Source organism: Lampetra planeri, unplaced genomic scaffold, assembly GCF_965212315.1.
Source record: "Lampetra planeri unplaced genomic scaffold, kcLamPlan1.2.h2 scaffold_119, whole genome shotgun sequence".
Classification (NCBI taxonomy): Eukaryota; Metazoa; Chordata; class Hyperoartia; order Petromyzontiformes; family Petromyzontidae; genus Lampetra; species Lampetra planeri.
In genome coordinates this window covers 1-72,089 of record NW_027613904.1, presented here as the reverse complement: position 1 = coordinate 72,089, position 72,089 = coordinate 1, and the positions used below count along the sequence as shown (strand labels likewise).

General features: G+C 46.1%; 1 protein-coding gene across 3 annotated transcripts; it reads right to left on the bottom strand.

The window, feature by feature from the left end:
• Nucleotides 1-34,819: 34,819 nt before the first annotated feature.
• Nucleotides 34,820-67,194, bottom strand: LOC144738852 (ectoderm-neural cortex protein 1-like). 3 transcript variants are annotated; one of them, XM_078621847.1, is made up of 6 exons: nt 66,174-67,194; nt 65,785-66,132; nt 57,094-57,832; nt 55,800-55,970; nt 38,366-38,518; nt 34,820-35,213 (listed from the first exon to the last, which is right to left on the bottom strand). In XM_078621847.1, exons 1-6 carry the CDS (start codon nt 66,731-66,733, stop codon nt 34,824-34,826), a joined length of 2,361 nt encoding a protein of 786 aa, XP_078477973.1. In that variant the 5' UTR covers nt 66,734-67,194; the 3' UTR covers nt 34,820-34,823. The 3 variants fall into 3 exon arrangements, with proteins under 3 accessions (XP_078477973.1, XP_078477971.1, XP_078477972.1); XM_078621845.1 differs by lacking the exon at nt 34,820-35,213 and having other exon boundaries at nt 36,564-38,518; XM_078621846.1 differs by lacking the exon at nt 34,820-35,213 and having other exon boundaries at nt 36,564-38,518; nt 65,785-66,210.
• Nucleotides 67,195-72,089: the final 4,895 nt, after the last annotated feature.

The window sequence follows — 72,089 nt, the reverse complement described above, 5'->3', positions numbered from 1 at the left end:
GCTGCCACAGCAACAGTCATTCTTCATGCCACAGAGGCGAGCGGCTGCCACAGCAACATTCGCTTCTTCATGCCACAGAGACGAGCGGCTGCCACAGCAACATTCGCTTCTTCATGCCACAGAGACTAGCGACTGCCACGGCAACATTCGCTTCTTCATGCCACAGAGACGAGCGGCTGCCACAGCAACATTCGCTTCTTCATGCCACAGAGACGAGCGGCTGCCACAGCAACATTCGCTTCTTCATGCCACAGAGACTAGCGACTGCCACAGCAACATTCGCTTCTTCATGCCACAGAGACTAGCGACTGCCACAGCAACATTCGCTTCTTCATGCCACAGAGACTAGCGACTGCCACAGCAACATTCGCTTCTTCATGCCACAGAGGCTAGCGACTGCCACAGCAACATTCGCTTCTTCATGCCACAGAGACTAGCGACTGCCACAGCAACATTCGCTTCTTCATGCTACAGAGGCGAGCCGCTACCGAGAAAAAAAAATCGCTTCTTCATATCACGGGATTCCTTTTTTCCCCAGTATCAAAGTGTGAAAGGTTGCAAAGCTGTTCTTCTTAGGTTTTTTCGGTAAAGTCACGTAGAAAGTAAAATAAAATAAAAACAAAAATCACGACGTTTCGGAGGCAACACAAGTCTCCGTCATCAGGTGGGACCGTCACAGCCAGATTAGCTGTATCAAGTGAGGCAATGATTCAAGATGTAATCCCTTAAAAGCGAGTTGAGGGGGGAGGGAGAGGGAGGGGGGAGCTCATCAGACTATGGTAGCCAATGAAAGGAACGTATCGGGAGGGAGGGGGGGCGAGGCCAAAAGAGTGGGCGATGGACGTGGAAGCGCTTGTGCGCAAGCGGCCAATTACTGCACACGCCAACACAATGGAGCGATTGTGCGCAAGCGGCCAGCCACTTCAAATCTAGAATTAATGCAAAGCTGTTCTTGTTGTTTCATACTTTGCTACTGCGCAAAGAAAGGTATCCCCTGATGGAGCTGCCGCTCACCCAGAGCTGTGAATGCTCCGACACGTGCGGCATTGTCCTTGTGCTGGTCTCGCCTTTAAACGTCGTTCTCTGGTCTCACCCCGGCGGCGAGACGAGGCCACGGAGAAGACCCGCTGCTTTCCCTGGTGTGGGCCAACCAGTTTCAAAGACGATGCCTACATCACCATCATCATCACTACTACTACTGTCAGAGCCACGTGTGTTTGCATGCTCAGCACAGGTACTGCGCGTGCTTAATGCAGTACTTGATGGCTTGTAAGACATATCTGTGTGGGCGTTTGAACATCTTGACACAACTCCTGTTTTATTGCTGCCAGAAACGGGTAACACACCTATTGCTGTTATTATTATTATTATTTATCGTCACCCTGATGGTGATGTTAACATCGTCACCGTGGTGATGGTAACATCGTCACCGTGATGATGTTAACATCGTCACCCTGATGGTGATGGTGACATCGTCACCCTGATGGTGATGGTAACATCGTCACCCTGATGGTGATAACATCGTCACCCTGATGATGATGTTAACATCGTCACCCTGATGATGTTAACACCGTGGTGGTGATGATGATGACGACGCTGCCGCCTGCTTAACCAGCAAAGCCTCAGAAGGGGGTCCCTGCCAGGTTCTCGCAACACAAGAGGAGCAGGGGGGGGGGGAGCGATGCTGCTGATGCTGATGCTGTGGCTGCTGCTGCGGCTGCTGCTGCTGCTGCTGATGCTGCTGCTGCTGCGGCTGCTGCTGCTGCTGATGCTGCTGCTGATGCTGCTGCTGATGCTGATGCTGCTGCTGATGCTGCTGATGCTGCTGCTGATGCTGCTGATGCTGCTGCTGCTGATGCTGCTGCTGCTGCTGCTGCGGCTGCTGCGGCTGCTGCTGCGGCTGCTGCTGCTGCTGCGGCTGCGGTGATCCCCCCATTGAGCGGGGAGCGGTGGCGCAACGATGAGCGAGCGGCACTGCGGAATCAGAATCGAGGAGGAATCCTGGAGGAATCTGATGAGCTCTAAAGTTCTTTTTCACAATGTCCGCGGCCATCACCAGTGACGATTATCTGAACAGGCCCCCGGGCCTCCCCTAGGTCGACTCGGCCTCAAATGAGTACCTGGGTGCGGTAAACATCGCCACTGGGGGGAGACAAAGGCGGCCGGGCGTGGTGCTGGCCGCCCACCCCCCCTCGTGTGCTGTGCCGGCCTTCACAGGGTGCTCGCTAACAGCACTTGCCCCAACAGTCTGTTAAGGCTACACGGGGGACCTTTGTCTTGGCCCAAGGGACGCAGCGGCAGCAGCAGCGCTCTCTGTGCGACTGTTAGGTGGCTAGGAGATGTCATCTCCCTCGCCGGACATGCAGGAGGTCGTGGGTTTGACCCCAACCCCCGACGCCTGCTGCTGTATATTTGGAGTCTGCGCGTCTCTCTCTCTTATCATCAACACGGCGGCTGGGAGATGTTAACTCCCTCGCCTGGTCTACAGGAGGCCGTGGGTTCCATCCCGACCCTGACGATGCCTGCTGCTGCTGCTGTATATTTGGAGTCTGCGCGTGTCTCTCACTGTGTGGTCGCGTGGATTTTCTCCGGATCCTCCGGTTTTTCCATCTACATTTAGAATCGTCAGTTTTTGGTTGCTGCTATACATGTCTACGTCATGGTCATTTGTGACGCTGGCTGCTTAGAGGGTTACAGTTGAATCAAAGTGGCGATTCGCACCACCGATTAGCACATAAATTAACACTGCACCATAGACTCAACACTACCCATAGACTCATCACTACCCATAGACTAACACTGCCCATAGACTTAACACTGCCCATAGACTCAACACTACCCATAGACTCAACACTGCCCATAGACTCATCACTGCCCATAGACTCAACACTACCCATAGACTCAACACTGCCCATATACTCAACACTACCCATAGACTCAACACTACCCATAGACTCAACACTGCCCATAGACTCAACACTACCCATAGACTCAACACTGCTCATAGACTCAACACTACCCATAGACTCAACACTACCCATAGACTCAACACTACCCAAAGACTCAACACTACCCAAAGACTCAACACTACCCATAGACTCAACACTGCCCATAGACTCAACACTGCCCGTAGACTCAACACTGCCCATAGACTCAACACTAACCATAGACTCAACACTGCCCATAGACTCAAAACTACCCATAGACTCAACACTGCCCATAGACTCAACACTGCCCATAGACTCAACACTGCCCATAGACTCAACACTACCCATAGACTCAACACTACCCATAGACTCAACACTACCCATAGACTCAACACTGCCCATAGACTAACACTACCCATAGACTCAACACTGCCCATAGACTCAACACTGCCCATAGACTCAACACTACCCATAGACTCAACACTGCCCATAGACTCAACACTACCCATAGACCCAACACTGCCCATAGACTCAACACTACCCATAGACTCAACACTGCCCATAGACTCAACACTACCCATAGACCCAACACTGCCCATAGACTCAACACTGCCCATAGACTCAACACTGCCCATAGACTCAACACTACCCATAGACTCAACACTGCCCATAGACTCAACACTGCCCATAGACTCAACACTGCCCATAGACTCAACACTACCCATAGACTCAACACTGCCCATAGACTCAACACTACCCATAGACTCAACACTGCCCATAGACTCAACAATGCCCATAGACTCAACACTACCCATAGACTCAACACTGCCCATAGACTCAACACTACCCATAGACTCAACACTACCCATAGACTCAACACTGCCCATAGACTCAACACTACCCATAGACTCAACACTGCCCACAGACTCAACACTACCCATAGACTCAACACTACCCATAGACTCAACACTGCCCATAGACTCAACACTATCCACAGACTCAACACTACCCATAGACTATCACTGCCCATAGACTCAACACTGCCCATAGACTCAACACTGCCCATAGACTCAACACTGCCCATAGACTCAACACTACCCATAGACTCAACACTGCCCATAGACTCAACACTACCCATAGACTCAACACTGCCCATAGACTCAACACTACCCACAGACTCAACACTACCCATAGACTCAACACTACCCATAGACTCAACACTGCCCATAGACTCAACACTACCCATAGACTCAACACTACCCATAGACTCAACACTGCCCATAGACTCAACACTACCCATAGACTCAACACTGCCCACAGACTCAACACTACCCATAGACTCAACACTACCCATAGACTCAACACTGCCCATAGACTCAACACTATCCACAGACTCAACACTACCCATAGACTATCACTGCCCATAGACTCAACACTGCCCATAGACTCAACACTGCCCATAGACTCAACACTATCCATAGACTCAACACTGCCCATAGACTCAACACTGCCCATAGACTCAACACTGCACCTCCGATTAGCACGCTTGGCTACGTACGGTGTGATAGAAGTTCAATACATACATAGATACACGCGCGATGATCTTAGAATATATAAAAAAAAAACTGATGGGGCAACGGTGATGATGGTCGTGGCAGCCACCCTGGCTTCTTACACGTCCTCGCAACGCGCTTCGAAAATAAAAAGCCTCCGAAAACCAACCTCGGTTTGTCGTTCCTGAAACATATCGTTTGGTCACTCCGTGTCCTCGCCTCGAAACACTGTAAACAGTTCCTCTACTCGGTCACTGAAACTAAAGTCACGCCGGCCGCGAGCATCGCCAGCCGGTCCTCAAGTGCGCCTCTAAATCTCTGGCTCGCACCGACACCGCCGCCGCATTCGCGTGCGGCGACCCGTGTATATTGGCACCATTATTCACGATTATTACTTTTTGCAAACAGCGGATGTTTCCACCTTACCCTCGCTGCCCGCACCCCCCCCCCACCACCCCCCCCCCCCCCGATGCCCCATCCTCCACCGGGCGCGTAGTGGAAATCACGCGACCAACGACTGCAAAATTACGACGCCGTAAAAGAGCAAAGGTCATCAATCCAATTCACGCCCCAATCTCTCTCCACCACCACCGCCGCCACCGCCACCACCGCCACCACCGCCACCACCACCGCCACCACCACCACCACCACCGCCACCACCACCGCCACCACCGCCACCACCGCCACCACCACCGCCACCACCACCACCACCACCACCGCCGCCCTTCTTTCACAATGGCTCCCCCAGGCATCAATCGTCACCGACCGTCCATCATCTTTCCCCCCCCCACCGTTAACAACCCTCCACCGGCAAACCGAGCATCTGTCCCCAAGACCGCCGGTCCAGCCTAGCGTTCGGTGTGGTTCATTCCGGCACGGTGCGGTTCGGTCCGGCACGGTGCGGGTCAGTGCGACACGGTGCGGTTCTGTCCGGCACGGTGCGGTTCTGTCCGGCACGGTGCGAAACTGCCGGTGGGGGAGGAGGTGGCGACCAGCTCGCGACGCGCTGCCCAGGTTCCTGCCTGTGACGCAGCCCGAGTCGCCGCGGTGGCTAGGAGATGTTGACTACCTCGCCTGGTGTGCAGGAGGTCGTGGGATCGATCCCGACCCTGACGCCTGCTGCTGCTGTATACTTGGAGTTGTCGTGTCTCTCTCTCTCTCATCATCAATGTGGCTAGGAGATGTTAACTACCTCGCCTGGTATGCAGGAGGTCGTGGGTTTGATCCCGACCCTGACGCCTGCTGCTGCTGTATATTTGGAGTCTGCGTCTCTCTCTCTCTCCCCGCGGTCACGTGGATTTTTCTCCAGGTCCACCGGTTTTTCCCTCCACATTCGAATCAATGTCACGTGTTTAGAATATTTGGCTGCTGCTGCTATAAATATCCACACGACGACAATGATGATGAGCCACTTGTTTGAGTTGCTGTCATTTGTGATCGCCAGGACGCTTCTGAAAACGAGCTACGTAGCTCAGTGGGGCCGTACCTGGTAAAATAAAAAGAATAGTTTTAGACTCTTAGGTTTCTGTCGGTAAAGTCACGTAGGTAATAAAATGAAAATTAATTAAAAAAAAAAAATTACTTATTATTTTTATTCTATTATTACTTTTATTAGTTTAAATTTTATTTTTTTACCTACGTGACTTTACCGAAAAAAACCTAAGAGTATGAATCTTGCAGTCACGAAAGCTTCAAATCTAGAATGAAATCGTTTTAGAGTGTGACGAGGGAGCGGACACAGCCTGACTTCTCAAGACAGAGCAGGGGGGTGGGTTCGTGCCCAGCACCGGGCGTTTCAACACACCCACCTCCGACTAGCACGGTCGGCTACGTACGGTGCGAAGAAGTTCAACACACAAGAGTCCATATTCTTAGGTTTTTTTCGGTAAAGTCACGTAGGTTAAAAATTAAAATTAATAAAAGTAAAATAAAATAAAAATCACGACGTTTCGGAGGCAACACACGCTTCCGTCTTCAGGTGGAACCGTCTTTTATTAATTTTTATTTAGATTTTTTACCTACGTGACTTTACCGAAAAAACCTAAGAATATGAATCCTTGCAGTCACGAAAGCTTCAAATCTAACACAGGAGTCCCTCGGTTAACGGTTTATCAGTTAACGTTTCGCCTCCCATAGGACCCCGCGGTTTTGACTGAACGCTAACATGTTGACGTTACGCACGCGGCGCGCCAATTTCAGCCAATCCGAGCGTCCGTAGGTGGGGCTGAGCCGCGCCCTCAGCCAATCAGCGATGCCCATTCGTGAGCGATGAGACCTCGACTGGCTTTGTCTACATGGCGTCTTCCCGTTTGGCAGTGGGAACACAAGCCTCGCTTGCCGACTCGGGTATTTATAAAAACGTATTTTTCATGCTTTTTATTAGATTAACGGTTACTACTTCGGTTGACGGAAGTTTCCGTGGGACGGATTAAAAACGTTAACCGAGTGAGCTGCTGTACACAGACAAGCCACACGCGTCCAGAACTCCCAAGGCGGCGGTGGTTGTGACGGTGGTGGCGGTTGTGACGGTGGTGGTTGTGACGGTGGTTGTGACGGTGGCGGCGGTTGTGATGGTGGTGGCGGTTGTGACGGTGGTGGTGGCAAAGGTGGCAGCCGCCGCGGCTCGAACACGCGACGGGAGATTCGTTACAACCGTCGCCGAGAGGGAAGAGGGCGAGAGGGTGCGGGGAATCGACGGGTCAGCCTTAGATTCTCCGCCTGGACGGTCATCGTCCTCATCATCGTCCTCATCATCGTCCTCATCATCGTCCTCATCATCGTCCCCACCCCCGGGGGGCACCGTGGAATCCGAGTCTTCTCGGGGGGGGGGGGGGGGGGGTACATTCAAACGTTAAATGTCGTGGGGTTTGACTCTCTAAATTGGCACGTTTTGTCTCACGTGACACAAACCTTTACCAGATTGGCCCTGTCACAGTGGTGGTGGTGGTGGGTTTCACGACGCATTTTATATTCTCGGCCATCAAAACCCCCACTACAAAACCTCTATTAAGCTCAACAGTTTATTTTTTTCCAAAGGTTGCGCAATCACGCGGAATCCTTCTTGAGAAATCCGATGGCCTACGAAGCTCTTCTCGTCCACAGATGTCCGGCAATGGGAGCGGCGGAGGGCCCCGTGGTATTTTTTGTTGCCGCGTTCTCCGAGGAGCGCTCACGAGCCAAGCCCTCGTGGGTTTTGCTCCAACTGGTTCCGGTTCCTTTTGTAGATTTCAGATCTTTTTCATTACTTTTAATCGCGAGAAATTGTTTGGCGGAGAAGCCGGAGGCTTGACGGCGGCGGCGGTCCGCCCCGGCGACCTGCAAACAACAAAGAGAACCTTGACTTAAAGCTTTCGTGACTGCAGGCATTCATATCGTTTGGGTGTTTCGGTAAAAGGCACGTAGATAGAACAATAAAATAATAAAAATAAAGTGAATAAAAATATTTTAAAAATATCACGGCGTTTCGATCGCAACGCAAGCAATCGTCATCAGGAGAAAAAAAAGAGGGGGAAAGCTGCTGAGGCAGGCTGTTTTAAAGGTTTGAAATGGGTGTAGCCCAAGGGTCATAAACTAGTTGAAGTAGTAATTGAACTAGTTACTCATTGAAGTCGCAACTAAGTGAAGTCCTAACTAATTGTAGTAACTAGTTGTAGTAACTAATTGTAGTAACTAGTTGTAGTAACTAATTGTAGTAACTAGTTGTAGTAACTAATTGTAGTAACTAATTGTAGTAACTAATTGTAGTAACTAATTGTAGTAACTGATTGTAGTAACTAGTTGTAGTAACTAATTGTAGTAACTAATTGTAGTAACTAATTGTAGTAACTAATTGTAGTAACTAATTGTAGTAACTAATTGTAGTAACTAATTGTAGTAACTAATTGTAGTAACTAATTGTAGTAACTAATTGTAGTAACTAATTGTAGTAACTGATTGTAGTAACTAGTTGTAGTAACTAATTGTAGTAACTAATTGTAGTAACTAATTGTAGTAACTAATTGTAGTAACTAGTTGTAGTAACTAATTGTAGTAACTGATTGTAGTAACTAATTGTAGTAACTAATTGTAGTAACTAATTGTAGTAACTAATTGTAGTAACTAGTTGTAGTAACTAATTGTAGTAACTAGTTGTAGTAACTAGTTGTAGTAACTAATTGTAGTAACTAATTGTAGTAACTAGTTGTAGTAACTAATTGTAGTAACTAATTGTAGTAACTAATTGTAGTAACTGATTGTAGTAACTAATTGTAGTAACTAATTGTAGTAACTAGTTGTAGTAACTAATTGTAGTAACTAGTTGTAGTAACTAGTTGTAGTAACTAATTGTAGTAACTAATTGTAGTAACTAGTTGTAGTAACTAATTGTAGTAACTAATTGTAGTAACTAATTGTAGTAACTAGTTGTAGTAACTAATTGTAGTAACTAATTGTAGTAACTGATTGTAGTAACTAATTGTAGTAACTAATTGTAGTAACTAGTTGTAGTAACTAATTGTAGTAACTGATTGTAGTAACTAATTGTAGTAACTAGTTGTAGTAACTAGTTGTAGTAACTAATTGTAGTAACTAATTGTAGTAACTAGTTGTAGTAACTAATTGTAGTAACTAATTGTAGTAACTAATTGTAGTAACTAGTTGTAGTAACTAATTGTAGTAACTAGTTGTAGTAACTAATTGTAGTAACTAATTGTAGTAACTGATTGTAGTAACTAATTGTAGTAACTAATTGTAGTAACTAATTGTAGTAACTAATTGTAGTAACTAATTGTAGTAACTAATTGTAGTAACTAATTGTAGTAACTAATTGTAGTAACTAATTGTAGTAACTAGTTGTAGTAACTAATTGTAGTAACTAATTGTAGTAACTAATTGTAGTAACTAATTGTAGTAACTAATTGTAGTAACTAATTGTAGTAACTAATTGTAGTAACTAATTGTAGTAACTAGTTGTAGTAACTAATTGTAGTAACTAGTTGTAGTAACTAATTGTAGTAACTAATTGTAGTAACTAATTGTAGTAACTAGTTGTAGTAACTAATTGTAGTAACTAGTTGTAGTAACTAATTGTAGTAACTAATTGTAGTAACTAATTGTAGTAACTAATTGTAGTAACTAGTTGTAGTAACTAATTGTAGTAACTAATTGTAGTAACTAATTGTAGTAACTAGTTGTAGTAACTAATTGTAGTAACTAATTGTAGTAACTAATTGTAGTAACTAATTGTAGTAACTAATTGTAGTAACTAATTGTAGTAACTAATTGTAGTAACTAATTGTAGTAACTAGTTGTAGTAACTAATTGTAGTAACTAATTGTAGTAACTAATTGTAGTAACTAATTGTAGTAACTGATTGTAGTAACTAATTGTAGTAACTGATTGTAGTAACTAATTGTAGTAACTAATTGTAGTAACTAATTGTAGTAACTAATTGTAGTAACTAATTGTAGTAACTAATTGTAGTAACTAATTGTAGTAACTAATTGTAGTAACTAATTGTAGTAACTAATTGTAGTAACTAGTTGTAGTAACTAATTGTAGTAACTAGTTGTAGTAACTAGTTGTAGTAACTAATTGTAGTAACTGATTGTAGTAACTAATTGTAGTAACTGATTGTAGTAACTAATTGTAGTAACTAATTGTAGTAACTAGTTGTAGTAACTGATTGTAGTAACTGATTGTAGTAACTAATTGTAGTAACTGATTGTAGTAACTAATTGTAGTAACTAATTGTAGTAACTAGTTGTAGTAACTGATTGTAGTAACTGATTGTAGTAACTAATTGTAGTAACTAATTGTAGTAACTAATTGTAGTAACTGATTGTAGTAACTAATTGTAGTAACTAATTGTAGTAACTAATTGTAGTAACTAATTGTAGTAACTGATTGTAGTAACTAATTGTAGTAACTAATTGTAGTAACTAATTGTAGTAACTAGTTGTAGTAACTGATTGTAGTAACTAATTGTAGTAACTAATTGTAGTAACTAATTGTAGTAACTAATTGTAGTAACTGATTGTAGTAACTAATTGTAGTAACTAATTGTAGTAACTAATTGTAGTAACTAGTTGTAGTAACTGATTGTAGTAACTAATTGTAGTAACTAATTGTAGTAACTAATTGTAGTAACTAATTGTAGTAACTAATTGTAGTAACTAATTGTAGTAACTAGTTGTAGTAACTGATTGTAGTAACTAATTGTAGTAACTAATTGTAGTAACTAATTGTAGTAACTAGTTTTAGTAACTAATTGTAGTAACTAATTGTAGTAACTGATTGTAGTAACTAATTGTAGTAACTAGTTGTAGTAACTGATTGTAGTAACTAATTGTAGTAACTAATTGTAGTAACTAATTGTAGTAACTAGTTTTAGTAACTAATTGTAGTAACTAATTGTAGTAACTGATTGTAGTAACTAATTGTAGTAACTAATTGTAGTAACTAATTGTAGTAACTGATTGTAGTAACTAATTGTAGTAACTGATTGTAGTAACTGATTGTAGTAACTAATTGTAGTAACTAATTGTAGTAACTAATTGTAGTAACTAATTGTAGTAACTAATTGTAGTAACTGATTGTAGTAACTAGTTGTAGTAACTAATTGTAGTAACTGATTGTAGTAACTAATTGTAGTAACTGATTGTAGTAACTAATTGTAGTAACTAGTTGTAGTAACTGATTGTAGTAACTAATTGTAGTAACTAATTGTAGTAACTAGTTGTAGTAACTAGTTGTAGTAACTAATTGTAGTAACTAATTGTAGTAACTAATTGTAGTAACTAATTGTAGTAACTAGTTGTAGTAACTAGTTGTAGTAACTGATTGTAGTAACTAATTGTAGTAACTAGTTGTAGTAACTAATTGTAGTAACTGATTGTAGTAACTAATTGTAGTAACTAATTGTAGTAACTAGTTGTAGTAACTAATTGTAGTAACTAGTTGTAGTAACTAGTTGTAGTAACTAATTGTAGTAACTAGTTGTAGTAACTAGTTGTAGTAACTAATTGTAGTAACTAATTGTAGTAACTGATTGTAGTAACTAATTGTAGTAACTAATTGTAGTAACTAATTGTAGTAACTTGTTGTAGTAACTAGTTGTAGTAACTAATTGTAGTAACTAATTGTAGTAACTTGTTGTAGTAACTAATTGTAGTAACTTGTTGTAGTAACTAGTTGTAGTAACTAATTGTAGTAACTAATTGTAGTAACTAATTGTAGTAACTAATTGTAGTAACTAATTGTAGTAACTAATTGTAGTAACTAATTGTAGTAACTAATTGTAGTAACTTGTTGTAGTAACTAGTTGTAGTAACTAATTGTAGTAACTAATTGTAGTAACTAATTGTAGTAACTTGTTGTAGTAACTAGTTGTAGTAACTAATTGTAGTAACTAATTGTAGTAACTAATTGTAGTAACTTGTTGTAGTAACTAGTTGTAGTAACTAATTGTAGTAACTAATTGTAGTAACTAATTGTAGTAACTTGTTGTAGTAACTAGTTGTAGTAACTAATTGTAGTAACTAATTGTAGTAACTAATTGTAGTAACTAGTTGTAGTAACTAATTGTAGTAACTAATTGTAGTAACTTGTTGTAGTAACTAATTGTAGTAACTTGTTGTAGTAACTAATTGTAGTAACTAATTGTAGTAACTGATTGTAGTAACTGATTGTAGTAACTAATTGTAGTAACTAATTGTAGTAACTAATTGTAGTAACTTGTTGTAGTAACTAATTGTAGTAACTGATTGTAGTAACTGATTGTAGTAACCAATTGTAGTAACTGATTGTAGTAACTGATTGTAGTAACCAATTGTAGTAACTAGTTGTAGTAACTAATTGTAGTAACTTGTTGTAGTAACTAATTGTAGTAACTAATTGTAGTAACTGATTGTAGTAACTAATTGTAGTAACTAGTTGTAGTAACTAGTTGTAGTAACTGATTGTAGTAACTGATTGTAGTAACTAGTTGTAGTAACTAATTGTAGTAACTAATTGTAGTAACTAGTTGTAGTAACTGATTGTAGTAACTAATTGTAGTAACTTGTTGTAGTAACTAATTGTAGTAACTAATTGTAGTAACTAATTGTAGTAACTAATTGTAGTAACTAATTGTAGTAACTAATTGTAGTAACTGATTGTAGTAACTAATTGTAGTAACTAGTTGTAGTAACTAATTGTAGTAACTAATTGTAGTAACTAATTGTAGTAACTAATTGTAGTAACTGATTGTAGTAACTAATTGTAGTAACTAATTGTAGTAACTAATTGTAGTAACTTGTTGTAGTAACTAGTTGTAGTAACTAATTGTAGTAACTAATTGTAGTAACTTGTTGTAGTAACTAATTGTAGTAACTTGTTGTAGTAACTAGTTGTAGTAACTAATTGTAGTAACTAATTGTAGTAACTAATTGTAGTAACTAATTGTAGTAACTAGTTGTAGTAACTAATTGTAGTAACTAATTGTAGTAACTAATTGTAGTAACTAATTGTAGTAACTAGTTGTAGTAACTAATTGTAGTAACTAATTGTAGTAACTAGTTGTAGTAACTAATTGTAGTAACTAATTGTAGTAACTAATTGTAGTAACTAATTGTAGTAACTAATTGTAGTAACTAATTGTAGTAACTAGTTGTAGTAACTAATTGTAGTAACTAATTGTAGTAACTAATTGTAGTAACTAATTGTAGTAACTGATTGTAGTAACTAGTTGTAGTAACTAATTGTAGTAACTAATTGTAGTAACTAATTGTAGTAACTGATTGTAGTAACTAATTGTAGTAACTGATTGTAGTAACTAATTGTAGTAACTAGTTGTAGTAACTGATTGTAGTAACTAATTGTAGTAACTAATTGTAGTAACTAATTGTAGTAACTAGTTGTAGTAACTAGTTGTAGTAACTAATTGTAGTAACTAATTGTAGTAACTAATTGTAGTAACTAATTGTAGTAACTAGTTGTAGTAACTAGTTGTAGTAACTGATTGTAGTAACTAATTGTAGTAACTAGTTGTAGTAACTAATTGTAGTAACTGATTGTAGTAACTAATTGTAGTAACTAATTGTAGTAACTAGTTGTAGTAACTGATTGTAGTAACTAATTGTAGTAACTAGTTGTAGTAACTAGTTGTAGTAACTAATTGTAGTAACTAGTTGTAGTAACTAGTTGTAGTAACTAATTGTAGTAACTAATTGTAGTAACTGATTGTAGTAACTAATTGTAGTAACTAATTGTAGTAACTTGTTGTAGTAACTAGTTGTAGTAACTAATTGTAGTAACTAATTGTAGTAACTTGTTGTAGTAACTAATTGTAGTAACTTGTTGTAGTAACTAGTTGTAGTAACTAATTGTAGTAACTAATTGTAGTAACTAATTGTAGTAACTAATTGTAGTAACTAATTGTAGTAACTAATTGTAGTAACTAATTGTAGTAACTAATTGTAGTAACTAATTGTAGTAACTTGTTGTAGTAACTAGTTGTAGTAACTAATTGTAGTAACTAATTGTAGTAACTAATTGTAGTAACTTGTTGTAGTAACTAGTTGTAGTAACTAATTGTAGTAACTAATTGTAGTAACTAATTGTAGTAACTTGTTGTAGTAACTAATTGTAGTAACTAATTGTAGTAACTTGTTGTAGTAACTAATTGTAGTAACTTGTTGTAGTAACTAATTGTAGTAACTAATTGTAGTAACTGATTGTAGTAACTAATTGTAGTAACTAATTGTAGTAACTAATTGTAGTAACTAATTGTAGTAACTTGTTGTAGTAACTAATTGTAGTAACTAATTGTAGTAACTAATTGTAGTAACTTGTTGTAGTAACTAGTTGTAGTAACTAGTTGTAGTAACTAATTGTAGTAACTAATTGTAGTAACTAATTGTAGTAACTAGTTGTAGTAACTAATTGTAGTAACTAATTGTAGTAACTAATTGTAGTAACTAGTTGTAGTAACTAGTTGTAGTAACTAATTGTAGTAACTAATTGTAGTAACTAATTGTAGTAACTAATTGTAGTAACTAGTTGTAGTAACTAATTGTAGTAACTAATTGTAGTAACTAATTGTAGTAACTAATTGTAGTAACTAATTGTAGTAACTAATTGTAGTAACTAGTTGTAGTAACTAGTTGTAGTAACTAATTGTAGTAACTAATTGTAGTAACTAGTTGTAGTAACTAATTGTAGTAACTAATTGTAGTAACTAATTGTAGTAACTAATTGTAGTAACTGATTGTAGTAACTAATTGTAGTAACTAATTGTAGTAACTAATTGTAGTAACTAATTGTAGTAACTTGTTGTAGTAACTAGTTGTAGTAACTAATTGTAGTAACTAATTGTAGTAACTAATTGTAGTAACTAATTGTAGTAACTAGTTGTAGTAACTGATTGTAGTAACTAGTTGTAGTAACTGATTGTAGTAACTAGTTGTAGTAACTAATTGTAGTAACTAATTGTAGTAACTAATTGTAGTAACTAGTTGTAGTAACTGATTGTAGTAACTAGTTGTAGTAACTAATTGTAGTAACTAATTGTAGTAACTAATTGTAGTAACTAGTTGTAGTAACTGATTGTAGTAACTAATTGTAGTAACTAATTGTAGTAACTAATTGTAGTAACTAATTGTAGTAACTAGTTGTAGTAACTGATTGTAGTAACTAATTGTAGTAACTAGTTGTAGTAACTGATTGTAGTAACTAATTGTAGTAACTAGTTGTAGTAACTGATTGTAGTAACTGATTGTAGTAACTAATTGTAGTAACTGATTGTAGTAACTAATTGTAGTAACTAGTTGTAGTAACTAATTGTAGTAACTGATTGTAGTAACTGATTGTAGTAACTAATTGTAGTAACTGATTGTAGTAACTAGTTGTAGTAACTAGTTGTAGTAACTAATTGTAGTAACTGATTGTAGTAACTAATTGTAGTAACTGATTGTAGTAACTGATTGTAGTAACTAATTGTAGTAACTGATTGTAGTAACTAATTGTAGTAACTGATTGTAGTAACTAATTGTAGTAACTAATTGTAGTAACTAATTGTAGTAACTAATTGTAGTAACTAATTGTAGTAACTAATTGTAGTAACTGATTGTAGTAACTAGTTGTAGTAACTAATTGTAGTAACTAATTGTAGTAACTAATTGTAGTAACTGATTGTAGTAACTAGTTGTAGTAACTAATTGTAGTAACTAATTGTAGTAACTGATTGTAGTAACTGATTGTAGTAACTGATTGTAGTAACTGATTGTAGTAACTAATTGTAGTAACTAATTGTAGTAACTGATTGTAGTAACTGATTGTAGTAACTGATTGTAGTAACTGATTGTAGTAACTAATTGTAGTAACTAATTGTAGTAACTGATTGTAGTAACTGATTGTAGTAACTAATTGTAGTAACTAATTGTAGTAACTAATTGTAGTAACTAATTGTAGTAACTAGTTGTAGTAACTAATTGTAGTAACTTGTTGTAGTAACTAATTGTAGTAACTAATTGTAGTAACTGATTGTAGTAACTAGTTGTAGTAACTAGTTGTAGTAACTGATTGTAGTAACTGATTGTAGTAACTAATTGTAGTAACTAATTGTAGTAACTGATTGTAGTAACTAATTGTAGTAACTAGTTGTAGTAACTAGTTGTAGTAACTGATTGTAGTAACTAATTGTAGTAACTAGTTGTAGTAACTAATTGTAGTAACTGATTGTAGTAACTAATTGTAGTAACTAATTGTAGTAACTAATTGTAGTAACTGATTGTAGTAACTAATTGTAGTAACTAATTGTAGTAACTAGTTGTAGTAACTAATTGTAGTAACTAATTGTAGTAACTAATTGTAGTAACTGATTGTAGTAACTAATTGTAGTAACTAATTGTAGTAACTAGTTGTAGTAACTAATTGTAGTAACTAATTGTAGTAACTAATTGTAGTAACTAGTTGTAGTAACTAATTGTAGTAACTAATTGTAGTAACTAGTTGTAGTAACTAATTGTAGTAACTGATTGTAGTAACTGATTGTAGTAACTAATTGTAGTAACTAGTTGTAGTAACTAATTGTAGTAACTAATTGTAGTAACTAGTTGTAGTAACTAATTGTAGTAACTGATTGTAGTAACTAATTGTAGTAACTAATTGTAGTAACTAGTTGTAGTAACTAATTGTAGTAACTAATTGTAGTAACTAATTGTAGTAACTAGTTGTAGTAACTAATTGTAGTAACTAATTGTAGTAACTAGTTGTAGTAACTAATTGTAGTAACTAGTTGTAGTAACTAGTTGTAGTAACTAATTGTAGTAACTAGTTGTAGTAACTAATTGTAGTAACTAATTGTAGTAACTAATTGTAGTAACTAATTGTAGTAACTAATTGTAGTAACTGATTGTAGTAACTAATTGTAGTAACTAATTGTAGTAACTAATTGTAGTAACTAATTGTAGTAACTAATTGTAGTAACTAATTGTAGTAACTAATTGTAGTAACTAGTTGTAGTAACTAATTGTAGTAACTAATTGTAGTAACTAATTGTAGTAACTAATTGTAGTAACTGATTGTAGTAACTAGTTGTAGTAACTAATTGTAGTAACTAATTGTAGTAACTAATTGTAGTAACTGATTGTAGTAACTAATTGTAGTAACTGATTGTAGTAACTAATTGTAGTAACTAGTTGTAGTAACTAGTTGTAGTAACTAGTTGTAGTAACTGATTGTAGTAACTAATTGTAGTAACTAATTGTAGTAACTAATTGTAGTAACTAGTTGTAGTAACTAATTGTAGTAACTAGTTGTAGTAACTAATTGTAGTAACTGATTGTAGTAACTAATTGTAGTAACTAATTGTAGTAACTAATTGTAGTAACTAATTGTAGTAACTAGTTGTAGTAACTAATTGTAGTAACTAGTTGTAGTAACTAATTGTAGTAACTGATTGTAGTAACTAATTGTAGTAACTAGTTGTAGTAACTGATTGTAGTAACTAATTGTAGTAACTAATTGTAGTAACTGATTGTAGTAACTAATTGTAGTAACTAATTGTAGTAACTTGTTGTAGTAACTAGTTGTAGTAACTAATTGTAGTAACTAATTGTAGTAACTTGTTGTAGTAACTAGTTGTAGTAACTAATTGTAGTAACTAATTGTAGTAACTAATTGTAGTAACTAGTTGTAGTAACTAATTGTAGTAACTAATTGTAGTAACTAATTGTAGTAACTAATTGTAGTAACTGATTGTAGTAACTAATTGTAGTAACTAATTGTAGTAACTTGTTGTAGTAACTAGTTGTAGTAACTAATTGTAGTAACTAATTGTAGTAACTTGTTGTAGTAACTAGTTGTAGTAACTAATTGTAGTAACTAATTGTAGTAACTAATTGTAGTAACTAATTGTAGTAACTAGTTGTAGTAACTAATTGTAGTAACTAATTGTAGTAACTAGTTGTAGTAACTAATTGTAGTAACTAATTGTAGTAACTAATTGTAGTAACTAATTGTAGTAACTAATTGTAGTAACTAATTGTAGTAACTAGTTGTAGTAACTAATTGTAGTAACTAATTGTAGTAACTAGTTGTAGTAACTAATTGTAGTAACTAATTGTAGTAACTAATTGTAGTAACTAATTGTAGTAACTAGTTGTAGTAACTAGTTGTAGTAACTAGTTGTAGTAACTAATTGTAGTAACTAATTGTAGTAACTAGTTGTAGTAACTAATTGTAGTAACTAATTGTAGTAACTAATTGTAGTAACTAATTGTAGTAACTAGTTGTAGTAACTAGTTGTAGTAACTAATTGTAGTAACTAATTGTAGTAACTAGTTGTAGTAACTAATTGTAGTAACTAATTGTAGTAACTAGTTGTAGTAACTAATTGTAGTAACTAATTGTAGTAACTAATTGTAGTAACTAATTGTAGTAACTGATTGTAGTAACTAGTTGTAGTAACTAGTTGTAGTAACTAATTGTAGTAACTAATTGTAGTAACTAATTGTAGTAACTAATTGTAGTAACTAATTGTAGTAACTAATTGTAGTAACTAATTGTAGTAACTAGTTGTAGTAACTAGTTGTAGTAACTAATTGTAGTAACTGATTGTAGTAACTAATTGTAGTAACTGATTGTTGTAACTAATTGTAGTAACTAATTGTAGTAACTAATTGTAGTAACTAGTTGTAGTAACTAGTTGTAGTAACTAATTGTAGTAACTGATTGTAGTAACTAATTGTAGTAACTAATTGTAGTAACTGATTGTAGTAACTAGTTGTAGTAACTAATTGTAGTAACTGATTGTAGTAACTAATTGTAGTAACTAATTGTAGTAACTAGTTGTAGTAACTAATTGTAGTAACTAATTGTAGTAACTAGTTGTAGTAACTAGTTGTAGTAACTAATTGTAGTAACTAGTTGTAGTAACTAGTTGTAGTAACTAATTGTAGTAACTAATTGTAGTAACTGATTGTAGTAACTGATTGTAGTAACTAATTGTAGTAACTAATTGTAGTAACTGATTGTAGTAACTAATTGTAGTAACTAGTTGTAGTAACTGATTGTAGTAACTAATTGTAGTAACTAATTGTAGTAACTAATTGTAGTAACTGATTGTAGTAACTAATTGTAGTAACTAATTGTAGTAACTGATTGTAGTAACTAATTGTAGTAACTAATTGTAGTAACTAATTGTAGTAACTAATTGTAGTAACTAATTGTAGTAACTGATTGTAGTAACTAATTGTAGTAACTGATTGTTGTAACTAATTGTAGTAACTAATTGTAGTAACTAATTGTAGTAACTAATTGTAGTAACTAATTGTAGTAACTGATTGTAGTAACTAATTGTAGTAACTGATTGTAGTAACTAATTGTAGTAACTAATTGTAGTAACTAATTGTAGTAACTAATTGTAGTAACTGATTGTAGTAACTGATTGTAGTAACTAGTTGTAGTAACTGATTGTAGTAACTAATTGTAGTAACTAATTGTAGTAACTAATTGTAGTAACTAATTGTAGTAACTAATTGTTGTAACTAATTGTAGTAACTGATTGTAGTAACTAATTGTAGTAACTAATTGTAGTAACTAATTGTAGTAACTAATTGTAGTAACTGATTGTAGTAACTAGTTGTAGTAACTGATTGTAGTAACTAATTGTAGTAACTAATTGTAGTAACTAATTGTAGTAACTGATTGTAGTAACTAGTTGTTGTAACTAATTGTTGTAACTGATTGTAGTAACTAATTGTAGTAACTAATTGTAGTAACTAATTGTAGTAACTGATTGTAGTAACTGATTGTAGTAACTGATTGTAGTAACTGATTGTAGTAACTGATTGTAGTAACTAATTGTAGTAACTAATTGTAGTAACTAATTGTAGTAACTGATTGTAGTAACTGATTGTAGTAACTGATTGTAGTAACTGATTGTAGTAACTAATTGTAGTAACTAATTGTAGTAACTAATTGTAGTAACTGATTGTAGTAACTAATTGTAGTAACTAATTGTAGTAACTGATTGTAGTAACTAATTGTAGTAACTAATTGTAGTAACTAATTGTAGTAACTAGTTGTAGTAACTAATTGTAGTAACTAATTGTAGTAACTAATTGTAGTAACTAATTGTAGTAACTAATTGTAGTAACTGATTGTAGTAACTAATTGTAGTAACTAATTGTAGTAACTAATTGTAGTAACTGATTGTAGTAACTAATTGTAGTAACTGATTGTAGTAACTAATTGTAGTAACTGATTGTAGTAACTAATTGTAGTAACTAATTGTAGTAACTAATTGTAGTAACTAGTTGTAGTAACTAATTGTTGTAACTAATTGTAGTAACTAATTGTAGTAACTAATTGTTGTAACTAATTGTAGTAACTAATTGTAGTAACTAATTGTAGTAACTGATTGTAGTAACTAATTGTAGTAACTAATTGTAGTAACTAATTGTAGTAACTAGTTGTAGTAACTAATTGTAGTAACTAATTGTTGTAACTAATTGTAGTAACTAATTGTAGTAACTAATTGTAGTAACTGATTGTAGTAACTAATTGTAGTAACTAATTGTAGTAACTGATTGTAGTAACTAATTGTAGTAACTAATTGTAGTAACTGATTGTAGTAACTGATTGTAGTAACTGATTGTAGTAACTAATTGTAGTAACTAATTGTAGTAACTAATTGTAGTAACTAATTGTAGTAACTAATTGTAGTAACTAATTGTAGTAACTAATTGTTGTAACTAATTGTAGTAACTAATTGTAGTAACTAATTGTAGTAACTAATTGTAGTAACTAATTGTAGTAACTAATTGTAGTAACTAATTGTAGTAACTAGTTGTAGTAACTAATTGTAGTAACTAATTGTAGTAACTAATTGTAGTAACTAGTTGTAGTAACTAATTGTAGTAACTAATTGTAGTAACTAATTGTAGTAACTAATTGTTGTAACTAATTGTAGTAACTAGTTGTAGTAACTAATTGTAGTAACTAATTGTAGTAACTAATTGTAGTAACTGATTGTAGTAACTAATTGTAGTAACTAATTGTAGTAACTGATTGTAGTAACTAATTGTAGTAACTAATTGTAGTAACTAGTTGTAGTAACTAATTGTAGTAACTAATTGTAGTAACTGATTGTAGTAACTAATTGTAGTAACTAATTGTAGTAACTAGTTGTAGTAACTAGTTGTAGTAACTAATTGTAGTAACTAATTGTAGTAACTAGTTGTAGTAACTAATTGTAGTAACTAATTGTAGTAACTAATTGTAGTAACTAGTTGTAGTAACTAATTGTAGTAACTAATTGTAGTAACTAGTTGTAGTAACTAATTGTAGTAACTAATTGTAGTAACTAATTGTAGTAACTAATTGTAGTAACTAGTTGTAGTAACTAATTGTAGTAACTAGTTGTAGTAACTAATTGTAGTAACTAATTGTAGTAACTAATTGTAGTAACTAGTTGTAGTAACTAATTGTAGTAACTGATTGTAGTAACTAATTGTAGTAACTGATTGTAGTAACTAATTGTAGTAACTAGTTGTAGTAACTAGTTGTAGTAACTAATTGTAGTAACTAGTTGTAGTAACTAGTTGTAGTAACTAATTGTAGTAACTAGTTGTAGTAACTAATTGTAGTAACTGATTGTAGTAACTGATTGTAGTAACTAATTGTAGTAACTAATTGTAGTAACTAGTTGTAGTAACTAATTGTAGTAACTAATTGTAGTAACTAATTGTAGTAACTAGTTGTAGTAACTAATTGTAGTAACTAGTTGTAGTAACTGATTGTAGTAACTAATTGTAGTAACTGATTGTAGTAACTAGTTGTAGTAACTAATTGTAGTAACTAATTGTAGTAACTAATTGTAGTAACTAATTGTAGTAACTAATTGTAGTAACTAGTTGTAGTAACTAATTGTAGTAACTAGTTGTAGTAACTGATTGTAGTAACTAATTGTAGTAACTAATTGTAGTAACTAGTTGTAGTAACTTGTTGTAGTAACTAGTTGTAGTAACTGATTGTAGTAACTAATTGTAGTAACTAATTGTAGTAACTAGTTGTAGTAACTAATTGTAGTAACTAGTTGTAGTAACTGATTGTAGTAACTAATTGTAGTAACTGATTGTAGTAACTAGTTGTAGTAACTAATTGTAGTAACTAATTGTAGTAACTAGTTGTAGTAACTAATTGTAGTAACTAGTTGTAGTAACTGATTGTAGTAACTAATTGTAGTAACTAATTGTAGTAACTGATTGTAGTAACTGATTGTAGTAACTAATTGTAGTAACTAATTGTAGTAACTAGTTGTAGTAACTGATTGTAGTAACTAGTTGTAGTAACTAATTGTAGTAACTGATTGTAGTAACTGACTGTAGTAACTAATTGTAGTAACTAATTGTAGTAACTAGTTGTAGTAACTGATTGTAGTAACTAATTGTAGTAACTAATTGTAGTAACTAATTGTAGTAACTAATTGTAGTAACTGATTGTAGTAACTAATTGTAGTAACTAGTTGTAGTAACTAATTGTAGTAACTGATTGTAGTAACTAGTTGTAGTAACTGATTGTAGTAACTAGTTGTAGTAACTGATTGTAGTAACTAATTGTAGTAACTAGTTGTAGTAACTAATTGTAGTAACTAATTGTAGTAACTGATTGTAGTAACTAATTGTAGTAACTAGTTGTAGTAACTAATTGTAGTAACTAATTGTAGTAACTGATTGTAGTAACTAATTGTAGTAACTAGTTGTAGTAACTAATTGTAGTAACTGATTGTAGTAACTGATTGTAGTAACTAATTGTAGTAACTGATTGTAGTAACTGATTGTAGTAACTGATTGTAGTAACTAATTGTAGTAACTAATTGTAGTAACTAATTGTAGTAACTAGTTGTAGTAACTGATTGTAGTAACTAATTGTAGTAACTGATTGTAGTAACTGATTGTAGTAACTAATTGTAGTAACTGATTGTAGTAACTGATTGTAGTAACTAATTGTAGTAACTAATTGTAGTAACTGATTGTAGTAACTGATTGTAGTAACTGATTGTAGTAACTGATTGTAGTAACTGATTGTAGTAACTAATTGTAGTAACTAATTGTAGTAACTGATTGTAGTAACTGATTGTAGTAACTGATTGTAGTAACTAATTGTAGTAACTGATTGTAGTAACTGATTGTAGTAACTAATTGTAGTAACTAATTGTTGTAACTAATTGTAGTAACTAATTGTAGTAACTAATTGTAGTAACTAATTGTAGTAACTAATTGTAGTAACTAATTGTAGTAACTAATTGTAGTAACTAATTGTAGTAACTGATTGTAGTAACTGATTGTAGTAACTGATTGTAGTAACTAATTGTAGTAACTGATTGTAGTAACTGATTGTAGTAACTAATTGTAGTAACTAATTGTAGTAACTGATTGTAGTAACTAATTGTAGTAACTAATTGTAGTAACTGATTGTAGTAACTAATTGTAGTAACTAATTGTTGTAACTAATTGTAGTAACTAATTGTAGTAACTAATTGTAGTAACTAATTGTAGTAACTAATTGTAGTAACTAATTGTAGTAACTAATTGTAGTAACTAATTGTTGTAACTAATTGTAGTAACTAATTGTAGTAACTAATTGTAGTAACTAATTGTAGTAACTAGTTGTAGTAACTAATTGTAGTAACTAGTTGTAGTAACTGATTGTAGTAACTAGTTGTAGTAACTGATTGTAGTAACTAATTGTAGTAACTAATTGTAGTAACTAATTGTAGTAACTAATTGTAGTAACTGATTGTAGTAACTAGTTGTAGTAACTAATTGTAGTAACTAGTTGTAGTAACTAGTTGTAGTAACTGATTGTAGTAACTGATTGTAGTAACTAGTTGTAGTAACTAATTGTAGTAACTAATTGTAGTAACTAGTTGTAGTAACTGATTGTAGTAACTGATTGTAGTAACTAATTGTAGTAACTAATTGTAGTAACTAATTGTAGTAACTAGTTGTAGTAACTGATTGTAGTAACTAGTTGTAGTAACTAATTGTAGTAACTAATTGTAGTAACTAATTGTAGTAACTGATTGTAGTAACTGATTGTAGTAACTAATTGTAGTAACTAATTGTAGTAACTAGTTGTAGTAACTAGTTGTTGTAACTGATTGTAGTAACTGATTGTAGTAACTAATTGTAGTAACTAATTGTAGTAACTAGTTGTAGTAACTGATTGTAGTAACTAATTGTAGTAACTAGTTGTAGTAACTAATTGTAGTAACTGATTGTAGTAACTAATTGTAGTAACTAATTGTAGTAACTAATTGTAGTAACTAGTTGTAGTAACTGATTGTAGTAACTGATTGTAGTAACTGATTGTAGTAACTAGTTGTAGTAACTGATTGTAGTAACTAATTGTAGTAACTAATTGTAGTAACTAATTGTAGTAACTAATTGTAGTAACTGATTGTAGTAACTAATTGTAGTAACTAATTGTAGTAACTAATTGTAGTAACTAATTGTAGTAACTGATTGTAGTAACTGATTGTAGTAACTAGTTGTAGTAACTAATTGTAGTAACTAATTGTAGTAACTAATTGTAGTAACTAATTGTAGTAACTAGTTGTAGTAACTGATTGTAGTAACTGATTGTAGTAACTAATTGTAGTAACTAATTGTAGTAACTAATTGTAGTAACTAATTGTAGTAACTAATTGTAGTAACTAATTGTAGTAACTAATTGTAGTAACTAATTGTAGTAACTAGTTGTAGTAACTGATTGTAGTAACTAGTTGTAGTAACTGATTGTAGTAACTAATTGTAGTAACTAGTTGTAGTAACTAATTGTAGTAACTAATTGTAGTAACTGATTGTAGTAACTAATTGTAGTAACTAGTTGTAGTAACTGATTGTAGTAACTAATTGTAGTAACTAATTGTAGTAACTGATTGTAGTAACTAATTGTAGTAACTAATTGTAGTAACTAATTGTAGTAACTGATTGTAGTAACTAATTGTAGTAACTAATTGTAGTAACTAATTGTAGTAACTGATTGTAGTAACTAATTGTAGTAACTAATTGTTGTAACTAATTGTAGTAACTAATTGTAGTAACTAGTTGTAGTAACTAATTGTAGTAACTGATTGTAGTAACTGATTGTAGTAACTGATTGTAGTAACTGATTGTAGTAACTAATTGTAGTAACTAATTGTAGTAACTAATTGTAGTAACTAATTGTAGTAACTGATTGTAGTAACTGATTGTAGTAACTAATTGTAGTAACTAATTGTAGTAACTAATTGTAGTAACTGATTGTAGTAACTAATTGTAGTAACTGATTGTAGTAACTGATTGTAGTAACTAATTGTAGTAACTAATTGTAGTAACTAATTGTAGTAACTGATTGTAGTAACTGATTGTAGTAACTGATTGTAGTAACTAATTGTAGTAACTAATTGTAGTAACTAATTGTAGTAACTGATTGTAGTAACTGATTGTAGTAACTAATTGTAGTAACTAATTGTAGTAACTAATTGTAGTAACTAATTGTAGTAACTAATTGTAGTAACTGATTGTAGTAACTGATTGTTGTAACTAATTGTAGTAACTAATTGTAGTAACTGATTGTAGTAACTAATTGTAGTAACTAATTGTAGTAACTAATTGTAGTAACTGATTGTAGTAACTAGTTGTAGTAACTAATTGTAGTAACTAATTGTAGTAACTAATTGTTGTAACTAATTGTAGTAACTAATTGTAGTAACTAATTGTAGTAACTAATTGTAGTAACTAATTGTAGTAACTAATTGTAGTAACTAATTGTAGTAACTAGTTGTAGTAACTGATTGTAGTAACTAATTGTAGTAACTGATTGTTGTAACTAATTGTAGTAACTAATTGTAGTAACTAATTGTAGTAACTAATTGTAGTAACTAATTGTAGTAACTAATTGTAGTAACTAATTGTAGTAACTAATTGTTGTAACTAATTGTAGTAACTAATTGTAGTAACTAGTTGTAGTAACTGATTGTAGTAACTGATTGTAGTAACTAATTGTAGTAACTAATTGTAGTAACTAATTGTAGTAACTGATTGTAGTAACTGATTGTAGTAACTAATTGTAGTAACTAATTGTAGTAACTAGTTGTAGTAACTAATTGTAGTAACTAATTGTAGTAACTAATTGTAGTAACTAGTTGTAGTAACTGATTGTAGTAACTAGTTGTAGTAACTGATTGTAGTAACTAGTTGTAGTAACTAATTGTAGTAACTAGTTGTAGTAACTGATTGTAGTAACTAGTTGTAGTAACTGATTGTAGTAACTGATTGTAGTAACTAATTGTAGTAACTAGTTGTAGTAACTAATTGTAGTAACTGATTGTAGTAACTAGTTGTAGTAACTAGTTGTAGTAACTAGTTGTAGTAACTAATTGTAGTAACTAATTGTAGTAACTAGTTGTAGTAACTAGTTGTAGTAACTAGTTGTAGTAACTAGTTGTAGTAACTGATTGTAGTAACTAGTTGTAGTAACTAATTGTAGTAACTGATTGTAGTAACTAGTTGTAGTAACTAGTTGTAGTAACTGATTGTAGTAACTAATTGTAGTAACTGATTGTAGTAACTAATTGTAGTAACTAGTTGTAGTAACTGATTGTAGTAACTAATTGTAGTAACTGATTGTAGTAACTAATTGTAGTAACTAATTGTAGTAACTAGTTGTAGTAACTGATTGTAGTAACTAATTGTAGTAACTAATTGTAGTAACTAATTGTAGTAACTAATTGTAGTAACTGATTGTAGTAACTAATTGTAGTAACTGATTGTAGTAACTAATTGTAGTAACTAATTGTAGTAACTAGTTGTAGTAACTGATTGTAGTAACTAATTGTAGTAACTAATTGTAGTAACTAATTGTAGTAACTGATTGTAGTAACTGATTGTAGTAACTAATTGTAGTAACTGATTGTAGTAACTAATTGTAGTAACTAATTGTAGTAACTAGTTGTAGTAACTGATTGTAGTAACTAATTGTAGTAACTAATTGTAGTAACTAATTGTAGTAACTGATTGTAGTAACTGATTGTAGTAACTAATTGTAGTAACTGATTGTAGTAACTAATTGTAGTAACTAATTGTAGTAACTAATTGTAGTAACTGATTGTAGTAACTAATTGTAGTAACTAATTGTAGTAACTAATTGTAGTAACTAGTTGTAGTAACTGATTGTAGTAACTAATTGTAGTAACTGATTGTAGTAACTAATTGTAGTAACTAATTGTAGTAACTAATTGTAGTAACTGATTGTAGTAACTGATTGTAGTAACTGATTGTAGTAACTAGTTGTAGTAACTGATTGTAGTAACTAATTGTAGTAACTGATTGTAGTAACTGATTGTAGTAACTGATTGTAGTAACTGATTGTAGTAACTGATTGTAGTAACTAATTGTAGTAACTAGTTGTAGTAACTGATTGTAGTAACTAATTGTAGTAACTAATTGTAGTAACTAATTGTAGTAACTGATTGTAGTAACTAGTTGTAGTAACTAGTTGTAGTAACTGATTGTAGTAACTAATTGTAGTAACTGATTGTAGTAACTGATTGTAGTAACTAGTTGTAGTAACTGATTGTAGTAACTAATTGTAGTAACTGATTGTAGTAACTAATTGTAGTAACTAATTGTAGTAACTGATTGTAGTAACTAATTGTAGTAACTGATTGTAGTAACTAATTGTAGTAACTAATTGTAGTAACTAATTGTAGTAACTAATTGTAGTAACTAATTGTAGTAACTAGTTGTAGTAACTAATTGTAGTAACTAATTGTAGTAACTAGTTGTAGTAACTAATTGTAGTAACTAGTTGTAGTAACTAATTGTAGTAACTAATTGTAGTAACTAATTGTAGTAACTAATTGTAGTAACTGATTGTAGTAACTGATTGTAGTAACTAGTTGTAGTAACTGATTGTAGTAACTGATTGTAGTAACTGATTGTAGTAACTAATTGTAGTAACTAGTTGTAGTAACTAATTGTAGTAACTAATTGTAGTAACTAATTGTAGTAACTAATTGTAGTAACTAGTTGTAGTAACTAATTGTAGTAACTAGTTGTAGTAACTAATTGTAGTAACTAATTGTAGTAACTAATTGTAGTAACTAATTGTAGTAACTGATTGTAGTAACTGATTGTAGTAACTAGTTGTAGTAACTGATTGTAGTAACTGATTGTAGTAACTGATTGTAGTAACTAATTGTAGTAACTAGTTGTAGTAACTAATTGTAGTAACTAATTGTAGTAACTAATTGTAGTAACTAATTGTAGTAACTAGTTGTAGTAACTAATTGTAGTAACTAATTGTAGTAACTAGTTGTAGTAACTAATTGTAGTAACTAATTGTAGTAACTAGTTGTAGTAACTAATTGTAGTAACTAATTGTAGTAACTAATTGTAGTAACTGATTGTAGTAACTGATTGTAGTAACTGATTGTAGTAACTAATTGTAGTAACTAATTGTAGTAACTAGTTGTAGTAACTAATTGTAGTAACTAATTGTAGTAACTAATTGTAGTAACTAATTGTAGTAACTAGTTGTAGTAACTAATTGTAGTAACTAATTGTAGTAACTAATTGTAGTAACTAATTGTAGTAACTAATTGTAGTAACTAATTGTAGTAACTAGTTGTAGTAACTAATTGTAGTAACTAGTTGTAGTAACTAATTGTAGTAACTAATTGTAGTAACTAATTGTAGTAACTAGTTGTAGTAACTAATTGTAGTAACTAATTGTAGTAACTAGTTGTAGTAACTAATTGTAGTAACTAGTTGTAGTAACTAATTGTAGTAACTAATTGTAGTAACTAATTGTAGTAACTAGTTGTAGTAACTAATTGTAGTAACTAATTGTAGTAACTAATTGTAGTAACTAATTGTAGTAACTAATTGTAGTAACTTGTTGTAGTAACTAATTGTAGTAACTAATTGTAGTAACTAGTTGGGAGTAGTAATTAGTTGAAGTAGTAACTAGTTGAAGTCTGCCCCCCTCCCCACCTGCCCAGCCACAGCCACAAAGCTCCCGCGTCAACGGATCTCTCCTCCTCTGTCACCCCCCCCCCACCACTCCACCAGGCCTCCATTCTCAGCATTTCTTTGTTAAATCACGAAAAGCGCCGACTGTGAACGACTTCGCTTGGGGGTGAGCGGGGGGTCTAGGAGGTGGTGGCGGGGGGGGGGGGGAGTGGCGGTAGAGGCCGCGGCGGGACACGGACCGCCGTCGCCCGTTGCCAGCGCAAAGATGACCGAGTGGGGGGGGGGGCTCCTCGGTCCTCCTTTGTGTTCATACTCTTTGGATTTATCGGTAAAGTCACGTTGGTAAAAAAATAAAAAAATAAAAAAATAAAAATCATGACGTTTTTGGAGGCAACACAAGCTTCTGTCTTCAGGTGGAACCGTCACAGCAAAATTACTTGATACTGTAACTTTGTTTTTTACCAACGTGACTTTACCGAAAAAAACTAAATCCAGAACTCCTTTGTGTTGTTCTGCCAAGATCGGCAACGCGCATTGAGAACTAAGCGGTGGCGGAAAGTCGCGTGGTGGTGGCAGCGGCGGCGGCGATAGTGGAGGTGCCGAAGGCGGTTGGTTATAACGGTGAAGACGACGCCGATGGTGGCGGTCGCGACGGTAGTTCTGGTGGTGATGGTGGTGTAATCGTGGCAAGCGCCGTCATTATACGGCAAACACTGCCGGCGATTCACCAACGCGCCCCGTCGCCCCGGGCCTTGAGTGAATGGAAGGGGGGAAGTGTGGCCCCCGGGGTCACGGCTGGCTGCCCCCCCCACCCCCCGTGACAGCCACTATTTAGATCACCAGAGAGGCGTGGGCGGACGTCTGTCATCGGCACGTCGGGCCCCGTCAGTGCCGGCCTGGCGCGGTGGGAGAGGCGGGGCGCGGCCCGTAGGTGGGTTGGTGGGTGGGTTGGTGGGTGGGTGTGGTGAGGTTGGTGGGTGGGTGAGGTTGGTGGGTGAGTTGGTAGATGGGTGGGTGGATGGGTTGGTGGGTCGGTGGGTGGGTGGGTGTGGTGAGGTTGGTGGGTGTGTGGGTGATTTATGGGGAGTGATAGTGTAGCGCCGGCGACCCAAGTACGATTCCCGCTCACGGTCAACAACGGTGACGATTATCTGAACAGGAACTGGGGAGACAAAGGCGGCCGGGCGTGGTGCTGGCCACCCACCTCTCGTGTGCTGTGGCGGCCTTCATAGGTGCTGTTGCTCGCCAATGTATTGGACACACACACAGACACACACATAGACACACATGCACACACAGACACACGCACAGACACACACGCACACATAGACACACGCACACACATTGACACACATGCACGCATAGACACACACATAGACACACACGCACACATAGACACACGCACACACATTGACACACATGCACGCATAGACACACACATAGACACACACGCACACATAGACACACACGCACGCACAGACACACGCACAGACACACGCACACAAAGACACACGCACAGACACACAACATAGACACACACGCACACACAGACACACGCACACAAAGACACACACATTGACACACATGCACGCATAGACACACACGCACACAGACACGCACGCACACATAGACACACACGCACACATAGACACGCACGTGCACACACACTGACGCAGGCACATACAATGACAAACACACGCGTGCAGAGACGCGTACGCACACGTGACTTATTTCATTACGCGCGCACGCGTATGCGCGTGTGTTTGTTCCAGGCAAGGATCGGTGTCCCTGCCGTGGTGTTTATGTTAATCCTCCACATCCTCCACATCCGCCACCACCGCTCGCTCGCCCCCCCCCCCGTCTCGCTACGTCCGAGAGAAGCAGCCGGAACGTAATAAACAAGGCTGCCACCCGACAAGAAGAAGATGAACCGGCAAGTAACGCCGGGGCCGGTTTCGCTTGGAGCGGCTTAAAATGTAAAAAGATTAAAACATTTTTTTTTAAACATCCCCGGCAGCAGCGTTTGACACGAGACATCCAGGCGCACCTCCAACACGGCCGATCACAAAGTTAATGATTCTAATGATTGTAATTCTCACGCCGGTTTACGCGGCAAAGCGTCGCGCGGTTATCTCTCAGATGCGCTTCTGCGTCCGCCTGAAACGCTCTGCCCGTAGCGATGTTAGTTAGCCACTGGGAGCGGTGCACTCTTACATCATCATCATCATCCAGATTGACCAGTTCATTTATTTCGAACTGCTGCTTGTTGGTGGTGACGGTGGTGGTGGTGACGGTTACGGCAGTGGTGGCGGTTATGGTAGTGGTGGCGGTGACGGTAGTGGTGGTGGTGGCGGTTACGGTAGTGGTGCTGGTGGCGGTTATGGTAGTGGTGGTGGTGGCGGTTACAGTAGTGGTGGTGGTGGCGGTTACGGTAGTGGTGGTGGTGGCGGTTACGGTAGTGGTGGTGGTGGTGGCAGTTACGGTAGTGGTGGTGGTGACGGTTACGGCAGTGGTGGCGGTGACGGTTACGGTAGTGGTGGCGGTGACGGTAGTGGTGGTGGTGACGGTTACGGTAGTGGTGGTGGTGGCGGTTACGGTAGTGGTGGTGGCGGTTACGGTAGTGGTGGTGGTGGCGGTTACGGTAGTGGTGGTGGTGGCGGTTACGGTAGTGGTGGTGGTGGCGGTTACGGTAGTGGTGGTGGTGGCGGTTACGGTAGTGGTGGTGGTGGCGGTTACGGTAGTGGTGGTGGTGGCGGTTACGGTAGTGGTGGTGGTGGCGGTTACGGTAGTGGTGGTGGTGGCGGTTACGGTAGTGGTGGTGGTGGCGGTTACGGTAGTGGTGGTGGTGGCGGTTACGGTAGTGGTGGCGGTTACGGTAGTGGTGGTGGTGACGGTTACGGTAGTGGTGGCGGTTACGGTAGTGGTGGTGGTGGCGGTGACGGTAGTGGTGGTGGTGGCGGTTACGGTAGTGGTGGTGGTGGCGGTTACAGTAGTGGTGGTGGTGGCGGTAGTGGTGACGGTTACGGTAGTGGTGGTGGTGGCGGTGACAGTAGTGGTGGTGGTGGCGGTTACGGTAGTGGTGGTGGTGACGGTTACGGTAGTGGTGACGGTTACGGTAGTGGTGGTGGTGGCGGTTACGGTAGTGGTGGTGGTGACGGTTACGGTAGTGGTGGCGGTGACGGTGTCGGTAGTGGTGGTGGTGACGGTTACGGTAGTGGTGGTGGTGACGGTTACGGTAGTGGTGGTGGTGACGGTTACGGTAGTGGTGGTGGTGACGGTTACGGTAGTGGTGGTGGTGACGGTTACGGTAGTGGTGGTGGTGACGGTTACGGTAGTGGTGGTGGTGACGGTTACGGTAGTGGTGGTGGTGACGGTTACGGTAGTGGTGGCGGTTACGGTGTCGGTAGTGGTGGTGGTGACGGTTACGGTAGTGGTGGCGGTGACGGTTACGGTAGTGGTGGCGGTGAGCGAACGACTCTGCGGGCGGGCGAGTCTGTGGGGGGTGAGTCCGCGTGCGAGTCGGCGAGTCTGTGGGGGGTGAGTCTGTGGGTGAGTGAGTCTGTGGGTGAGTGAGTCTGTGGGTGAGTGAGTCTGTGGGGGGTGAGTCTGTGGGTGAGTGAGTCTGTGGGTGAGTGAGTCTGTGGGGGAGTGAGTCTGGGTGAGTCTGTGGGTGAGTCTGTGGGTGAGTGAGTCTGTGGGTTAGTGAGTCTGTGGGTGAGTGAGTCTGTGGGTGAGTGAGTCTGTAGGGGGTGAGTCTGCGGGCGAGGGAGTCTGTGGGGGGTGAGTCCGCGTGCGAGTCGGCGAGTCTGTGGGTGAGTGAGTCTGTGGGTGAGTGAGTCTGTGGGTGAGTGAGTCTGTGGGTGAGTGAGTCTGTGGGTGAGTGAGTCTGTAGGGGGTGAGTCTGCGGGCGGGCGAGTCTGTGGGGGGTGAGTCCGCGTGCGAGTCGGCGAGTCTGTGGGTGAGTGAGTCTGTGGGTGAGTGAGTCTGTGGGTGAGTGAGTCTGTGGGTGAGTGAGTCTGTGGGTGAGTGAGTCTGTGGGGGGTGAGTCTGTGGGTGAGTGAGTCTGTGGGTGAGTGAGTCTGTGGGTGAGTGAGTCTGTGGGGGGTGAGTCTGTGGGTGAGTGAGTCTATGGGGGAGTGAGTCTGGGTGAGTCTGTGGGTGAGTCTGTGGGTGAGTGAGTCTGTGGGTTAGTGAGTCTGTGGGTGAGTGAGTCTGTGGGTGAGTGAGTCTGTAGGGGGTGAGTCTGCGGGCGAGGGAGTCTGTGGGTGAGTGAGTCTGTGGGGGGTGAGTTTAAACCCTGCCGCCGGTATGGGGCCAATGGAGAAGCTATGCCACGCTACTCGTGGTGTGTACAGTGACCTGACTGAGCTGAGTAAGGAGGATTGATAACTCAGCCAGAAATAAAAATAACTTAAACGTCGCTTCTCGTAATAATTTGCCGTGCTGTGTTTATACTACCACCACCACACTGCATGTCACAACACATCCTCTCACCTCGCCCACCCACCCGATCGCTCACTCACTCACTCACCCACCTACTTCCTCGCTCACTCACCCACCCACTTACTCGCTCACTCACCCACCTACTTACTCGCTCGCTCACTCTATCACTCGCTCACTCACTCCTCTCACTCGCTCACTCACCCACCCGCTCACTCACTCACGCTCACTCACCCACCTATTCGCTCGCTCACTCACTCACCCACCCGCTCGATCACTCTCACTCACCAGTCTCACTCGCTCACTCACTCACCCCGCTCACTCACTTTCACTCACCCACCCCTCTCATTCGCTCACTCACTCTCACTCACCTCTCTCATTCGCTCACTCACCCACTCGCTCACTCACTCTCACTCACCCCGCTCACTCACTCTCACTCACCCCTCTCATTCGCTCACTCACCCACTCACTCCCCCGGACCACCGTATCACATCCCTTAGCCCAAGTACACGAATGTCCGGGTGCGTAGCTGCTAACCACTGCGCCACCACTCCCCGCTGCGTACGCAGGGTGTGTGGGTGTGTGTTTGCGTGTGTGTGGGTGTGTGTTTGCGTGTGTGTGGGTGTGTGTTTGCGTGTGTGTGTCTGTGTGTGTGCCTGTGTGTGTCTGTGTGTGTGTGTCTGTGTGTGTCTGTGTGTGTGTGTGTGTCTGTGTGTGTCTGTGTGTGTCTGTGTGTGTCTGTGTGTGTGTGTCTGTGTGTGTCTGTGTGTGTGTGTGTCTGTGTGTGTGTGTCTGTGTGTCTGTGTGTGTCTGTGTGTGTCTGTGTGTGTCTGTGTGTGTGTGTGAGTGTGTGTGAGTGTGTGTCTGTGTGTGTGTGGTGTGTCTGTGCGTGTGTCTGTGTGTGTGCGTGTCTGTGTGTGCGTGTGTCTGCTCGCCGTGATTGTCTGATCCATCAAGCGCCGTCCAACGCGGGGCCGCCGTGGGGAGCACGGCGAGCGGCGGGGGACGAGGAGGAGGGGGAGGAGGGGGAGGCGGGGGGGGACGGCGGCGATGATGATGATGAGGTAGAGGAGGTAGAGGAGGTGGTGGGTAGCCAAACAAAAAAAAACCCCGAGGCCCGTTAACTGTTAACTACCTCGTCTGGTGCGCAGGAGCTCGTGGGTTCGATTCCACCCACCCACCACCACCACCCCCCCCAACCCACCCAACCCACGCGACCACGGAGAGAGAAAGAGAGAGACGTAAACTCCACATACGCAGCAGACGTCACGCTCGGGATGGCACCCACCACGACCTCCTGCACGCCGGCGAGACGTCTCCTTACCTGCACGCGGGGGGCGCCGCTCCCGGCAGCAGCGACAGCCGCCCCCCCCCCCCCCGTCCTCCCCCCCCACCCCGCCCCCCCCCCCCCCCCCCGCCGCTCAGGCCGGCAGGTGCTTCCAGGTGCTGACGAAGGCGGTGGGGATGAGCGAGTAGGGCACGCTGGTGACGCTCGCCCACGTGTCCAGCGCCGGGTCGTAGCAGTCGAGCGTCTTGCCGCGCTGCGTGCCGAAGTACCCGCCCACGGCGTACAGCTTGTCGCCGCTGGCCGCCGCCAGGCAGCTCATGCGCTTGGCGGTGACGTCGCCGCCGACGCGGGTCCAGGCCGCCGCGTCGCAGTCGAAGCGGTAGGCGGCGACCGCCGACAGCTCCGTCTCGCCGCCGATCACGAAGATCTGCCCGCCGAAGACGGCCGCGGCCGCGTGGCGCCAGGGCTGCGGGCACGACGCCACCACGCTCCAGCGGTTCTCGCCGGGGTCGTAGCGCTGCACCTGCGGCGGCGGGTACCGGCGGCCGACTCCATCACCGGGGGGAACTCCATCACCGGGGGGAACTCAATCACCGGGGGGAACTCGATCACCGGGGGGAACTCAATCACCGGGGGGGAACTCAATCACCGGGGGGAACTCAATCACCGGGGGGGAACTCAATCACCGGGGGGAACTCCATCACCGGGGGAAACTCAATCACCGGGGGGAACTCAATCACCGGGGAGAACTCAATCACCGGGGGGAACTCGATCACCGGGGGGAACTCAATCACCGGGGGGGAACTCAATCACCGGGGGGAACTCAATCACCGGGGGGGAACTCAATCACCGGGGGGAACTCAATCACCGGGGGGAACTCAATCACCGGGGAGAACTCAATCACCGGGGAGAACTCAATCACCGGGGGGAACTCGATCACCGGGGGGAACTCGATCACCGGGGGGAACTCAATCACCGGGGAGAACTCAATCACCGGGGGGAACTCGATCACCGGGGGGAACTCAATCACCGGGGGGAACTCAATCACCGGGGGGAACTCAATCACCGGGGAGAACTCAATCACCGGGGAGAACTCAATCACCGGGGGGAACTCAATCACCGGGGAGAACTCAATCACCGGGGGGAACTCGATCACCGGGGGGAACTCAATCACCGGGGGGGAACTCAATCACCGGGGGGAACTCGATCACCGGGGGGAACTCAATCACCGGGGGGAACTCAATCACCGGGGGGAACTCGATCACCGGGGGGAACTCGATCACCGGGGGGAACTCGATCACCGGGGGGAACTCAATCACCGGGGGGAACTCGATCACCGGGGGGAACTCGATCACCGGGGGGAACTCGATCACCGGGGGGAACTCGATCACCGGAGGGAACTCAATCACCGGGGGGAACTCAATCACCGGGGGGGAACTCAATCACCGGGGGGAACTAGATCACCGGGGGGAACTCAATCACCGGGGGGAACTCAATCACCGGGGGGAACTCGATCACCGGGGGGAACTCGATCACCGGGGGGAACTCAATCACCGGGGAGAACTCAATCACCGGGGGGGAACTCAATCACCGGGGGGAACTCAATCACCGGGGGGAACTCGATCACCGGGGGGAACTCGATCACCGGGGGGAACTCGATCACCGGGGGGAACTCAATCACCGGGGGGAACTCAATCACCGGGGGGAACTCAATCACCGGGGGGAACTCAATCACCGGGGGGGAACTCAATCACCGGGGGGAACTCGATCACCGGGGGGAACTCAATCACCGGGGGGAACTCAATCACCGGGGGGAACTCAATCACCGGGGGGGAACTCAATCACCGGGGGGAACTCAATCACCGGGGGGGAACTCAATCACCGGGGGGGAACTCAATCACCGGGGGGAACTCAATCACCGGGGGGAACTCAATCACCGGGGGGAACTCAATCACCGGGGGGAACTCAATCACCGGGGAGAACTCAATCACCGGGGGGAACTCAATCACCGGGGGGAACTCAATCACCGGGGGGAACTCAATCACCGGGGAGAACTCAATCACCGGGGGGAACTCAATCACCGGGGGGAACTCAATCACCGGGGGAACTCAATCACCGGGGGGAACTCAATCACCGGGGGGAACTCAATCACCGGGGGAACTCAATCACCGGGGGCAACTCAATCACCGGGGGGAACTCAATCACCGGGGGAACTCAATCACCGGGGGGAACTCAATCACCGGGGGCAACTCAATCACCGGGGGGAACTCAATCACCGGGGGCAACTCAATCACCGGGGGCAACTCAATCACCGGGGGCAACTCAATCACCGGGGGGAACTCAATCACCGGGGGGAACTCAATCACCGGGGGGAACTCAATCACCGGGGGGAACTCAATCACCGGGGGGAACTCAATCACCGGGGGGAACTCAATCACCGGGGGGAACTCAATCACCGGGGGAACTCAATCACCGGGGGCAACTCAATCACCGGGGGCAACTCGATCTCGATCACCGGGGGCAACTCGAGAGCCGGGGGTGCGGCGGTCGGCGCTACGCTGCGCTACCAAACCGGGGCGACCCGAGTTCGATTCCCGCTCGCGGCCAACGCCGGTAACGATTGTCATAGGGGGCTCCCCTAGGTCGACTCGGCCTCAAACGAGTACCCGGTGTAGCGGTAGTGCGCAGTAAACATCGCCACTCGGGGAGGCAAATGTCTCCTCGTGTGTCGTACCTTTCATAGGTGCTGCTCGCTAACAGCACTTGCCCCAACAGTCTGTTAAGTCTACACAGGGGATCATTGTCTTTGTGTGGTGGTGGTGCTGGTGGCGGTGGTGATGGTGCTGGTGGCGGTGGTGCCGCTGGTGGTGCTGGTCGTGCTGGTGGTGGTGCTGGTGGCGGTGGTGGTGCTGGTGGCGGTGGTGGCGGTGGTGGTGCTGGTGGCGCTGGTGGTGGTGGTGGCAGTAGTGGTGGTGGCGGTGCTGGTGCTGGTGGCGGTGGTGGTGCTGGTGGCGGTGGTGGCGCTGGTGGTAGTGGTGCTGGTGGTGGTGGTGCTGGTCGTGCTGGTGGTGGTGCTGGTGGCGGTGGTGGTGCTGGTGGCGGTGGTGGTGCTGGTGGCGGTGGTGGCGGTGGTGGTGCTGGTGGCGCTGGTGGTGGTGGCGGTGCTGGTGGCGGTGGTGGTGCTGGTGGCGGTGGTGGCGGTAGTGGTGCTGGTGGTGCTGGTCGTGCTGGTGGTGGTGCTGGTGGCGCTGGTGGTGGTGGTGGCGGTAGTGGTGCTGGCGGTGCTGGTGGCGGTGGTGGTGCTGGTGGCGGTAGTGGTGCTGGTGGTGCTGGTCGTGCTGGTGGTGGTGCTGGTGGCGGTGGTGGTGCTGGTGGTGCTGGTGGTGGTGCTGGTCGTGCTGGTGGCGGTGGTGGTGCTGGTGGTGCTGGTGGTGCTGGTGGTGCTGGTCGTGCTGGTCGTGCTGGTGGTGCTGGTGCTGGTGGTGCTGGTGGTAGTGGTGCTGGTGCTGGTGGTGCTGGTGCTGGTGGTGCTGGTGGTGGCGGTGGCGCTGGTGGTGCTGGTGATGGTGCTGGTAGCGGTAGTGGTGCTGGTGGTGGTGCTGGTGGTGGTGCTGGTGGAGCAGGTGGTGGTGCTGGTGGTGGCGGTCGTGACGGCGTCGGCCCTCGAGGCCTCACCTTGGGGGCGCGCTCCTTGGCGGCGCTGGAGGAGCCGCCGGTGCCGAACACGTAGAGCCGCAGCTTGGCGCTGACCACGGCGGCGTTGCTCACGCCGTCGCGCAGCGGCGCCACCATCGTCCACTTGTTCACCACGGGGTCGTAGCGCTCCACCTGGCACCACGGGGCGGGGGGGGGCACGGTGGGGTAGAGTCCATTAGCGCGGTCGGCTACGCACGGCGCCAAAGAAGTTCAACATATCTTCTTGGTTCTTTCGGTAAAGTCACGTAGAACGGAAACAATAAAAAATAATAAAATAATTTTATTTCGATTTAAAGCTTTCGTGACTGCAGGGATTCATCTTCTTGGTTCTTTCGGTAAAGTCACGTAGAAGGGAAGTAATAAAATAATAAAAATAAAACATAATAAAACAATTCTCACGACGTTTCGGCCACAACGCAAGCAGCCATCCTCAGGCGAAGAATGAAACACCCCAAGCTTGGAGCGTATATTTAAGCTGGGTTAGAGGGGGGGGAGGTGGGAAGAAGAGCGCCTAAACAAAATAATTTGCATATCAAGAGGAATTCAGCATATGGAAAATGCGTAGGAGGTGGGCGGGGGGGGTTCCAAATCAATACTATGCCCGTGCATTATGCAGGATTAGCAGCATCAAAGGGGGGGGGGAAGGGGGGGAGCATTAACAAAGGAAAGGAATGTTAATAGTATGTAGCTGTAGTTACTAAACAACCACGTAAAAAACTGCAGTATAAACTGCATGACAAACTAAAGTATAAACTACATAGCATCATCAGTAAACTTACTATACTCTACAATAAGCTGAGTTACTAACAGTAAGTAATACATGAAAAATTCTACGTTGTAAAAAATTATATAATATGCTTCCATCTAAACTTTATTCTCTTACATCACACGCGTCTATACCGTACTATATACTTCCATAGGCAAAACCAACATTAAATTACATACTGTATTGCTATAAACCACCCTATACCTTATACATTTTTAATATAACACTATGTATTATTCTACCCACCCTAATGTGTATCAAAATGGTTTATTACGTCCTTCCAGTGATTGCTAAGCCAGAATCCATCTTCTCGGTTAAAATTGTCTCTGTGTTTGTAAATGTGGATCGCCTCATGTACGAATCTCTCATGATAGCCAGATGGCTTGCAGAGAACCTCTGTCTTGGAGAAGTCAATGTCATGTGAGCCCACTGAGTTGTAACAGTGATCTGCCACGGCTGAGGTGTTTGTCCTACAGTGTTTCAGGTCAGCTTTATGTTCACGGATGCGGTCCGAGACATGTCGTTTGGTTTCCCCAATGTAACTGCTACCACAGAGGCAACTTAGTTTGTAGACACCAGGGTACTGTATGTCTGGAACCACATCTTTTACAGACGGTACCAGATCACGGATTTTATGTACTGTGTTGAATCGGACCTGGATCTTGTGTTTAATCAGGATTTTGGAGATCTTTTTTGTGACCCCAGCAATGTAGGGTAAGGTGATGGTCTTGAAAGGCTCCTCAACAGGATCCTTCTTGGTGGTTGGAGTGATGGCTTTGCGGATTGTGTAGTCGGAGTAACCATTAGCCTTAAGAGCTTGGCGTACGTGTTTGAGTTCACTGGAAATGTGTTCATGGTCGGAGATGCATTGGGCTCTATGATATAGAGTCTTGATGAGGGAATTCTTCTGGGATGGATGGTGGTGGGAATCCGGTTTTAGATAAGCATCCGTGTGGGTGGCTTTCCTGTAGACAGAGTGGCTCATTGAACCATCAGGTCTCCTTTTGATTAGGACATCCAAAAAGGGTAGCTTGCCATCATTTTCGACTTCCATGGTGAATCTGATGGCTGGGTGTATGGAATTGATATGGTCGAGAAATTGGTCTAGAGCAGGCCGGCCATGTGGCCAGATGACAAAAGTGTCGTCTACGTACCTCTTCCATAAGGTCGGGCGTAGAGTGGCAGTCTGGATGGCGTCCGTCTCAAATTTCTCCATGAAGATGTTGGCTACAACCGGAGATAAGGGGGAGCCCATTGGGGTGCCCTCAATTTGCTTGTAGAAGGTTCCATTCCAGGTGAAGTATGTATTGGTTAAGCAGTGTCTCACCAGGGGGGGTACCCCAGCATTCAGTCCTTGATGAACCAAGTCTTCAATGATTGCGATGGTGTCAGGCACAGGCACCTTGGTGAACAAGGAAACCACATCAAAACTGACAAGCAGGTCGTCTGGGGACAGGGCAATCCCCTTGATTGTTGATACCAGGTCAGTAGAGTTTAGTACTGCAGAGGTGGTTTTTCCAGTGAAAGGCCGTAGGATTTCGGACAAAAAACGAGCCAGTTTGTAAGTCGGGGAGTTGATAGTAGAGACAATGGGACGAAGAGGTGTATCTTCTTTATGTATCTTTGGCAAGCCGTACAATCTTGGTGGCCTGGCTGCAGAAGGTTTCAACGAGAACTGTTTGGTCTGATCAATTAATGCGGTTGAAGCAGAAATGATGTTGTTGGTTTTGGAGACGAGGCTGTTGGTGGGGTCTCTTTTTATTTTTGTATAGCTGCCATCGGTGAGTAGTTCTTGAATTTTGTTGTTGTATTCTATTTTGTCCATGATGACAGTGGCATTGCCTTTGTCGGCTGAGAGGATGACAATGTCATCCCTCTTTTTTAATTGAGCTAATTCAAAACGCTCATCTTTGCTGATGTTGCTAGCTGGCATCTTAGCGTTTTTGAGGGTTACAGAGATTTCCGATCTTGCTACGTCTGCAGCGATGTGACTCAAGCCCTTGAGAGCTACATCTACTCGAGCAATTATATCATTAACTGGTATGTGTCTAGGTGTGACTGCAAAGTTTAGTCCTTTAGCTAAAACTAAAGATGGATTCTGGCTTAGCAATCACTGGAAGGACGTAATAAACCATTTTGATACACATTAGGGTGGGTAGAATAATACATAGTGTTATATTAAAAATGTATAAGGTATAGGGTGGTTTATAGCAATACAGTATGTAATTTAATGTTGGTTTTGCCTATGGAAGTATATAGTACGGTATAGACGCGTGTGATGTAAGAGAATAAAGTTTAGATGGAAGCATATTATATAATTTTTTACAACGTAGAATTTTTCATGTATTACTTACTGTTAGTAACTCAGCTTATTGTAGAGTATAGTAAGTTTACTGATGATGCTATGTAGTTTATACTTTAGTTTGTCATGCAGTTTATACTGCAGTTTTTTACGTGGTTGTTTAGTAACTACAGCTACATACTATTAACATTCCTTTCCTTTGTTAATGCTCCCCCCCTTCCCCCCCCCCCTTTGATGCTGCTAATCCTGCATAATGCACGGGCATAGTATTGATTTGGAACCCCCCCCGCCCACCTCCTACGCATTTTCCATATGCTGAATTCCTCTTGATATGCAAATTATTTTGTTTAGGCGCTCTTCTTCCCACCTCCCCCCCCTCTAACCCAGCTTAAATATACGCTCCAAGCTTGGGGTGTTTCATTCTTCGCCTGAGGATGGCTGCTTGCGTTGTGGCCGAAACGTCGTGAGAATTGTTTTATTATGTTTTATTTTTATTATTTTATTACTTCCCTTCTACGTGACTTTACCGAAAGAACCAAGAAGATGAATCCCTGCAGTCACGAAAGCTTTAAATCGAAATTTAACCGCCTCTACGGGGAGGGTTTCCACATAACTTTGAGATCCTTCAACAAGCTCCGGGACAAGAAGGCTCAGCTAATCGAGTCTCTCACCTTTCTGAAGAGATGCCGCGACTCTAAGGTAATACCGAACGCATTTACACTAACATCTGCTGCTGTAACTTCTTCTAATGCGAAACGAATTCTGTCTAGAACTAGCTTAGCTCTTATCTCAGAGAAAATCAGACTTACGCGCACCGAACTAGATCAGTTAGACAAGACACTCTACAAATCACACTTATCCTTGAGTGCAACAATGTCCACATCGGATTGGGAACATGTGGAAAAAATGACTGCCTCTTCAGCTGCCGCTATGTCGACTAAATGTAAGGACAACTTGATTTCCAAATTCAACCGCCTCTCAAACAAGAAACCGGACCCACACATTGAAAAGCTAGATGTTAACAAAGTCGTAATTAATCGCAGTAACAGTCCTATTTCTGAAGGTTTGAAATCCGTTTTAGCTAAAGGACTAAACTTTGCAGTCACACCTAGACACATACCAGTTAATGATATAATTGCTCGAGTAGATGTAGCTCTCAAGGGCTTGAGTCACATCGCTGCAGACGTAGCAAGATCGGAAATCTCTGTAACCCTCAAAAACGCTAAGATGCCAGCTAGCAACATCAGCAAAGATGAGCGTTTTGAATTAGCTCAATTAAAAAAGAGGGATGACATTGTCATCCTCTCAGCCGACAAAGGCAATGCCACTGTCATCATGGACAAAATAGAATACAACAACAAAATTCAAGAACTACTCACCGATGGCAGCTATACAAAAATAAAAAGAGACCCCACCAACAGCCTCGTCTCCAAAACCAACAACATCATTTCTGCTTCAACCGCATTAATTGATCAGACCAAACAGTTCTCGTTGAAACCTTCTGCAGCCAGGCCACCAAGATTGTACGGCTTGCCAAAGATACATAAAGAAGATACACCTCTTCGTCCCATTGTCTCTACTATCAACTCCCCGACTTACAAACTGGCTCGTTTTTTGTCCGAAATCCTACGGCCTTTCACTGGAAAAACCACCTCTGCAGTACTAAACTCTACTGACCTGGTATCAACAATCAAGGGGATTGCCCTGTCCCCAGACGACCTGCTTGTCAGTTTTGATGTGGTTTCCTTGTTCACCAAGGTGCCTGTGCCTGACACCATCGCAATCATTGAAGACTTGGTTCATCAAGGACTGAATGCTGGGGTACCCCCCCTGGTGAGACACTGCTTAACCAATACATACTTCACCTGGAATGGAACCTTCTACAAGCAAATTGAGGGCACCCCAATGGGCTCCCCCTTATCTCCGGTTGTAGCCAACATCTTCATGGAGAAATTTGAGACGGACGCCATCCAGACTGCCACTCTACGCCCGACCTTATGGAAGAGGTACGTAGACGACACTTTTGTCATCTGGCCACATGGCCGGCCTGCTCTAGACCAATTTCTCGACCATATCAATTCCATACACCCAGCCATCAGATTCACCATGGAAGTCGAAAATGATGGCAAGCTACCCTTTTTGGATGTCCTAATCAAAAGGAGACCTGATGGTTCAATGAGCCACTCTGTCTACAGGAAAGCCACCCACACGGATGCTTATCTAAAACCGGATTCCCACCACCATCCATCCCAGAAGAATTCCCTCATCAAGACTCTATATCATAGAGCCCAATGCATCTCCGACCATGAACACATTTCCAGTGAACTCAAACACGTACGCCAAGCTCTTAAGGCTAATGGTTACTCCGACTACACAATCCGCAAAGCCATCACTCCAACCACCAAGAAGGATCCTGTTGAGGAGCCTTTCAAGACCATCACCTTACCCTACATTGCTGGGGTCACAAAAAAGATCTCCAAAATCCTGATTAAACACAAGATCCAGGTCCGATTCAACACAGTACATAAAATCCGTGATCTGGTACCGTCTGTAAAAGATGTGGTTCCAGACATACAGTACCCTGGTGTCTACAAACTAAGTTGCCTCTGTGGTAGCAGTTACATTGGGGAAACCAAACGACATGTCTCGGACCGCATCCGTGAACATAAAGCTGACCTGAAACACTGTAGGACAAACACCTCAGCCGTGGCAGATCACTGTTACAACTCAGTGGGCTCACATGACATTGACTTCTCCAAGACAGAGGTTCTCTGCAAGCCATCTGGCTATCATGAGAGATTCGTACATGAGGCGATCCACATTTACAAACACAGAGACAATTTTAACCGAGAAGATGGATTCTGGCTTAGCAATCACTGGAAGGACGTAATAAACCATTTTGATACACATTAGGGTGGGTAGAATAATACATAGTGTTATATTAAAAATGTATAAGGTATAGGGTGGTTTATAGCAATACAGTATGTAATTTAATGTTGGTTTTGCCTATGGAAGTATATAGTACGGTATAGACGCGTGTGATGTAAGAGAATAAAGTTTAGATGGAAGCATATTATATAATTTTTTACAACGTAGAATTTTTCATGTATTACTTACTGTTAGTAACTCAGCTTATTGTAGAGTATAGTAAGTTTACTGATGATGCTATGTAGTTTATACTTTAGTTTGTCATGCAGTTTATACTGCAGTTTTTTACGTGGTTGTTTAGTAACTACAGCTACATACTATTAACATTCCTTTCCTTTGTTAATGCTCCCCCCCCTTCCCCCCCCCCTTTGATGCTGCTAATCCTGCATAATGCACGGGCATAGTATTGATTTGGAACCCCCCCCGCCCACCTCCTACGCATTTTCCATATGCTGAATTCCTCTTGATATGCAAATTATTTTGTTTAGGCGCTCTTCTTCCCACCTCCCCCCCCTCTAACCCAGCTTAAATATACGCTCCAAGCTTGGGGTGTTTCATTCTTCGCCTGAGGATGGCTGCTTGCGTTGTGGCCGAAACGTCGTGAGAATTGTTTTATTATGTTTTATTTTTATTATTTTATTACTTCCCTTCTACGTGACTTTACCGAAAGAACCAAGAAGAAAAATAATTTTAATTTTATTACAATTTTTATTATGTTTTAAAATAATAAAATAATTTGAATTTAATTAAAAAAATATATTATGTTTTTTTTTATTATTTTTTATTGTTTCCATTCTACGTGACTTTACCGAAAGAACCAAGAAGATGAATCCCTGCAGTCACGAAAGCTTTAAATCGAAAAAGTTCAACATACATACACACGGCACACGGTCGTTGCGTGGTGCTGACGCGTCACCGATATTGACCACGGAACAACACCGGGACAGAATCTGCACCGCTGGTGGGAGTGGGCGGGGTGGGTGAGTGGGGTGAGGGAGGGAGGGAGTCGTGGCGCGAGGGGTTTTAGATGTCCGAACCCTCTGTCGCACCGCCACCACAACTGTGTGGCTGCCACACGTCACCACGTGGCTCACTGGGCGGGGTGGGTCTCAGGGAGCGAGTCCTGACTCCGCTTGAGATGTCACTCGCCGACGACGACCCCGGCCAGGGCCGGGAATGGAACTGCGGGCACCGCCGAGTTTAGACTGCAGTGCGGTGAACAGCTGCGACACCCTTGTCCCCCCGAGTAGCAGCAGTAGCAGCAGCAGAAGTAGCAGAAGTAGTAGCAGTAGTAGCAGCAGTAGAAGTAGTAGCAGTAGTAGCAGTAGCAGCAGGAGTAGTAGCAGTAGTAGTAGTAGCAGCAGGAGTAGTAGCAGTAGCAGCAGTAGTAGCAGTAGCAGCAGGAGCAGCAGGAGTAGTAGCAGTAGTAGTAGTAGCAGTAGCAGCAGGAGTAGTAGCAGTAGTAGCAGTAGTAGCAGTAGTAGCAGGAGCAGCAGGAGTAGTAGCAGTAGTAGCAGTAGTAGCAGTAGTACCAGCAGGAGTAGTAGCAGTAGCAGTAGTAGCAGTAGCAGTAGTAGCAGTAGCAGCAGCAGCAGTAGCAGTAGTAGCAGTAGCAGTAGTAGCAGTAGCAGCAGGAGTAGTAGCAGCAGGAGTAGTAGCAGCAGTAGTAGTAGTAGTAGCAGTAGTAGCAGTAGCAGTAGTAGCAGTAGCAGCAGGAGTAGTAGCAGCAGTAGTAGTAGTAGTAGCAGTAGTAGCAGTAGCAGCAGGAGTAGTAGCAGCAGGAGTAGTAGCAGCAGTAGTAGTAGTAGTAGCAGTAGTAGCAGTAGCAGCAGGAGTAGTAGCAGCAGCAGTAGCAGTAGTAGCAGTAGCAGTAGTAGCAGTAGCAGCAGTAGCAGTAGCAGCAGGAGTAGTAGCAGCAGTAGTAGTAGTAGTAGCAGTAGTAGCAGTAGCAGTAGTAGCAGTAGCAGCAGGAGTAGTAGCAGCAGTAGTAGTAGTAGTAGCAGTAGTAGCAGTAGCAGCAGGAGTAGTAGCAGCAGTAGTAGTAGTAGTAGCAGTAGTAGCAGTAGCAGCAGGAGTAGTAGCAGCAGCAGTAGCAGTAGTAGCAGTAGCAGTAGTAGCAGTAGCAGCAGTAGCAGTAGCAGCAGGAGTAGTAGCAGCAGTAGTAGTAGTAGTAGCAGTAGTAGCAGTAGCAGCAGTAGCAGTAGCAGCAGGAGTAGTAGCAGCAGTAGTAGTAGTAGTAGCAGTAGTAGCAGTAGCAGCAGGAGTAGTAGCAGCAGGAGTAGTAGCAGTAGTAGCAGTAGTAGCAGTAGCAGTAGTAGCAGTAGCAGCAGTAGCAGTAGCAGCAGTAGTAGCAGTAGCAGTAGTAGCAGTAGCAGCAGTAGCAGTAGTAGCAGTAGCAGCAGGAGTAGTAGCAGCAGTAGTAGTAGCAGTAGAAGTAGCAGGAGTAGCAGGAGTAGCAGGAGTAGGAGGAGTAGGAGGCGGCTTTCGCGATCAATATTATCCATGACAGAGGGATTTCTTGAGGGCGAGATCGCATCAATTAGCGAAGGTTGTGTCACGGACACAAATCCTGACGATTGCATTCACTGCTTCGGCACACACCGGCTTGGAGAGTAAAGCCCACGGCGTTCACAAAAACGATCACCGCCATCACCATCGCCTCCGTCACCACCGCTGTCACCACCACCGTCATCATCACCACCGTCACCATCACCGCCACCGTCACCGCCACCGTCACCGCCACCGTCACCGCCACCCTCACCACCACCCTCACTACCACCGTCATCACCACCGTCATCATCATTATCACCACCACCACCACTATCACCACCACCACCATCATCATCACCACCACCTTCACCACCATCACCACCACCGTCATCACCACCACCATCATTCCCACCACCACCGTCATCACCAGCACCATCATCACCACCACCAGCACCATCATCACCACCACCAGCACCATCATCATCATCACCACCACCACCGTCATCATCACCACCGTCATCATCACCACCATCATCATCACCACCGTCATCATCACCACCGTCATCATCACCACCATCATCATCACCACCATCATCATCACCACCATCATCATCACCACCACCACAGTCACCACCACTATCACCACAACCACCGTCACCACCGCCACCATCACCACGGTCACCACCGTCACCACCACTGTCACCGTCACTACCACCATCACCACAACCACATTCACCACCAACACCATCCTTCTTCGACCCTCCCCCCCCTCCTCCCCCTCCTCCTCCCCTCTCCTCCCCCTCCTCCCCCTCCTCCCCCTCTCTCTACATTCCCAGCCAAGGCCTCTGTAGATGAATAGTAAATACAATGGTCACGTGATTTTAATAACGGCTAAACACAGACAAAGATCCCCCGTATAGCCTTGACAGACTGTCGGGGCAAGTGCTGTTAGCGAGTAGCACCTACAATGGCCGGCACTGTGGCACACGAGGGGCTGGGTGGCCAGCACCACGCCCGGCCGCCTTTGTCTCCCCAGTGGCGCACAGGGTACTTATTTGAGGCCGAGTCGACCTAGGAGAGGCCGTAGGTCCGATCCGGATAATCGCCACCGGAGTCGGTGGCCGTTTGCCGGAAACCGAACTCGGGTCGCCGGGCTGGTAGCGCAGCGTTAGCGCCGACCCCCGCACCACCGCCATCATCACCATCGTCGTCATCATCTCGACTGCGACAACACCGAGGCACCGTTCTCTCCTTGTTGCTGTCGCACACCAACATCTCATAGCGCCACGGTGGGGTGCCACGGTGGCTAGGAGATGTTAACGACCTCGCCTGGTACACAGGAGGTCGTGGGTTCGATCCGACGGGCGGTTTCTACCGAGCGGAGGAATGTGCCGAAAAACCGCAGGGCCGGCAGCAGTGGCGGTGGGGGCACTCGCCCGCCCGCCTTCTAACCTTTGTGTTCGTAAGCGGCAGCAGCTGGGCAGAGGCTTTGGACTATGCCCCCCCCCTGCCTTGTAACGTGGAGGAAACGACCGCGCCACGCACGGTGATTGCTACCCACACGATGATTGCTACCCACACGGTGATTGCTACCCACACGGTGATTGCTACCCACACGGTGATTGCTACCCACACGGTGATTGCTACCCACACGGTGATTGCTACCCACACGGTGATTGCTACCCACACGATGATTGCTACCCACACGATGATTGCTACCCACACGATGATTGCTACCCACACGGTGATTGCTACCCACACGATGATTGCTACCCACACGATGATTGCTACCCACACGATGATTGCTACCCACACGATGATTGCTACCCACACGATGATTGCTACCCACACGATGATTGCTACCCACACGATGATTGCTACCCACACGGTGATTGCTACCCACACGGTGATTGCTACCCACACGATGATTGCTACCCACACGATGATTGATACCCACACGATGATTGCTACCCACACGATGATTGCTACCCACACGATGATTGCTACCCACACGATGATTGCTACCCACACGATGATTGCTACCCACACGATGATTGCTACCCACACGGTGATTGCTACCCACACGGTGATTGCTACTCACACGATGATTGCTACCCACACGATGATTGCTACCCACACGATGATTGCTACCCACACGATGATTGCTACCCACACGGTGATTGCTACCCACACGGTGATTGCTACTCACACGATGATTGCTACCCACACGATGATTGCTACCCACACGATGATTGCTACCCACACGATGATTGCTACCCACACGATGATTGCTACCCACACGATGATTGCTACCCACACGGTGATTGCTACCCACACGATGATTGCTACCCACACGATGATTGCTACCCACACGATGATTGCTACCCACACGATGATTGCTACCCACACGGTGATTGCTACCCACACGGTGATTGCTACCCACACGGTGATTGCTACCCACACGATGATTGCTACCCACACGATGATTGCTACCCACACGATGATTGCTACCCACACGATGATTGCTACCCACACGATGATTGCTACCCACACGATGATTGCTACCCACACGATGATTGCTACCCACACGATGATTGCTACTCACACGATGATTGCTACTCACACGGTGATTGCTACTCACACGATGATTGCTACCCACACGATGATTGCTACTCACACGGTGATTGCTACTCACACGATGATTGCTACTCACACGATGATTGCTACCCACACGATGATTGCTACTCACACGATGATTGCGACTCACACGATGATTGCTACCCACACGATGATTGCTACTCACACGATGATTGCTACTCACACGATGATTGCTACCCACACGATGATTGCTACCCACACGATGATTGCTACTCACACGATGATTGCTACTCACACGATGATTGCTACCCACACGGTGATTGCTACTCACACGATGATTGCTACCCACACGATGATTGCTACCCGCACGATGATTGCTACTCACACCGTGATTGCTACCCACACGATGATTGCTACCCACACGATGATTGCTACTCACACGATGATTGCTACTCACACGGTGATTGCTACCCACACGATGATTGCTACCCACACGATGATTGCTACTCACACGGTGATTGCTACCCACACGATGATTGCTACCCGCACGATGATTGCTACTCACACGGTGATTGCTACCCACACGATGATTGCTACCCACACGATGATTGCTACTCACACGATGATTGCTACTCACACGATGATTGCTACTCACACGGTGATTGCTACCCACACGATGATTGCTACCCGCACGATGATTGCTACTCACACGGTGATTGCTACCCACACGATGATTGCTACTCACACGGTGATTGCTACCCACACGATGATTGCTACCCACACGATGATTGCTACCCACACGATGATTGCTACTCACACGGTGATTGCCACCCACACGATGATTGCTACCCACACGGTGATTGCTACTCACACGATGATTGCTACCCACACGATGATTGCTACCCACACGATGATTGCTACCCACACGATGATTGCTACTCACACGATGATTGCTACTCACACGATGATTGCTACTCACACGATGATTGCTACTCACACGATGATTGCTACCCACACGGTGATTGCCACTCACACGATGATTGCCACTCACACGATGATTGCTACTCACACGATGATTGCTACTCACACGGTGATTGCTACTCACACGATGATTGCTACTCACACGGTGATTGCTACCCACACGATGATTGCTACTCACACGATGATTGCTACTCAAACGATGATTGCTACTCACACGGTGATTGCTACCCACATGATGATTGCCACTCACACGGTGATTGCTACTCACACGGTGATTGCTACTCACACGATGATTGCTACTCACACGATGATTGCTACCCACACGGTGATTGCTACCCACACGATGATTGCTACTCACACGATGATTGCTACTCACACGATGATTGCTACTCACACGATGATTGCTACTCACACGGTGATTGCTACTCACACGGTGATTGCTACCCACACGATGATTGCTACTCACACGATGATTGCTACTCACACGATGATTGCTACCCACACGATGATTGCTACTCACACGATGATTGCTACTCACACGATGATTGCTACTCACACGATGATTGCTACCCACACGCTGATTGCTACCCACACGATGATTGCTACTCACACGATGATTGCTACTCACACGATGATTGCTACTCACACGATGATTGCTACTCACACGATGATTGCTACTCACACGATGATTGCTACTCACACGATGATTGCTACCCACACGATGATTGCTACCCACACGATGATTGCTACTCACACGATGATTGCTACTCACACGATGATTGCTACTCACACGATGATTGCTACCCACACGATGATTGCTACCCACACGATGATTGCTACTCACGCGATGATTGCTACTCACGCGATGATTGCTACTCACACGATGATTGCTACCCACACGATGATTGCTACCCACACGATGATTGCTACCCACACGATGATTGCTACTCACACGATGATTGCTACCCACACGATGATTGCTACCCACACGATGATCGCTACCCACACGATGATTGCTACCCACACGATGATTGCTACTCACACGATGATTGCTACCCACATGATGATTGCTACCCACATGATGATTGCTACTCGCACGATGATTGCTACTCACACGATGATTGCTACTCGCACGATGATTGCTACCCACACGGTGATTGCTACTCACACGATGATTGCTACTCACACGATGATTGCTATTCACATGATGATTGCTACTCGCACGATGATTGCTACTCACACGATGATTGCTACTCACATGATGATTGCTACTCACATGATGATTGCTACTCACATGATGATTGCTACCCACATGATGATTGCTACTCACACGATGATTGCTACTCACATGATGATTGCTACCCACACGATGATTGCTACTCACACGATGATTGCTACTCACACGATGATTGCTACTCACACGATGATTGCTACTCGCACAATGATTGCTACTCACACGATGATTGCTACTCGCACGATGATTGCTACCCACACGGTGATTGCTACTCACACGATGATTGCTACTCACACGATGATTGCTACCCACATGATGATTGCTACTCGCACGATGATTGCTACTCACACGATGATTGCTACTCACACGATGATTGCTACCCACACGGTGATTGCTACTCACACGATGATTGCTATTCACATGATGATTGCTACCCACATGATGATTGCTACTCGCACGATGATTGCTACTCACACGATGATTGCAACTCACATGATGATTGCTACTCACATGATGATTGCTACCCACATGATGATTGCTACTCACACGATGATTGCTACTCACACGATGATTGCTACCCACACGATGATTGCTACTCACACGATGATTGCTACTCACACGATGATTGCTACTCACACGATGATTGCTACTCACACGATGATTGCTACTCGCACAATGATTGCTACTCGCACGATGATTGCTACTCGCACGATGATTGCTACTCGCACGATGATTGCTACCCACACGATGATTGCTACCCACACGATGATTGCTACCCACACGATGATTGCTACCCACACGATGATTGCTACCCACACGATGATTGCTACCCACACGATGATTGCTACCCACACGATGATTGCTACCCACACGATGATTGCTACCCGCACGGGCGGCAGGCGAAGTGAACGCCGTGGTCACAGCGTCGGGTAGCGGTGCAGCGGCCACGGCGGGCCAGGCTGAGTCATACCGAGTTGCTGTCGTTATTGTTGTTGTTGACGTGTGTCGTGTGTCGCGTGTATATTTATTTACTTCCACGCTGAGTGGACGCCAGGTGACATTGTCGCCACCGCAGGGTTGCTCAAGACGTGGCGGCCTTGGAGAAGGCTCACATCCAGCAGTGGATAGACCACGGCTGGTGACGATGACAGCAAAATAATTATATATATAATTATATATATAATTATATATATTTTTTTAGATATATAATTACCTATATAATAATATATATATAATAAACCACCGCTTTGTTTGGATCCCTGCGAGAAAGCAGCACGCGTGTGTGTGTGCACGTGCGTGCATGTGTGTGTGCGTGTCTGCACGTGCGTGCGTGTGTGCGTGTCTGCACGTGCGTGTGTGTGTGTGTGCTCGTGTGCCCAGGTGTGTGTGCCCAGGTGTGTGTGTGCGTGTGTGTGTGCGTGCGTGTGTGCCCAGGTGTGTGTGCGTGTGTGTGCGTGTGCGTGTCTGCACGTGCGTGTGTGTGTGTGCGTGTCTGCACGTGCGTGTGTGTGTGTGTGCCCAGGTGTGTGTGCGTGTGTGTGTGCGTGTGTCTGGATCGGTGGTGTAGCGGTTAGCGCGCTGTGCTAAGAACCTGGCGACCCGGGTTCAATTCCCGCTCACGGCCAACACCCAGTGACGATTATCTAAACCGGTCCTGGGCCTCTCCTAGGTCGACTCAGCCTCAAATGAGTACCTGGTGCAATGTGAAAATATCGCCGCTAGGGAGACAAAGGCGGCCGGGCGTGGTGTTGGCCACCCACCCCCTCGTGTGCCGTGCCGGCCTTAATAGGTGCTCGCTAACAGCACTTGCCCATACAGTGTTAAGGCTATACGGGGGCTCTTTGGATCTTTGTATGTGTGCGTGGGTGCGTGGGTGTGTGTGTGCGAGTGTGTGTGCGTGTGTGCCCAGGTGTGTGTGCCCTCGTGTGCCCGTGCATGTGTGTGTGCATGTGTGTGTGCGTGTGTGTGTGCGAGTGTGTGTGTGTGTGTGCCCTCGTGTGCCCGTGCATGTGTGTCTGCATGTGTGTGTGCGTGTGCGCGGGCGTGTGTGCCCAGGTGTGTGTGCGTGTGCGTGCGTGTGTGCGCGTGTGTGCGCGTGTGTGCCCAGGTGTGTGTGTGTGTGCGTGCCTGCTCGTGTGTGCCTGCTCGTGTGTGCCCAGGTGTATGTGCGCGTGTGTAAGCGTGCATGTGTGTGTGTGTGCGTGCGTGTGTGTGCGTGCTCGTGTGTGCACAGGTGTATGTGCGCGTGTGTGAGCGCGTGTGTGTGTGTGCGTGTGAGCGCGTGCGTGTGAGCGCGTGTGTGTGCGTGCTCGTGTGTGCACAGGTGTGTGTGCGCGTGTGTGCGTGTGCTCGTGTGTGCACAGGTGTGTGTGCGCGCGTGTGTGCGTGTGCTCGTGTGTGCACAGGTGTATGTGCGCATGTGTGAGCGCGTGTGTGTGTGTGTGTGCGTGTGTGAGCGCGTGTGTGTGTGCGTGCTCGTGTGTGCACAGGTGTATGTGCGCGTGTGTGCGTGTGTGTGCGTGTGTGTGCGTGTGCTCGTGTGTGTGCGCGTGTGTGAGCGCGTGTGTGTGTGCGTGTGTGTGCGTGTGCTCGTGTGTGCACAGGTGTATGTGCGCGTGTGTGAGGGCGTGTGTGTGTGTGAGCGCGTGTGTGAGCGCGTGTGTGTGCGTGCTCGTGTGTGCACAGGTGTGTGTGCGCGTGTGCGTGCATGTGTGCGCGTGTGTGCCCAGGTGTGTGCTGTGTGTGCGTGCGTGCTCGTGTGTGCCCAGGTGTATGTGCGCGTGTGTGAGCGCGTGTGTGTGTGTGTGAGCGCGTGTGTGTGCGTGTGTGTAAGTGTGTGTGTGCGTGTGTGAGCGCGTGTGTGTGCGTGTGTGAGCGCGTGTGTGTGCGTGTGTGTAAGTGTGTGTGTGCGTGTGTGAGCGCGTGTGTGTGCGTGTGTGCGTGTGCGTGTGTGCGTGCTCGTGTGTGCACAGGTGTGTGTGCGCGTGGCTTCCTGTGGCGGTTTGACGACTCCCACCAGAAACAAAGTGGTCATGGATAGTTCCAAAAATAGGCCACCACCACCAACGCCACCACCACAACCACCACCACCACAACCACCACCACCACCGCAACCAACCACCACCGCCACCACCACCAACCACCACAACTGTCACCACCACCCACCACCGCCGCCACCACCGCCACCCTGACAATCTGGTGGGAACGCGGTGACCAGGACGGGGGGGGGTGTACAAGCAGCCCCCCAACAGGGTAGAAGAGTGGGAGAGCGGGTCAACAGGGCGGGCGAGAGGGTGGACAACAGGGCGAGCGAGCGGGTGAGAGCGCGGAAGGTCAGAAGGTAGGCAAGCTGGTGGGTGAGAGTGGGTGGGCGAGTTGGTGGGTGGGTGAATGAGTGTGTGAGTGGGTTGGTGAGTGAGTGAGTGGGTGAATGACTGTGTGAGTGGGTGGATGGATGGATGAGGGTGAGTGGGTGCATGAGTGGGTAGGTGGATGAGTGGGTGGATGAGAGGGTGGATGAAAGTGTGAGTGGGTGGATGAGTTGGAGGGTGGATGAGTGGGTGGATGAGTGGGTGCATGAGTGGGTAGGTGGATGAGTGGGTTCATGAGTGGGTGGGTGGATGAGTGGGTGGATGAGTGGGTGGATGAGTTGGAGGGTGGATGAGTGGGTGCATGAATGGGTAGGTGGATGAGTGGGTGGATGAGTTGGAGGGTGGATGAGTGGGTGCATGAGTGTGTGAGTGGGTTCATGAGTGGGTGGGTGGATGAGTGGGTGGATGAGTGGGTGCATGAATGGGTAGGTGGATGAGTGGGTGCATGAGTGGGTAGGTGGATGAGTGGGTGCATGAATGGGTAGGTGGATGAGTGGGTGGATGAGTTGGAGGGTGGATGAGTGGGTGGATGAGTGGGTGGATGAGTGGGTGGATGAGTGGGTGGATGAGTTGGAGGGTGGATGAGTGGGTGGATGAGTTGGAGGGTGGATGAGTGGGTGGATGAGTGGGTGGATGAGTGGGTGTATGAGTGGGTGGATGAGTGAGTGAGGGGGTTTGAGGCAGAGAGTCAAAGCCAGGCGAGCGAGCGATCGCAGCAGCAGCAGCAGCAGCGGCAGCAGCACCTGCTTGAGGGAGACGGAGGGCGACGCCGGGTAGACGCCGGCGGTGGACGTGTGGCCGCCCACGGCGTAGAGGCAGTGCTCCAGCTCGGCGGAGCCGTGGCCGAAGCGAGCGATGAGCATGGGCGCCGCCTTGGACCACTCGTCGTGCACCGTGTCGTACACCCACACGTCCTGCGGGGCGGTGGGGGGGGAATCCGATGAGCTATGAAGCTCTTTCTTACAACGGTTTTACTTCATCTTGAGTCCTCTGTGTGTCGTTTTGCAATCACACACACACACGAGCACACACACAAACACACACGCACGTGCACACACACACGCGCGCACACTCGCACACACACAAACGCACGAGTACACACGCATGAGCACACACGCACACACGCATGCACGCGCACACACACAAACGCCGAACTACCGCTCCGCGTGAGCCACGCAGCAGTGGGGATGATGGAGAGATCAAAATGATTATATCATCGTCACCATCGTCACTATCGTCATCATCATCCCCCGGCTACCCCCCCTCGCTCACCCCAGCTCACCCCGGCTCTCCATCCTCCCCCTGGCCCAACACAGAGTGGGAGCTGCCTCTGGCCACGAGTGGAGATTCCGTTTCTGTGCCTCGGGTGGCATCAATCAGCCACCCCCAACCACCACCACCACCACCACGTGCCCACACCGGCACGAGGGGGCAGCATGTGTCGAGCTCCGGGTGAAGTGGGGTCAAGCGTTGCTACTGCTGCTGGCGGCGGTGGTGGTGGTGGTGGCACCGCGCTAGCGAGACAGAGAGAGAGACAGACACAGAAAGACACACAGAGACACAGAGAGACAGACACAGAGAGACACAGAAAGACACACAGAGAAACAGACACAGAGAGAGACGGAGAGTGACACAGAGAGGAGACACAGAGACACACTGAGAGAGAAAACACAGAGAGATAGACAGAAACACACAGGAGAGGGAGGAGAGGGAAGAGAGGGAGGAGAGGGAGGAGAGAAATGGAGGAGAGGGAGGAGAGGGAGGGAAGAAGGAGAGGGAGGAGAGGGAGGAGATGGAGGGGAGGGAGGGGGGGGGACAGGACGGGACGTGGTTTAGAACTGTGCTGCGGGCCGCTGATGGAGCCTGCGTGGGACTGGCATCGCGTTCTCATTCCGTTCGGGAGACAATCTCGACGCTACACAACTCAGTGGAGCCCTTACATCTGGGTAACGTGAAATATAACCGGTTCAGTTCAGAGTTGACCACCCCCGCCCCCGCCCCCCGCCCCCCGCCCCCTGGCCAGCAGGCAGCCCTCACCTTGGACACGCCGTTCTCCGAGCCGCGGCCGCCCATCACGTAGACCTTGCAGCCGACGGCGCACGCGCTGAACTCCTTGCGGGGACTCGGCAGGTCGGCCTTGGGCAGGATCTGCTGCGCCTTGAGGTCCACCAGGTAGATCTTGTCGCACATGAACGTCTGCCCGGCGAGCAGCAGCAGCGCGTGGCCCGACTTGCGGGGCCTGGCGCAGGGGCTGGTCACGACGCCGTCGTTCCTCAGGATCTTCAGCTTGCAGCCCATGGCCTCCTCCACCATCTCGCGGCTGCGCGCCTGTCCGCGGATCAGCTCGTCGCCGGCGACCTCGGCGAGGTAGACCAGCGGCAGCATGGCGAGCCGCAGGCCCGCCAGCAGGCGGGGCAGGTGGGCCGCCCGGGCCGCGGGGTCGTGGCCCACCCAGCGCCTGGCCGCCTCGTAGGCCACGCGCTCGTCCTCCACGTCCAGCTCCTCGCTGGAGACCAGCTCGGCCAGCTTGTCGCACGGCAGCGACAGGAAGTCGTCGGCGAGCGCCAGCGCTCCGAAGTTGGCGAGGCACATGCGCCAGGCGAGGTCGTGCAGGCGGCGGCACTGGTGAGCCTCGGACAACAGCATCATGCCCAGGCAGTTGGAGGGGTGCAGGTTCTTCTCCAGGAACTCGGCGCAAGCGTCGCGGACGTCGTGGAACTCCAGCATGTCGCCCGCCTCCAGCAGCGACTCGGCGTTCTCCTCGTTGATCATCACCCTGCGAGCGCGACCCACGGGGTGGGGGACGTCAGACACCTCGCGCCTGATAAGCATGATGCTCGTGAACTCGTGACACCTCTCGCCTGGTCAGCATGAGGCTCGTGAGCTCGAACCCAACCCCCCCCGCCCTCCAGAGGACCCGCTGTATATTTGGAGTTTGCGTGGATTTTTTCGATTTAAAGCTTTCATGACTGCAGGAATTCATCTTCTTGGTTCTTTCGGTAAAGTCACGTAGAAGGGAAATAATAAAAATAAAACATAATAAAATAATTCTCACGACGTTTCGGCCACAACGCAAGCAGCCGTCCTCAGGTGAAGACCAGGTCTGTCGGGGAGACAGCGTCTGAATGTTCTACGTGACTTTCCCGAAAGAACCAAGAAGATTTACGTGGATTTTTTTTCCGGGTTGCTCCTCCGTTTTTTTTTCCCCTCCGCGTTTAGAATCGACGTCACACGCTCAGAGTATTTGGCTGCTATAAATGTCCACGAGATGATGATGATGAGCCACTTCCTCGGGCTATCATTTGTGATGGCCAGGACGCTTCTGAGAACGAATTACGCATCTCACTGGGGCCTTACCTGCTGAAATTAAGAAAAGTTTAGTTTCAAGGGGCTTGTCCCACAGTGCCAAGGAGATGTTAACTCCATCTCCTGGTACACAGGAGGTCGTGGATTCGATCCCGACCCCTGACGCCTGCTGCTGTATATTTGGGGTGTGTCTCTCTCTCTCATCATCATCACAGTGGCTTGTAGATGTTAACTACCTCGATTGGTGTGCAGGAGGTCGTGGGTTCGATCCCGACCCCTGACGCCTGCTGCTGCTGTATATTTGGAGTTTGCGTGTTTCTCCCTCTCATCATCATCACGGTGGCTAGGAGATGTTAACTCCATCTCCTGGTACGCAAGAGGTCATGAGTTCGATCCCGACCCCTGACGCCTGCTGCTGTATATTTGGAGTTTGCGTCTCTCCCTCTCTCCCCGTGGTCACGTGGAATTATTTTCCTCCGGATCCTCCGTCGGTTTGTTCCTACAAATGTAGTTAAATATGCTTAGAATATTTGGAACATTTTACTGCCATAAATGTCCACTTCATAAGCCACTTTGTTGAGCTATCATTTGTGGCCAGGTCGCTTCTGAAAAAGAAACTAATACCTCGGTGGGCTTTGGCCCAGTAGGATGCGGATGATTTAGTTTTATGGGTGTGTGATGTGTTTACCTTTATAGTACCACGTACTCCTGTCGCGTGTTCTTATTGTTTTTTGTTGTAACGTTGGAAATGTTTAGCAACAGACAAATACTCTAAACACGTGACGTCGATTCGAAACGTGGGGGGGGGGGAAAAACCGGAGGACCCGGAGAAAATTCCACGCGACCACGGGGAGAGAGAGAGAGAGAACACACAAACTCCAAATATACAAGCAGGTCACGGGGGTCGGAATCGGAACCCACGACCTCGTGCATGTCGGGCGAAGGAGATAACAACTCACACGCCCTTCCCTGAACTAACTAACCGCTGTTCTGAGGACAGGACACACGGTGTACTTTACACGTCCATATGCTAAAACCGACAATCACTTTCAACTCATTCTCTCTCTGACGATTGTTCACAGTCACTTCCTTATCACTCGCTTATCTCCACTGTCCACCGCGGGCATTGTTCGCGTGACATTCACCCCAAGATAGCTCCTCCGCCCATTGCAACAACAGCGGGTGTTTTCTATCAGATGGGCAGTGTCCTTCGATGCGGGCTGGATTCAACCACCCACCCGTACCCACCCACGCACGCACGCATACCCACCCACCCACCACCACCCCACCCATACCCTGTGTTGCTGTTGGCCTGCGGTATAACGCCGGTGGTGAGACAGGGCCATAAAGAAGGCCGCTGCTGTATCTGGTGTAGGCCAATCAGTTTCAAAGACGACGCGCACATCATTATAATTACTATCAGAGCCACGTGTGTTTGCTTGTTTTACCGCGTGTACGTGTGGGTAATGCAGACTTGATTCCTTGCAAGAGGTGCATCATTATCTGTGTGCGTGGTTGAACATCTTAACACAACTCCGGTTGTATTGCCGGGCAGGGTGAACACACACCAATTGTGATTTTTCAAACCTTGATAATGACACCAAGAGACCCCATACTCAGATCTCTGTCTCCCCTGCCCACTGAGTAACACCCTGGCTTGGTGACACAATGCTACCACTGTCAACCTACAGTACATCATTTTGTTATTTGCGTTTTGTCATTTGCGCTCCGATAAGTCTGGAGGTCGTCTGCCCGACCCGCGTTTGCGCTGCACGCGATTTCATATTTGGCATTGATGTCATATTGATTTGCGTTTGTGCAACATTTTCGATTTCTCAGGCGGTGCAAATTGTTTTTATTTTCGGATTATCGATTTGCATCATGGCCGTGCTTTTATTTCATTTGCTGCTGTCACTTCGGCACCTGCAATTGGCTATGTATGGTGCCAAAGAAGTTCGACACATATACATAGTGTCCATATACTAACACTGCCCATAGACTAACACTGTCCATAGACTAACACTACCCATAGACTAACACTGTCCATAGACTAACACTGCCCATAGACTAACACTACCCATAGACTAACACTGTCCATAGACTAACACTACCCATAGACTAACACTGTCCATAGACTAACACTACCCATAGACTAACACTGTCCATAGACTCAACACTGCCCATAGACTAACACTGCCCATAGACTAACACTGCACATAGACTCAACACTGCCCATAGACTCAACACTGCCCATAGACTAACACTGCCCATAGACTAACACTGCCCATATACTAACACTGCCCATAGACTAACACTGCCCATAGACTCAACACTGCCCATAGACTAACACTGCCCATAGACTAACACTGCCCATAGACTAACAGTGCCCATAGACTAACACTGCCCATAGACTAACACTGCCCATAGACTCAACACTGCCCATAGACTAACACTGCCCATAGACTAACACTGCCCATAGACTCAACACTGCCCATACACTAACACTGCCCATAGACTAACACTGCCCATAGACTAACACTGCCCATAGACTAACACTGCCCATAGACTAACACTGCCCATAGACTAACACTGCCCATAGACTAACACTGCCCATAGACTCAACACTGCCCATAGACTAACACTGCCCATAGACTCAACACTGCCCATAGACTCAACACTGCCCATAGACTAACACTGCCCATAGACTCAACACTGCCCATAGACTCAACACTGCCCATAGACTCAACACTGCCCATAGACTCAACACTGCCCGTAGACTCAACACTGCCCATAGACTCAACACTGCCCATAGACTCAACACTGCCCATAGACTCAACACTGCCCATAGACTCAACACTACCCATTGACTCAACACTGCCCATAGACTCAACACTGCCCATAGACTCAACACTGCCCATAGACTCAACACTGCCCATAGACTCAACACTGCCCATAGACTCAACACTACCCATAGACTCAACACTGCCCATAGACTCAACACTGCCCATAGACTCAACACTGCCCATAGACTCAACACTGCCCATAGACTCAACACTGCCCATAGACTCAACACTGCCCATAGACTCAACACTGCCCATAGACTCAACACTAACCCATAGACTCAACACTGCCCAGTGTCAATTTTTAACAAACCGCACCAGGTACTCATTTTGAGGCTGAGTCAACCTAGGAGGAGACCCAGGAACCAGTCCAGACAATCGACACCAGCATTGGGCCTTGAGTGGGAATCGAACTCCGGGTCGCCGGGTTCGTAGCGTAGCGCGCTGACCGCTGCACCACCGCTCACAACGACGTCGTTCGGTTATTTCAGGAATGCGACTCTCGGGGGGGAAAAACCTGAAGCCGGGGCCCAACAGTTTGCCCGTTTAACAAACAAAGGCAACTGGGGAATACGAACGGGGACCGGAGCGTCTCACTCGGGCGGCTAAGGACGCGGCCCCGCTGAGATGGGATTCGTCGCTGGCTCGGCTCACGCAGCCGCGGGACGCTCGCCGCGTCACACGCTCGGGTCACATTTGAGAGACGCTCTCCGTTCTCCGGCATCGGCCAGGGGTGCCGCGCTGGCTAGGAGATGTCAACTACCTCGCCTGGTATGCAGGTGGTCCTGGGTTCAGATCCCGAACCCTGACGCCGGCTGTATATTTTGAGTCTGCGTGTCTCTCGCTCTCACTGTGGTCGTGTGGATTTTTCTCCGGATCCTCTGGTTTTTCCTCTCTGCGTTCAACATCAACGTCACGCGTTTAGAGTATTTGGCTGCTATAAATGTCCACGTGTCGACGACAAGCCACTTGGTTGAGCCATCATTTGTGACGAGGTCGCTTCTGAACAAGAACTATACAGCTCAAGTGGGCCTAACCTGGTCAAATAAAAACACAGCCTGTTCCCCTATAACGCCGCGGTTGTAGTAGTTCTGGCATTCCTGAAGAACGCCGCGAGACAACACACAATATATAACATACGATAAAGTGCAGTCCGCGATAGCACGTGAGATGCGTACGCAGGTCTCAACAAAGACTGAGGGCACGTGGGGTAGCATCTCGAAGCATCCAGCAGCATCCCAGTGCTTCGTGTGACGCTACGCCGAGACAGCCGTACAAACCGCTTACTCCTACTCACGCTGCGACATAGTTCCGTTCACTCCATCGCCTACTCGAATCGTAAATGTCGTGGGTTTATTCTCCAACACACAACCGGTGTGCTGAACTAGTGACGGATTGCCACGTTCTGTTCACGTGACAAACCTCACTAGTTGGCTGTGTCGGGTGGTGGTGGGTTTAATGACACATTTATATTTACGCGATCTAACCCAAAAAACTCTATTGTGGATAATATTGGTCGCGAAAGCCTCCTCCTACTACTACTGCTACGCCTAAAACTGGGTGAGTGAGTGGGTGAGTAGGTGAGTGAGTAGGTGAGTGAGTAGGTGAGTGAGTGCGTGAGTGAGTGAATGGGTGAGTGAGTTGGTTAAAAGATGAGTGATTGAGTGAGTGGGTGGATGAGTGCGTTAGTAGGTGAGTGGTGGCGGGTTTAACGACACATTTATATTCACGCGATCTAACCCAAAAAAAAACCTGTATTATAGAGTGTAGTTCAGGTTGGATGGTATTCGATTAACAGTTTAAATACCCTCAACTAGAGTGATCTCGAAAGCTTCCCTGAACGGAGACCCCCTTTCCACCGGCAGATACACGACAGGGAACTTGCAAGGCTGCGCCTTTGCCTCCGCGTGTGAATTCCGGGGGTGGTTTGGCCACCGGTCGGCGGGGAGCATTGTTGGGGCGCAAGGCCACGTAACTGCGAGGGTGCGAGTTCAACCCCCGGTCGCCTCGGGGCAGCAGTTCAAAGCAGGCAACGCTCGCTCAGCCGGTGGGAAGTCAACCGCAGTTGTCACGCGAATTAACTCGCCCCCCCCGCCCCCACCACTACCACAGGAATGTGGAATTTCCACCGCAGGGCTCGGGCCTGTGTAACGGGGTCGGGGGGGGGGTGCATCAGCAGTGTTTCGCTACAAAATGGGACCGTTTTTGCCAGCAGCAAAGTATGAAAAAACAAGAAGAGCTTTTACCCTTTCCGGCAATAGAAACAGGTGGTGTGAAGATGTTCAAACAGCAAGTAGGAACTCCATTAACCACGCAAAGTGCTTGTGGTGAACATTCAAACAAACTTGCTCCGATAAAATATGATGCATTGCATTTGAAGCATCTTAACACAACTCCTGTTGTATTGCCAGAAAGAGTAAAACACCGATGCCTTATTGTTTCCAACCCCAGTGTTTGTCTGCAAAGAGACTTTGCAAATCCAAAGAGTGCCGTGGGTTTCATGCAAGTTGGAGCTTTACACCTCGTCGTCATCATCGTCGTCGTCATCGTTACATTTTACCCTCTAGAGGAGAGCCTCCGTCCGCCAGCGGTCAGCTCAACCAAGTGGCTCATCATCATCATCATCGCCGCCGCGTGGAAATTTGCAGCAGCCAAATTTCTCTGAACCCGTGATGTTGATTCTCAATGGAGAGGGGAAAAACAACGGCGGACCCGGACAAAAATCCACGCGACCACGGGGAGAGAGAGAGACGCAGAAAACTTCAAATACACAGCAGCAGCAGGCGTCAGGGTCGGGATTGAACCCACGACCTCCTGCATACCAGGAGAGGTAGTTTGCTGTTAAACTAACACCAACCTATATTCTTGGTTCTTTCGGTAAAGTCACGTAGAAGGGAAACAATAAAATAATAAAACTATAAAACAATAAAAATTCTCACGACTCTTCGACTGCAACACAAGCAATTATCATCAGGTGTGAAATCCACAGCTAGAAAAGCTGCTGCTGCTGATGATGATGCTGCTGATGATGATGCTGCTGATGATGATGCTGCTGATGATGATGCTGCTGATGATGATGATGCTGCTGCTCATGCTGCTGCTCATGCTGCTGCAGCTGCTCATGCTGCTGCAGCTGCTCATGCTGCTGCTGATGCTGCTGATGATGCTGCTGCTGATGCTGCTGATGATGCTGCTGCTGCTGATGCTGCTGATGCTGCTGCTCATGCTGCTGATGATGCTGCTGCTGATGCTGCTGCTCATGCTGGTGATGATGCTGCTGCTGATGCTGCTGCTGATGCTGCTGATGATGCTGCTGCTGATGCTGCTGCTGATGCTGCTGATGCTGCAGCTGCTCATGCTGCTGCTGATGCTGCTGATGCTGATGCTGCTGCTGATGATGCTGATGCTGCAAAACTGACAACGCCCGAGTTTGAGTTCCGGCCAAGGAGATCGTGGGTGGTGAGTGCGCGTCGTGCGGACAAAGTACAAACCACACCCCGGTCCCCAGAGCTCACACCACTCGCTGCGACTCACCTGCTCACCGACAGTAACAGCCGCCCCCATTAGCGCTCTTTTATCGCTACTACCAAACAAAACAATCTAATATTTATTTATTTAACACGCGAGGCCCCAATGAGCCGCAAGACGCAGCTCTTCATCAGAAGTGACCTGGCCGTCCACAAATGATAACCCAATGAAGTGGGCTCATCATCGTCACGGGGAAATCGACAGCAGAAGCCAAATACTCTAAACGCGTGAAGTTGATTCTAGATGTGGAGGGGAAAAACCGGAGGACCCGGAGAAAAATCCACGTGGCCCGCAGGGAGAGAGACACACAAACTCCAGCAGGAGTCGGGGTCAGGATCGAGCCCACGACCTCCTGTACACCAGGCGAGGTAGTTAACATCTCCTAGCCACCACGGTCAACGACCATGGTGACTTGATCCTGTGAACCTCGCTCGTTGATTCCTCCACCACCCGTGCTGAGACCACACTGTCTCTAGCCACCATCACAGCAGGTCACTACAGCACTCACCCAGCCACTCACCCAGCCGCTCACCCAGCCACTCACCCAGCCACTCACCCAGCCACTCACCCACTTACTCACCCAGCCACTCACTCAGCCACTCACCCAGCCACTCACCCACTTACTCACCCAGCCACTCACTCAGCCACTCACCCACTTACTCACCCACTTACTCAGCCACTCACCCAGCCACTCACCCAGCCGCTCACCCAGCCGCTCACCCAGCCGCTCACCCAGCCACTCACCCAGCCACTCACCCAGCCACTCACCCAGCCACTCACCCAGCCACTCACTCAGCCACTCACTCAGCCACTCACTCAGCCACTCACCCAGCCACTCCCCCACTCACTCACTCACTCAGCCACTCCCCCACCCAGCCACCCACCCACCAACCCACCCACTCCCCCACTCACCCACCAACCCACTCCAACACTCACCCAGCCACCCACCCACCAACCCACCCACTCCCCCACCCACCCAGCCACCCACCCACCGACCTGGCCACTGGCCCGCTCACCGGGCGAGCGGGGTGTGGGCTGACGGCGAGCGACTCACTTGGCCGTGTAGGCGAAGTCCAGGAGGAGCTCGAGCACCTCGGGGTGGATCGCCTCGTGGAAGTCCACCTCGCCGTCGCGGCTCTCGCGCAGCCCGCCGGCGAACATCGCCTCGAAGTAGCGGCTGCACGCGGCCAGCACGGCGCGGTGGCACGGGAAGTCGCGCTGGCCCGCCCGCAGCACCACGTCGGTGAAGAGCGAGCGCTTGCGCAGGGCGCACAGGCGGCCCAGCACGCAGTCGGCGTGGCCCGGCTTGTGGAAGAGCGCCAGGTTCATGGAGCCCGTGCTCGCACGCGACTTGCGGTTCTCGTGCACCGACACCGACATCGTGGCGGCGGCGACGGTTTCGGTGGTGGTGGTGGTGAACGAAGGTTGTGTTAGTGAACGAAGGTGGTGGTGGTGAACGAAGGTGGTGGTGGTGGACGAAGGTGGTGGTGGTGGACGAAGGTGGTGGTGGTGGTGGTGAACGAAGGTGGTGGTGGTGGTGGTAAACGAAGGTGGTGGTGGTAAACGAAGGTGGCGGCGCTGGCAGTTGCGGTTGTGACGGTGCTGGTTGTGGTGGTGGTGACAGTGGCGACGGTTGTGGTGAAGTTGGTGGTTGTGACGGTGGTGGCTGTGACGGTGGTAGTTTTGGTGGCGACAGTGGCGAGGAAACGGTGGTTCACGTGGCGATGGTGGTGGTTCACGTGGTGGTGGTGGTGGTTCACGTGGTGGTGGTGGTGGTGACGTGTGTTACTCTCCTCTCCACCCCCACAGTCCTTCGAGAGCCCTTCGCCTCCCTTGCCGTCCCGGCCCGCGTCACCGAAGCTGTAAAACATCGTCAACAGCTTGTTTGTTTCTTTCGGTGATTTACATGAACGACGACGACAACAGAGTGGAGTTTCACGTTTCGTTTCACCCACGGGATTTGCCGACCACAGGACCCGAAGGCCAGCAACAAACAGCGCCATCAAAGGGGTGCTGTGTTGGCTGGGATATGTTAACTACCTCGCCTGGTGTACAGGTGGTCGTGAGTTCGATCCCAACCCTGACGCCTGCTGTATATTTGGAGTTTGCATCTCTCTCTCATATCATCATCACGGTGGCTAGTAGATGTTAGCTACCTCGCCTGGTATACAGGTGGTCATGAGTTCGATCCCAACCCTGACGCCTGCTGTACACAGTTTGCGTGTCTCTCTCTCATCATCATCATCACGATGGCTAGGAGATGTTAACTACCTCGCCTGGTATACAGGAGGTTGTGAGTTCGATCCCGACCCTGATGCCTGCTGTACACAGTTTGCGTGTCTCTCTCTCTCTCCCCGTGGTCGCGTGGATCTTTTTCTCCGGGTCCTCCGGTTTTTTCCCCTCCACAGTTAGAATCGACATCACACGTTTCAAGCATCTTTACAAATACTCTTGTCAAGGCCAGGTCACTTACGCCGCCCACCACGCGTTCAACATCAGACCCCACCCCTCCCCCCCTCCCCAGCAGAATATTGGGGTGAGTGCTGTTTAGCGAGTAGCACCTACGCAGGCCGGCACGACACGTACAGGGGGTGGGTGGCCAGCACCACGCCCGGCCGTGATGTTTACACACCGCACCAGGTATTCATTTGAGGCTGAGTCGATCTAGGGGAGGCGCAGGACCGGTGCAGATCATCGTCACCGGTGTTGGGCCGTGAGCGGGTATCGAACTTGGGCCACCGGATGCGGAGCACAGCGCGCTAACCACTATGCCACCGTTCCTCAACAGACTCGCGTAGAGACCCATGAGACTCGCAGACTCGCATATAAGTGGGCCTATCACCACATTGAAATTCCGCGCGACCACAAGGAGAGAGAGAGAGACACGTAGACTCCCAATATACAGGAGGCGTCAGGGTCGGGATTGAACCCGTGCACGACCTCCTGCGTACCCGGCGAGGTAGTTAACATCACACTCCGGCTGGCCCGGATGTGGTCACGTGGGTGGTGTGGAGGAGGAGGTGGTGGGGGGGGACAATGACATTTCAGATTCAGAGGGGACTCCATAAGTACGGGGTTGGGGGCGAAGTCACCCAGGCGGTTTTCAAGAGCCCTGCGGCCTCGGAAAGGTTTTTTTTATTGACGGCGGCGGAGAGACACGTAGCAGTGCACCCACGGGGACTGAGGAACAGCCATCCACGGTGGCTAGGAGATGTCAACTACCTCGCCTGGTATACAGGAGGTCGTGGGTTCGACCCAGACCCTGACGATGCCTGCTGTATATTTGGAGTCTGCGTCTCTCTCTCTCATCATCATCAGGGTGGCTAGGAGATGTTAACTACCTCACCTGGTATACAGGAGGTCGGTTGTGGCTTCGATCCTAACACCTACTGTATATTTGGAGTTTGCGAGTGCGTGTCTCTCTCTCTCCCCGTGGTGGCGTGGTTTCTTCTCCGGGTCCTCTGGATTTCCCCCCTCCACATTGAGATTGAAACGTGCGCTTGGAGTAAGCGGCTGGTGTACAGTTCCACGTGGTGATGATACAGCCACCACTTCATTGAGCTATCATGTACGATAGCCAATCTTTTAGTGTGTGTGGGTGTGAGTGTAGGTGTGAGTGTGCTCATCCCTTTAATAGATAGAGGAGGCCGCTGACAGCCAGGGCTCAAATTCCAGATGTCAGGCGCCTGTGATTAAACCGGGTTGTGTAACGTAGAGAGCCACAGACTCACAAAGCGACCCATAGACTCACATAGAGATCCACAAAGCGACCCATAGACTCACACAGAGATCCACAAACTCACAAAATGACCCATAGACTCACATAGAGATCCGCAAACTCACAAAGCGACCCATAGACTCACATAGAGATCCACAAACTCACAAAATGACCCATAGACTCACATAGAGATCCGCAAACTCACAAAGCGACCCATAGACTCACATAGAGATCCGCAAACTCACAAAGCGACCCATAGACTCACATAGAGATCCGCAAACTCACAAAGCGACCCATAGACTCACATAGAGATCCGCAAACTCACAAAGCGACCCATAGACTCACATAGAGATCCGCAAACTCACAAAGCGACCCATAGACTCACATAGAGATCCGCAAACTCACAAAGCGACCCATAGACTCACATAGAGATCCGCAAACTCACAAAGCGACCCATAGACTCACATAGAGATCCACAAACTCACAAAATGACCCATAGACTCACATAGAGATCCACAAACTCACAAAATGACCCATAGACTCACATAGAGATCCACAGACTCACAAAGCGACCCATAGACTCACATAGAGACCCACAGACTCACAAAGCGACCCATAGACTCACATAGAGATCCACAAACTCACAAAGCGACCCATAGACTCACAGAGATCCACAGACTCACAGAGAAACCCATAGATTCACGTAGAGATCCACAAACTCACAAAGCGACCCATAGACTCACATAGAGATCCACAGACTCACAAAGCGACCCATAGACTCACATAGAGATCCACAAACTCACAAAGCGACCCATAGACTCGCATAGAGACCCATAGACTCAAATAGAGACCCATAGACTCATATAGAGACCCACAGACTCACAAAGCGACCCATAGACTCACATAGAGATCCACAAACTCACACAGAGACCCATAGACTCACATAGAGATCCACAAACTCACAAAGTGACCCATAGACTCACAAAGAGACCCATAGACTCACATAGAGACCCCCATAGACTCGCATAACATCACCACCCCACTAACATCACCGCCCCACTAACATCACCACCCCACTAACATCACCACTAACATCACCACCCCACTAACATCACCACTAACATCACCGCTCCACTAACATCACCACCCCACTAACATCACCACTAACATCACCACTAACATCACCACCCCCACTAACATCACCGCCCCACTAACATCACTGCTCCACTCATTGTCACTGCTCCCTCGCTACCGCCACGTTTCGTGGATGACGGGGGGTGGTGTGTGGGTGGCGTGTGTGTGAGTGGTGTGTGGGTGGGTGGCGTGTGGGTGAAGGCGGGGGTGGATGTGTGGGTGGCGTGTGGCTGTGTGTGTGGCTGTGTGTGTGTGGGTGCTGTGTGTGTGTGTGTGGCTGTGTGTGCGTGTGGCTGTGTGTGTGGCTGTGTGTGTGTGGCTGTGTGTGTGTGTGGCTGTGTGTGTGGCTGTGTGTGTGTGGCTGTGTGTGTGTGGGTGCTGTGTGTGTGTGTGGCTGTGTGTGCGTGTGGCTGTGTGTGGCTGTGTGTGTGGCTGTGTGTGTGGCTGTGTGTGCGTGTGGCTGTGTGTGGCTGTGTGGCTGTGTGTGTGTGTGGCTGTGTGTGTGTGTGGGTGCTGTGTGTGTGGCTGTGTGTGTGTGTGGCTGTGTGGGGGTCGGCTTCACCGTGGAGGTGTAAATTGGGTGTCTCGCGCCGGCGTCTGCTGAGCAAACGGCGTCATCGATCGTCTCACTCCCCCCCACCAAACCCCCCCCCACTCCCCCCCCCACCAAACACCCCCCCCCCCACTCCCCCCACCAACCCCCCCCACTCCCCCCACCAACCCCCCCCCACTCCCCCCACCAAACCCCCCCCCACTCCCCCCACCAAACCCCCACACTCCCCCCACCAACCCCCCCCCCACTCCCCCCCACCAAACACCCCCCCCCACTCCCCCCACCAACCCCCCCCACTCCCCCCCACTCCCCCCACCAAACCCCCACACTCCCCCCACCAAACACCCCCCCACTCCCCCCACCAAACACCCCCCCACTCCCCCCACCAACCCCCCCCACTCCCCCCACTCCCCCCACCAAACCCCCACACTCCCCCCACCAAACCCCCCCCCACTCCCCCCACCAAACACCCCCCCCCACTCCCCCCACTCCCCCCACCAACCCCCCCCACTCCCCCCACTCCCCCCACCAAACCCCCACACTCCCCCCACCAAACACCCCCCCCCACTCCCCCCACCCCCCCCCCCCCCCACTCCCCCCACCAACACCCCCCCCACTCCCCCCACTCCCCCACCACCCCCCCCCACTCCCCCCACCAAACACCCCCACTCCCCCCACCAACCCCCCCCCACTCCCCCCCACCAACCCCCCCCCCACTCCCCCCACCAAACCCCCCCCACACTCCCCCCACCCAAACCCCCCCCACACTCCCCCCACCAAACCCCCCCCCCCCCACTCCCCCCACCAAACACCCCCCACTCCCCCCACCAACCCCCCCCCCACTCCCCCCACCAAACACCCCCACTCCCCCCACCAAACCCCCCCCACACTCCCCCCACCAAACCCCCCCCCCACTCCCCCCACCAAACCCCCCCCCCACTCCCCCCCACCAAACACCCCCCCACTCCCCTCACCAACCCGCCCCCCACTCCCCCCACCAAACACCCCCCACTCCCCCCACCAACCCCCCCCCCCCCACCAATCCCCCCCACACTCCCCCCACCAACCCCCCCCCCACTCCCCCCACCAAACACCCCCACACCCCCCACCAAACCCCCCCCCCACTCCCCCAACCAAACCCCCCCCACTCCCCCCACCAAACCCCCCCCCCACTCCCCCCACCAAACACCCCCCACACTCCCCCCACCAAACCCCCCACTCCCCCCACCAAACACCCCCCCACTCCCCCCACCAAACCCCCCCCCCACTCCCCCCACCAAACACCCCCCCACTCCCCCCACCAACCCCCCCCCCACTCCCCCCACCAAACACCCCCACATCCCCCCACCAAACCCCCCCCCACACTCCCCCCCACCAAACCCCCCCCCCCCACTCCCCCCACCAAACACCCCCCACTCCCCCCACCAACCCCCCCCCCATCCAAACACCCCCCCACTCCCCCCACCAAACCCCCCCCCACACTCCCCCCACCAAACCCCCCCCCCCACTCCCCCCACCAAACCCCCCCCCCACTCCCCCCCACCAAACCCCCCCCCACTCCCCCCACCAAACCCCCCCCCCCACTCCCCCCACCAAACACCCCCCCACACTCCCCCCACCAAACCCCCCCCCCACTCCCCCCACCAAACCCCCCCCCACTCCCCCCACCAAACCCCCCCCACCACTCCCCCCACCAAACCACCCCCCCACTCCCCCCACCAAACCCCCCCCACTCCCCCCCACCAAACCCCCCCCCACTCCCCCCACCAAACCCCCCCCCACTCCCCCCCACCAAACCCCCCCCCACACTCCCCCCCACCAAACCCCCCCCCCACTCCCCCCCACCAAACCCCCACCCACTCCCCCCCCCACCAAACCCCCCCCCCCCACTCCCCACCCACCAAACAACCCCCCACTCCCCCCACCAACCCCCCCCCCACTCCCCCCCACCAAA

Bases quoted from the DNA above. Each gene is read 5' to 3' on its own strand.
- LOC144738852 (XM_078621845.1), bottom strand. From the start codon at position 66,733: ATGGCGCTGTTTGTTGCTGGCCTTCGGGTCCTGTGGTCGGCAAATCCC. The intron at 66,133-66,173 runs CTTCGTTCACTA...CACCACCACCAC, and splicing joins CCTTCGTTCACCACCACCAC to CGAAACCGTCGCCGCCGCCA. The intron at 55,971-57,093 runs GTGAGGGCTGCC...ACCGCCCCGCAG, and splicing joins CGGAGAACGGCGTGTCCAAG to GACGTGTGGGTGTACGACAC.